The sequence below is a fragment of the Lolium perenne genome, chromosome 2 (genome assembly GCF_019359855.2).
Source record: "Lolium perenne isolate Kyuss_39 chromosome 2, Kyuss_2.0, whole genome shotgun sequence".
Lineage (NCBI taxonomy): Eukaryota > Viridiplantae > Streptophyta > Magnoliopsida > Poales > Poaceae > Lolium > Lolium perenne.
Window position 1 is genome coordinate 189,805,362 of NC_067245.2, and position 72,089 is coordinate 189,877,450.

A 72,089-nucleotide genomic window follows, 5' to 3' on the forward strand; every position below is an offset into this window, starting at 1 on the left:
GAATTCCATCTCCTTCACCAAGTTTCTTTTCTCTTCAGACATCGGAGCAACAATCGCATGCATCGCCTTCACACTGCACCTCGAATTGATTTGCTTGCACTTGGGTGATACAATCTTTATCTTGTTGTGCTTCCTCCTGGATGGTCCACTACCATCAACTGCTGGTCGTTTTTGTTCGTTGTTATCTGGGTCACAAGCATCATCGAAGTTGCCTCCCCCCGCCGTGTTGTCTGCCTGCTCACACTGCTGGTCGTTTTTGTCCATTAGTATCTATGTGTACAACAAAAGTATCCGACAATCTCCGCAATAACGACGCTTAACACATAGTAGCACCTCGGTTGCCAGTAACGTTTCCGGTACGAATGCCCCCGAATACTAGTTCGTTCGAATTGTGCATGCCCCGGATGCTTACCTTGCTATCAGAAATGTATCCTTGAACACTACCAAAACGATCCTATCCGACATCTATTCCTCGTGCACGTGGCATCATCCCGGGTCCGCCTATAGTAACCACTTTCGTCTATGCGTAACTTTGTGTGCAACAAAAAGTAACCGACCATCCCCGCTAGCACAACGTGATCCGACGCTATATAGTGACCCGGGGCATTCACTATCCTAGTCAAACGATATGTGCATGACACGGGTCGTTACATTGGTGTCAAATAAGGTATCCTCGAACATCTATATGGGCCGGATGCTTACCTTATCAGAAATGTATCCTTGAACACTGTCAAAACGATCCCACCGGGGTGCTATGGTTGCTTTCAAAAGAGATCCTACCCGAGGAACGTACATCGGGCCATGGTATCCTCGCACATTCGGAAATAAGATCCTACCCGAACCTATTCACCCGATATGTGCATGCCCCGGATGCTTACCTTGCTATAGGAAATGTATCCGTGAACACTATCAAAACGATCCTATCCGACGTTTATTCATCGTGCACGTGGCATCATCGCGGGTCGCCTATAGTAACCACTTCCGTCCGTTCGTAACTTTGTGTGCAACAAAAGTAACCGACCATCTCCGCTATAACAACATGTTCCGACGCTTGGCACATGATAGCACCTTGGTTACTAGTACCGTTTTCCGATACGAATGCACCCGGATGTCATCGTTGCTGTCAAGGTAGCCGCGCACACTCTAGAAGCAGTCCTACCCGAGATACTATCGTCCGCGTGGCGACATGGTATCCTCGGACATTATCAACACGATCCTATCCGATGTCTATTCCTTGTGCACGTGGCATCGTCACGGTCAACTATAGTAACCACTTCCCGCCCAATTCATATCTTTTGCGTGCAATGAAAGTAACCGACAATCTCTGCAACAACCACGTGGTCCGACGCTTGACACATAGTAGCATTTTCGGATGCTAATACCGTTTTCGATACTAATGCCCCCGGATGCCATCGTTGCCGTCGAAAGGTATCCTCGAGCGCTAACAAAACGATAGTATCCGGTGCACATAGTATCATCGCGGCACATGGTAACATATCGATAAGTATCCCCCCTCCCACCGGGGTGCTATGTTTGCTTTCAAAAAGAGATCCTACCCGAGGAACATACATCGGACTATGATATCCTCGCACATTCGGAAAAGAGATCCACCCCGAACCTATTCACCCGATATGTGCATGCCCCGGATCCTTACATTAATGTCAAAAAGGTATCCTCGAACATTATCAAAACGATCCTTGTTCGATGTCTGTTCCTCGTGCACGTGGCCACGTCGCGGGTAACCTATAGTAACCACTTTCGTCCATTAGTACCTATGTGTACAAGAAAAGTAACCGACAATCTCCGCAATAACGACGCTTAACACATAGTAGCACCTCGGTTGCTAGTAACGTTTTCGGTACGAATGCCCCCCGGATACTAGTTCGTTCGAATTGTGCATGCCCCGGATGCTTACCTTGCTATCAGAAATGTATCCTTGAACACTACCAAAATGATCCTATCCGACATCTATTCCTCGTGCACGTGGCATCATCCCGGGTCCGCCTATAGTAACCACTTCCGTCTATTCGTAACTTTGTGTGCAACACAAAAGTAACCGACCATCCCCGCTAGCACAACGTGGTCCGAAGCTATATAGTGACCCGGGGCATGCACATAGTAGCATTTTCGGTTGCTAATACCGTTTCCGATACTAATGCCCCCGGATGCCATCGTTGCCATCGAAAGGTATCCTCCAGCGCTAACAAAACGATAGTATCCGGTGCACATGGTATCGTCGTGGCACATGATAACATATCGATAAGTATCCCCCCCCCCCCACCGGGGTGCTATGGTTGCTTTCAAAAAGAGATCCTACCCGAGGAACACACATCGGACTATGGTATCCTCGCACATTCGGAAAAAAGATCCACCCCGAACCTATTCACCCGATACGTGCATGCCCCGGATCCGTACATTAATGTCAAAAAGGTATCCTCGAACATTATCAAAACGATCTTTGTCCGATGTCTGTTCCTCGTGCACGTGGCCACGTCGCGGGTACCCTATAGTAACCACTTTCGTCCATTAGTATCTATGTGTACAACAAAAGTATCCGACAATCTCCGCAATAACGACGCTTAACACATAGTAGCACCTCGGTTGCCAGTAACGTTTCCGGTACGAATGCCCCCGAATACTAGTTCGTTCGAATTGTGCATGCCCCGGATGCTTACCTTGCTATCAGAAATGTATCCTTGAACACTACCAAAACGATCCTATCCGACATCTATTCCTCGTGCACGTGGCATCATCCCGGGTCCGCCTATAGTAACCACTTCCGTCTATGCGTAACTTTGTGTGCAACAAAAAGTAACCGACCATCCCCGCTAGCACAACGTGATCCGACGCTATATAAGTACCCGGGGCATTCACTATCCTAGTCAAACGATATGTGCATGCCTCAGGTCGTTACATTGGTGTCAAATAAGGTATCCTCGAACATCTATATGGGCCGGATGCTTACCTTATCAGAAATGTATCCTTGAACACTGTCAAAACGATCCCACCGGGGTGCTATGGTTGCTTTCAAAAGAGATCCTACCCGAGGAACGTACATCGGGCCATGGTATCCTCGCACATTCGGAAATAAGATCCTACCCGAACCTATTCACCCGATATGTGCATGCCCCGGATGCTTACCTTGCTATAAGAAATGTATCCTTGAACACTATCAAAACGATCCTATCCGACGTTTATTCATCGTGCACGTGGCATCATCGCGGGTCGCCTATAGTAACCACTTCCGTCCGTTCGTAACTTTGTGTGCAACAAAAGTAACCGACCATCTCCGCTATAACAACGTGTTCCGACGCTTGGCACATGATAGCACCTTGGCTACTAGTACCGTTTTCCGATACGAATGCACCCGGATGTCATCGTTGCTGTCAAGGTAGCCGCGCACACTCTAGAAGCAGTCCTACCCGAGATACTATCGTTCGTGTGGCGACATGGTATCCTCGGACATTATCAACACGATCCTATCCGATGTCTATTCCTTGTGCACGTGGCATCGTCACTGTCAACTATAGTAACCACTTCCCGCCCAATTCATATCTTTTGCGTGCAATGAAAGTAACCGACAATCTCCGCAACAACCACGTGGTCCGACGCTTGACACATAGTAGCATTTTCGGATGCTAATACCGTTTTCGATACTAATGCCCCCGGATGCCATCGTTGCCGTCGAAAGGTATCCTCGAGCGCTAACAGAACGATAGTATCCGGTGCACATGGTATCGTCGCGGCACATGGTAACATATCGATAAGTACCCCCCCCCCCCCCCACCCCACCGGGGTGCTATGGTTGCTTTCAAAAATAAATCCTACCCGAGGAACATACATCGGACTATGATATCCTCGCACATTCGGAAAAGAGATCCACCCCGAACCTATTCACGCGATATGTGCATGCCCCGGATCCTTACATTAATGTCAAAAAGGTATCCTCAAACATTATCAAAACGATCCTTGTTCGATGTCTGTTCCTCGTGCACGTGGCCACGTCGCGGGTAACCTATAGTAACCACTTTCATCCATTAGTACCTATGTGTACAACAAAAGTAACCGACAATCTCCGCAATAACGACGCTTAACACATAGTAGCACCTCGGTTGCTAGTAACGTTTTCGGTACGAATGCCCCCCCCCCCCCCCCCCCGGATACTAGTTTGTTCGAATTGTGCATGCCCCGGATGCTTACCTTGCTATCAGAAATGTATCCTTGAACACTACCAAAATGATCCTATCCGACATCTATTCCTCGTGCACGTGGCATCATCCCGGGTCCGCCTATAGTAACCACTTCCGTCTATTCGTAACTTTGTGTGCAACACAAAAGTAACCGACCATCCCCGCTAGCACAACGTGATCCGACGCTATATAGTGACCCGGGGCATGCACATAGTAGCATTTTCGGTTGCTAATACCGTTTCCGATACTAATGCCCCCGGATGCCATCGTTGCCATCGAAAGGTATCCTCGAGCGCTAACAAAACGATAATATCCGGTGCACATGGTATCGTCGCGGCACATGATAACATATCGATAAGTATCCCCCCCCCCCCACCGGGGTGCTATGGTTGCTTTCAAAAAGAGATCCTACCCGAGGAACATACATCGGACTATGGTATCTTCGCACATTCGGAAAAAAGATCCACCCCGAACCTAGTCACCCGATACGTGCATGCCCCGGATCCTTACATTAATGTCAAAAAGGTATCCTCGAACATTATCAAAACGATCTTTGTCTGATGTCTGTTCCTCGTGCACGTGGCCACGTCGCGGGTACCCTATAGTAACCACTTTCGTCCATTAGTATCTATGTGTACAACAAAAGTATCCGACAATCTCCGCAATAACGACGCTTAACACATAGTAGCACCTCGGTTGCTAGTAACGTTTCCGGTACGAATGCCCCCGAATACTAGTTCGTTCGAATTGTGCATGCCCCGGATGCTTACCTTGCTATCAGAAATGTATCCTTGAACACTACCAAAACGATCCTATCCGACATCTATTCCTCGTGCACGTGGCATCATCCCGGGTCCGCCTATAGTAACCACTTCCGTCTATGCGTAACTTTGTGTGCAACAAAAAGTAACCGACCATCCCCGCTAGCACAACATGATCCGACGCTATATAGTGACCCGGGGCATTCACTATCCTAGTCAAACGATATGTGCATGCCTCGGGTCGTTACATTGGTGCCAAATAAGGTATCCTCGAACACTACCAAAACGATCCTATCCGGTGTGATATTCCTCGTGCACGTGGTATCGTTTTGGTCGTATATAGTGACCACTTCGTCCATTCGTATCTTTGCACGCAACAAAAGCAATATTTCTCGACACGCGAAAGTGGTCCACGCTCTGCACATAGTAACCCTCCGCAAAGAACACAAAAGTGACCCGACGTTTGACACATAATAACCTTTCGGTACGAATTCCCCCCCCCCCCCCCCCCCGAATGATATCGTTGCTATTAAGGTATCCCCGCGCACTCTGAAAGAGATCCTGCCCCGATATGTGCATGCCTCGGGATGCTTACTTTGCTTTAAGAAGGTATCCTTTCGATACCATGTGCTATTCCTCATGGACACGGTATCGTCGCTCGACGCATGGTAACCTTTCGATACGAGTGCCCCATGGGATACTATGGCTGCTTTAAAGATATCCTCGCATGCTTTTGAAGAGATCCTACCCCGATGTATATTCGTTGTGCATGTGGCGTCGTCGCAGGTCAACTATAGTAACCACTTCCAACCATTAGTATCTCCGCGTGCAACGAAAGTAACCGAACCATATCCACATTAACGACGTTGTTCAGAGCATGACACCTAGTAGCACTTCGGTTACTAGTACTGTTTCGATACGAATGCCACCCGGATGCCATCGTTCCTTTCAAGGTATCCTCGCACACTCTGAAAGTGATCCTACCCCGAGGTACTATAGTGGTCCGACGCTCGGCACATAGTAACCGTCCGTTCGTAACTTTGTGTGCAACAAAAGTAACCGACCATTTCCGCTATAACAACGTGTTCCGACGCTTGACACATGGTAGCACCTTGGTTACTAGTACCATCTCCGATACGAATGCACCCGGATGTCATCGTCGCTGTCAAGGTATCCGCGCACACTCTAAAAGCAGTCCTACCCGAGATACTATCGTCCGCGTGGCAGCATGGTATCCTCGGACATTATCAACACGATCCTATCCGATGTCTATTCCTCGTGTACGTGGCATCGTCACGGTCAACTATAGTAACCACTTCCCGCCCAATTCATATCTTTTGCATGCAATGAAAGTAACCGACAATCTCGGCAATAACCACGTGGTCCAACGCTTGACACATAGTAGCATCTCGGTTGCTAAATACCGTTTCCTATACTAATGCCCCCGGATGCCATCGTTGCCATCGAAAGGTATCCTCGAGCGCTAACAAAACGATAGTATCTGGTGCACATGGTATCGTCGCGGCACATGGTAACATATCGATAAGTATCCCCCCCCCCATCGGGGTGCTATGGTTGCTTTCAAAAGAGCTCCTACCCGAGCACCATACATCGGACTATGGTATCCTCGCACATTCGGTAAAGAGATCCTACCCGAACCTATTCACCCGATGTGTGCATGCCCCGGATCCTTACATTGATGTCAAAAACGGTATCCTCAAACATTATCAAAACGATCCTTGTCCGATTTATGTTCCTCATGCACGTGGCATCGTCGCGGGTAACCTATAGTAACCACTTTCGTCCATTAGTATCTATGAGTGCAACAAAAGTAACCGACAATCTCCGCAATAACGACACTTAACACGTAGTAGCACCTCGGTTGCTAGTACTGTTTCGACGGCCTGTTGAGAACATATTCGGGCCAGATTTTCGTCGCCGCGGACGGCCCGATCACTTCGCGCTCGTCCGTTGGAGCGGGGACCGTAATAGCTCATGTCGGATATGTGTATGCCAAAGATGATTACCTTGCTATCATACATGTATCCTTGAACACTATCAAAACGATCCTATCCGACATCTATTCCTCGTGCACGTGGCATCATCACGGGTCGTCTATAGTGACCACCTTCCGTCCGTTCGTATATTTGTGTGCAGCAAAAGTAACCGACCATCACCGCTATAACAACGTGTTCCGCCGCCTGACACATACCTCGGTTAATAGTACTGTTTCCTATACGAATGCCCCCGGATGTCATCGTTGCTGTCGACGTATCCGCGCACACTCTAGAAGCAATCCTACCCGAGATACTATCGCCCACGTGGCACCATGGTATCCTCGGACATTATCAAAACGAACCTATCCGATGTATATTCCTTGTGCACGGGGTGTTGGCGCAGGTCAACTATAGTAACCACTTCCATCCATTAGTACTCTCGCGCACTCTGAAAGAGATCCTGCCTCGATATGTGCATGCCTCGGGATGCTTACCTTGCTTTAAGAAGGTATCCTTTCGATACCATGTGCTATTCCTCATGGACACGGTATCGTCGCTCGACGCATGGTAACCTTTCGATACGAGTGCCCCATGGGATACTATGGCTGCTTTAAAGGTATCCTCGCACACTCTCGAAGAGATCCTACCCCGATGTATATTCGTTGTGCACGTGGCGTCGTCGCAGATCAACTATAGTAACCACTTCCAACCATTAGTATCTCCGCGTGCAACAAAAGTAACCGAACCATATCCACATTAACGACGTTGTGAATTGCTTGACACCTAGTAGCACTTCGGTTACTAGTATTGTTTCGACGGCCTGTTGAGAACATATTCGGGCCAGATTTTCGTCGCCGCGGACGGCCCGATCACTTCGCGCTCGTCCGTTGGAGCGGGGACCGTAATAGCTCGTGTCGGATATGTGTATGCGACAGATGATTACCTTGCTATCATACATGTATCCTTGAACACTATCAAAACGATCCTGTCCGACATCTATTCCTCGTGCACGTGGCTTCGTCACGGGTCGTCTATAGTAACCACCTTTCGTCCGTTCGTATCTTTGTGTGCAGCAAAAGTAACCGACCATCACCGCTATAACAACGTGTTCCGCCGCCTGACACATACCTCGGTTAATAGTACTGTTTCCGATACGAATGCCCTCGGATGTCATCGTTGCTGTCGAGGTAGCCGCGCACACTCTAGAAGCAATCCTACCCGAGATACTATCGCCCACGTGGCACCATTGTATCCTCGAACATTATCAAAACGATCCTATCCGATGTCTATTCCTCGTGCACCTGGCATCGTCGCGGGTCACCTATAGCAACCACTTTCGTCGATTCATAGATTTTTGCGTGCAATGAAAGTAACCCGCAATCTTCGCAACAACAACTTGGTCCGACCCTTGACACATAGTGTTACTTCGGTTACTAGTACCGTTTTCATTCCTAATGCACCCCGTGCACAAGGAATATACATCGGATAGGTTCGTTTTGATAATGTCCGAGATACTATCGCCCACGTGGCACCATGGTATCCTCGGACATTATCAAAACGAACCTATCCGATGTATATTCCTTGTGCACGGGGTGTTGTCGCAGGTCAGCTATAGTAACCACTTCCATCCATTAGTACTCTCGCGCACTCTGAAAGAGATCCTGCCCCGATATGTGCATGCCTCGGGATGCTTACCTTGCTTTAAGAAGGTATCCTTTCGATACCATGTGCTATTCCTCCGAGGAAACGTCCGCCAGACCCAGTGGATCTGTTGGAGCAGGGATCCGACGGCCTGTTGAAAACATATTCGGGCCAGATTTTCGTCGCCGCGGACGGCCCGATCACTTCGCGCTCGTCCGTTGGAGTGGGGACCGTAATAGCTCATGTCAGGCTCATGCATGCGACGACTATGGAACGCGTGGCATCGTAATTGATGTGTTGGCGGAGGTGAGCAGCGGTCGCTCGGCATGTGAGGTGTCGCCGTTAGTGCGGCGCAGGCTACCGAAGCGACGCAGTAGCGCAAGGCATGTCCGAGGAAACGTCCGCCAGACCCAGCGGATCTGTTGGAGCAGGGATCGGACGGCCTGTTGAGAACATATGCGGGCCAGATTTTCGTCGCCGCGGACGGCCCGATCACTTCGCGCTCGTCCGTTGGAGTGGGGACCGTAATAGCTCATGTCGGGCTCATGCCGGGCTGTCGCAAAGCAACCCAACGTAAAAGTTCGGCCCGGTCGACGCAATGTCCGTTTGCATCGCCCCGTTAGAGATGCCCTTATACCAAAAAAAAACATCTAGTGCTACCATTTTTTGGTTTTGTGAGCATTTACATCTCGGACATTTTTGTGTCAATTTAACACCGGAATTTATGATTGTTCTCCAGTTCACCGATGGTGCTGAATTTTTTATATTTGAATATGGCTATCCATGTGCTTATTACCAGCGAGACTTAAATTAGCTGGATCTTTTCACTCTGTTTTGATTTAGCTCGTAACATATTCATTTTCCATACTACAAAAAAAAGCATAATTAAAAAGACATGTTGCCACCCCGGTCTCTGTTCCAACAAAGTCTCACGCTAGTACACCACTGCGCTCGATTCGAAAGTTGCCCGTATACATCAGTGGACTGAGAATGGACACCATTATTTTAAAGAAGTACTGACCTAGCAAACAGTCGCCCGCAGCCTCACCCCTACTGACTGTCCTGCTCATTGGCTCGCCTCCAGACCAAATCCCACTGGAGCTCTCTTCCACCTCCACCTCCGCTGAAAATCACTTCCACAGCCACCGCCCAGGTCGAGCGCCACCGAGCTCCACCATGAATGAAGCAGGAGTCGACCGCATTTTCGGTGACCAGGACATCCTGGCCGAGATACTGGCCAGGCTCCCTTCGGCCCGGCAGGTTCTCCGGACCAAGGCTGCGGCAAGAAGTTCAAGTCGGCAGCGGAAGAAGGAAGCTTCGTCGCCCAGTACGTCGAGCACCATAAGCCGTCGATCATCTCCTTCCTGGTGCAGTTCCAGGGCGTCTTCGGACCGTCGTTCCAGCTGTACGACGCAGAGGCTGCACCGGCCGATGACACGGTTGTAGCTCTGCGGGCGCGCATCAACCAGGAGGCGCTGCAGGGTGACCGTGTCGTCGCCGCCCGGGGCGGCTTCGTGCTCAGAGCCAACAGGATCCACCCCGGCAACTACACTGTGAGCTGCCCCACCGACGTCCCCAGGCTGTACACCTTCGTCGCTACGCCGCTGCCGCCGGTACCGCGCCTCCCCGACCAGTACACCGACAACACCTATGGCCAGTTCGGCATTGTGCTGGAGGCAGGACCTCCTGGAGGTATGGCTCTCTTCAAACTGGACCTGGATCAAGATCGCGTAGTGGCGCGCACCTGCGAGGGAGTCAGCTTAGGTTCTCGTCAGTGTGTCCACGCACACGTGTCCATCTACTCCCATGATCACTGGAACAGATACTTCTCTGAGCCAATTAGGTCTAGGGGTAGAGTTCTTTTTCACAGGCACCCATCATGCATCCTGGCTCCCAACTCACTCTTCATGGTCTATGTTGTTGGCTCCATAATCAGATTCGACCTTACTGAGCACACCTTCCATGTCCTACAAATGCCTGCGCTGCTGAGTGCAGACCTGAGGTCAGACTACCAGTATACAGTTGGGGAGCACAGTGAGGGGGGGATCACTCTTGCTCACTTCATGCAGGGTCACCTCTACACCTGGGCACTTAAGCCTAATGCTGGAGCACTGAATTGGCACCTTGTCTCCGTGATAGATATTGTGCAGGCATTTATCATACAGTTTGGGGTGGGCTTCTGGGTTAACTTCCTCCCCGGGATGATCAGCAATGATCCAGAGATTGAGATTGAGTTCCATTCAGTTCAGCCAAGAGCTCTCTCGCTGGATGGATCCCTAGTTATGTTTGCAGTAGCATTCACCAATGGTCTGTTTGTGCTTGATTCTGCCACTAGGTCGATCACACCGCTGCCACAGATTGATCCCATTGCACCGGTCGGCCATGTCTACACCTTGACAGAGCCGTGGCCACCCAGGTTCGTTTGATGGCAAGTTCCATGCAGTGTCGCTGCGGGCACTGCTAATAGCATGACGAACTATGTGTCGTGCACTGTCCACCTACAAAAACACTATTAGCAAGGTGGTGTAATGCAGTGGATCAACAGCTGTTGGTTTTAAAAATGCATCATGACTTTGCCACGGCAGTGGGGTCAGTATGTAAACCATCACCTTTATGTTGTAACGGATATCTATATGTCAGACCTTGGTGTTGTAATATGTTTGAACTACTATTGTTGTAATATGTATGGATTATTGTTAAGTTATGGCAATTCGAACTTGGTTGTCTATCTCTGTTCGGCATGAGGATATCTGAATTTTGCCACCTATTTACTTTGCTTCCTACCATTTAAGTAATCACCTCCTGACATGTTATTCTGCCGTTTAAACCATTACACTTATATCTGAATACAGTCCGACGCCAACAATTTGTCTATTGCTAGGGTTCATGTGTGACAAACTTAGGTGTTGGTGTCACCTCATGTGTAGTGTTCAACTCAAATGATGCTACTGTAAGTATCATGATATGATGCTAACTAGTTCATGTGTGACAAAATTAGTTATCATATTGAATCAGTTGTCACTCAAATGATGCTACTGTAAGTATCCTGATATGATGCTAACTAGTTCATGTGTGACAAAATTAGTTATCATTGAATCAGTTGTCTCCATCTAGGGTCATGTGCAAACTTATCAGGTTGCAAAATTATCTGCATTTTGAATTCCTAGTATAAGACCACCAAATTTGAGTTGAACACTACACATGAGGTGACACCAACACCTTCTTAAGAGTAACAGGATAGGTGTTAGCCAAGACATAACTAATGAACATACCTGTCGAAGTAGTGTAGCAGAGCCCATCTATAATGAATCATATATTAGATTCTGAGCATGCTAAATACCCATGCGATGGCTAGTTCAGACTGTTTTCCCAACAAAACTGCACAGGGATCATGTGTAAGTAACCAGAAAAGGCATATCAGTAAAAAGGCGTATATAGTAAAGAATGATATAGTCTGCAACCTCTACCACAGGGACTGCATATGCCTCTTCTCACATCATCCAATTATCATGATAATTTTTGTAAGAATGCATGAGCTTGGGGAGCAGAACATCCACATCAAACATGTCAAATGGATTTTAACCAGCTTCCCCAAAAATACCTTGTCCTGCATATAGAGCTTCAGCAGCTTTGTCTGTATCGTGCGCCAATGTCCATATATTATATACATCGGAGATCATCTCTCTTGCTTCAGTTTCACCACATTCAAACCTATTTTCACACTGTCCCGACCAAAAAATGAGGTTGTCGATAGGGGCATCAAATCGAACTCTCAAATGGGACAGAAAGTGTTCGAATGATAGGTTGTAAAACAAATCAGAAAAAGAGGTCTGGCTGAGAATAAGCTATTGAAAACACAACTGGTTATCATCTTTTGGTTAAAACGATAGACCAGCTACGAGGTCTATCCCATCTAGGATGCTTATGTATCCTGGATATGATGCTACTGTAAGTATCCTGATTTGCACAGTGGAAATAACCAAAACATGAACTTTGGGATGGATGCACTCGTTTGTATAGATACCAGCCTGTGCCGGATATGACAACTTATATGCATTGTTCACATTTCACAAAAACAGCATAGTAAAAACTCCGATGCATGACATATGCATCCCAATTGCCTCGTATCAACAAAACAGCCCCCGAAACATGGTGTTCTACTGGATAAACTCCGGCTCTTAATCATGAATCCAGTTTGGCACCAAAAGGATCAGGGGGCAGATTTGCAAAGGAAGGACCATAACATTGGACTAGGATGAACCACGAGATGTGGGCCATGACTACATTTGGAAAACCTATCCCAAACCAAAAGAAAAAGGTGATGCTAGTAATTGGGGGTCAGGCAATTGTTCTTCTTGTGCCCAGCCAGACCGCAGTTCGAGCAATGGGCCTCTCTTCGTGGCTTCTTGTTCTGGTTGGAAGGGCAGCAATTCGCCCTATGAAACCTGCTACGGCATATGGTGCAGAATTTTGTTCTTGGCACACTGACCTTCTCGTATCCGGGCCTGTTTCTTGCAGATGTTGGTCGACCCATGTCTTTCCTTTTTGGAGGAGCAACGATGTCCGGACGGAGACTGCAGCTCTCGAAAATGACTGAAGGATTCACTCTCACAGCTGCTTGGACTCTCTCTTCTAGACCAAGGCCATCTTTTATCTTGCTTGTTTCAGACAAGATGGGGATGGCATCTAGAAAGTGAGACATTGCCACCTCGTATGACTCCGGATTGCTGTCAGCCATCTGAACAATTTCAATTGCAGTCCTGTATAGAGCCGAGTGCCGGAAACTAGTGGATTTCGTAGTAGCGCTATCCTTTTGATACAACATGAGATGCTCAGGCATGTCACAGTACGCGTCCCTGGTCCATCTCCTCATAATGTGACATTCTGGTATTTTTGTTACCCCTAGGTTTATCATGACCTGCAATGACAAAAGACATATACTGGTTAGTTAGATAAGCCACCTATCAGGACCAACATCGGGGTGCCGAACTTCCATATGGAATGCATTTTCAGTTCCCGGCTTTTAGAAAACTGCACATGATCAATTAGAGTAATAATTACCCGTAATGCATGACCACATAACATTCCCATGTGCTCATACATACTGCATTCGCATTTGAAATACTCTTTATCCGGAGAAGCTACCACCTCGTACTCTGTCCGAGACCATTCTTGTCTCCTTTCGGCGAAAATGTGTTTCACCATGAATCTGTGACCATCTATCACTTCTCGCACAATGTATGACCCCGACTGAAAAAGATGGCTCTGGAACAAGCCAAACATGTTTGGCGTTTATATCTTGCTCGCATGCACCTCAATGGGGACTCCGGAGTTGAGCACCAAACCTCCCTGGCATTGTATGTAAGGAAAAAAAAGAAACCACATGTCAGTCTAAATGGACTTCGAAACTGTACAAAACAGAAGCATCCTATTCAAGCATCTAACTACAGAAACACGTGGAGCGTGATTCAAAAAATGGTTAGGTTAAGACGGCTATTTACCAGCCGAGCCCGCATCTCCTGGTAATTCTCCTCCTGGTCCCTGTCAAATTGCATCTTCCCGTAGTGCCTCACGAACATATTAATGGAAGACCCCGGTGGGACGAACCCCTTCAGCATGTGGTTTGCGCTCTCAGATCGCTGGGTGCTTGTCATTCTGGCACAAAAAACTCCTGCAAAGTATGGCTTGGCCCACTTCTCTCTAACCTCATATATCTGAGTTAAGTAAGGGTGATCCTCAAGACCATACTTCTCAATGAGTTCCGACCATGCTTGTTCGAATTCCTCAACTGTTATCATGTATTCCAGGATCTTGTGGAACTCGTCCCGGAATCCAACGGCTTTGGAATAGAATGACCCCAAGTGTTCCTTCGCTTTGCGCAACACATGCCACTTGCACCATCTGTGTGTGGTGTCGGGGAGGACGGCATCAATCGCGATCTCCATCGCCCTGCATTGATCTGTGTTTCGGAGATGGAAAACTCAGGTGAGATGCCTGGCTACGTACGATATACCAATCTCAATGTACATAATTCAGTTCGGTTTCAGACACCAAAGAAAATGAGAATGTACATTTCAGCCCTATACCTGTCAGAATAGTGATGGGTGGTTTCCCGCCCATGAGAGAGACGAATTCCTTGAACACCCACTCAAATGTCTCCGTCTTCTCGTTGGTCAACAGAACACCGCCTAGGATTATACTCTGGAAGTGATTATTGACACCCACGAACAATCCAAAAGGCATGTCATACTGGTTTGTGCGGTATGTTGTGTCGAATGTTATAGCATCACCGAACATCTTGTACTGCATACGGCTCTTGCCGTTTGTCCACATGAGTGCTCTGATCCTCCCTTCAGAGTCTACCAAGCAGCTGTCTCAGAAGTTGGGGTCCTTCATCTTCATTTCTGACAGCACTTCATATGTTTTCCTGATGTCATCCTCCGAATGGTCCCTACTGATACTCGCACAGAGCGTCCTTAGTGAACGCTTGTTGAAAGGGATATTTTCCATTGATCCGAAGAAGCTGCCTATTACGCTGAAGGTCTTGGTCAGGCCGACGTTATTGTCCCTGAGGTTCCTAACAAGGTCCTTTGTGTGTGGGTCAATGAACCTATGCGAAGAAAATTGCATCTTTTGGCCGCTGTTCACTGCCAAACCATGATTATGATCCCTTCTGAACTCATGAATGTACCATCCATAGTCATCTGTTCGATGCAGACGAATCATAGCTCGGCAGCCGCAGCAAACAGATCGTGAGTTTAAGTGCCTAGGTTTTCCCTGTTCATGTTATAAAGGAAGATGTCGTCATTTAAAACGTGATCGTTGTCGCGAATCTGCATTTTCGTATCTAAAAAATTCTACTTGAGGGCATGACACGAGGGGTTTCTACTTACCTCACAGCCACATGTTATGTCCTGCCTGACTTTGCTCTTTGCAGGGTTAATTCTTGACGACCCGTACCTTATTCCAAAACCAATCTCCCATGAGTAAATGTTGTAAAAATCAAATGCTTCAGGCAGCGAATCAAACTCCATCCCTAACTCTGGTTCAATTATAACGTCCGAGTGCTTGTCCCTGCATCTCCTCATAGCTGTCTCTAGTGCACTCTTCCTCCCTGAACTCGCGGGCCTGGAATCGGGAATTTCTCCACGGCGGAACCTGTATACAAAATGAAAGAAGAATTAGGCCAGCAGCTGACAACTGATTAAGTAGTTAATGGGGAATGTATTTTGGGGGAAACAAAGCTGTCCTTCGGCTAACATACCATGCACATCCGTTGGCCATGCACATATATCTTATAATGAGTAAAGCATGTTCATATCACCTAATACCTACGGCCCTGGATTGTGGGGAACGAAAAATAGTCCAGTTTTGAATTTTGTATGCCACAACTAAAAAAATACAACAGCTCCACTCAGCAAAAAAGACAAAGCTACACTCTTGAACCGACAGCAGTAAAAAAAGTATCCCATTGAAACAACCATGATCCTTGGGTGTCACAACCAATCAGCGGCTGAATTAGCATACCACATAAAGGCAGTTAGCCGGCAAATCATTAGCATGGATTCTAAAACTTTTGAACATACAAAATAATAATATACAATAACAAGATCAACAAGACACAATCCCGAAACATAACAATGTGCAAAACTACTTTCGTAAAAAGATGTGCAGAAACTAAACTTTGATGTAGTCCTGAATTTATGTATCTGGTCACTTTAATTTCAGGAGGTTGTCTGTGGACATAAGAAAGTGTTACCTTAGAACTTGCAAGTCTGACTTTGGTTCTTCAAGAGTGTCTATTGTTCCAATAAGTTGTTTCCAAGCATTTTAGGTTTTGTCATGAATAAATTGACACCTAATTTATGGGTGAGTGCTGGTTATGTCATACTCCTGTTTACACCTTTGCCAGTACATGTATATAGCGCACATTTACGGAGCTGCACCCAGATATACACTACTGACATTTAGGTTCAGATTCCGCCCGGGATGAGATACAGTATCTATCTTCAGGTCCCGCTGGGAAGAGAAATTATAGCACCAATGGGCACAAAGTGGACAGAGCCGTATGCAGTAAAAACAGTTTGGAAACGCTATAACAACCATCAGGGGTTCGCGAAAAAGGATATAACAACCATGTAAAACACACAGTACTGCCAGGTAAGATAATCTAACAATACCATGTAAAACACACAGTACTGCCAGGGTATGTAGTATGTACACAGACTTATAATTCAGTATGCAGATGTGAAAGAATGGCACTTATCAACGATTTTCAATTCTCTGCCAAAACTGGAGTAGTTTCAGGTATTGAAATGAAACGAGCATCTGCATGGAATGAGCTTCTGCATGCTACTGTAACTTGATCGCACGAGATATAATAGGCTAAGTACACTCACATATTTATAAGTCTCTGTCCGGCACCAAAAAATATGAAACTTGTCAACGATTTTCAGTTATCTGCCCCAATGATGCGCGTGGTTGACGTATTGTCTTTTCGTTCGACACGCGTCCGTTGGGAACCCCAAGAGGAAGGTGTGATGCGCACAGCGGCAAGTTTCCCTCAGTAGAAACCAAGGTTTATCGAACCAGTAGGAGTCAAGAAGCACATTGAAGGTTGATGGCGGCGAGATGTAGTGCGGCGCAACACCAGGGATTCTGGCGCCAACGTGGAACCTGCACAACACAAACCAAGTACTTTGCCCCAACGAAACAGCGAGGTTGTCAATCTCACTGGCTTGCTGTAACAAAGGATTAGATGTATAGTGTGGATGATGATTGTTTGCAGAAAACAATAGAACGAGTATTGCAGTAGATTGTATTTCAGTATAGAGAATTGGACCGGGGTCCACAGTTCACTAGAGGTGTCTCTCCCATAAGATAAACAGCATGTTGGGTGAACAAATTACAGTTGGGCAATTGACAAATAAAGAGGGCATAACCATGCACATACATATTATGATGAGTATAGTGAGATTTAATTGGGCATTACGACAAAGTACATAGACCGCTATCCAGCATGCATCTATGCCTAAAAAGTCCACCTTCAGGTTATCATCCGAACCCCCTCCAGTATTAAGTTGCTAACAACAGACAATTGCATTAAGTATTGCGCGTAATGTAATCAGTAACTACATCCTCGAACATAGCACCAATGTTTTATCCCTAGTGGCAACAGCACATCCATAATCTTAGAGATTTCTGTCACTTCCCCAGATTCACGGAGACATGAACCCACTATCGAGCATAAATACTCCCTCTTGGAGTTAATAGCAAAAACTTGACCAGAGCCTCTACTAATAACGGAGAGCATGCAAGATCATAAACAACACATAGATATAAATTGATAATCAACATAACTGTTGATCGCCAAAACCCACCATCGGGCAGTGGCCTGTCAACACCGTAGAGCCGGGAAGAGCCTAGAGCTGCGGCTGGCTGAGACCCCTCCGAGCGACGGCCCGCAATGCTCTTCTGGTCACACGCGGCGATGCGAAGTGCAAGGGCGTGCCACCTGACCTATACCTGGTCAGGAAGGTGATGGGGATGCCTCGCTTAGTTCCTGCATGGCATACACGTAAACATTAAATACGAGCCTCGATCGGCTCTCAGGTTATCCTGTGAATCGGCTCAAAAGAGCCGATCCACCCATGATCCGTGCGGGGTGCACGAATACTTGGTGATCCTGCTTGATCAAGATATAGCTAATGAGATCTACGACGATTTAGGGTTTTCACCGCATAATCGGATCATCCTACTCCAGGTTGGGCCTCGCGGCCACGCACGGTGCTCATAAGCCGATCCTAAACAAGGCCAAAGAACCAACAATGATGTTGATCCGCGGAACATCCTGTTTAGGACTTGCGAACGCCACCCTACGTGCCACTGGATCCTCCCCCCCTTTGTAAGGCCTAACTATTGCAGATATTAAACTAATCCTTGCATAACAAGGAGCAATCGTAACGGATCAGATCTACTAGACGATGAACAAGCAGGGTGCCGCCCCCACATCTGAGATAGACGTGAGGACGGCTAGACATGCAAGGGTTGCACTACGTAAGCATGTTTATACGAAGAACAATGCTAACCCTAACACATCTATGATAACTACGTAGCCCGCCATCAAAGACGCTTCAGTACGGGCAACGCATGAACAACGTGGAGCTTGTGCTGCCTAGATCGCAAGATGCGATCTAGGCAGCATGTCGCTTACCTGATTGAAACCCTCGAGACGAAGGAGTTGGCGATGCGCCGAGATTGGTTTGTTTTTGGGGTGAACGTTGTGTTGTTTATTCCATAAACCCTAGATACATATTTATAGTCCAGCGGACTTTCTAATTCGGACGTGCACCTAACCGTGCACGAGTAAAACTCTAACTTTTAACCTAAAGATACGATCTACTATATTACAGATACAATGGGCAATTCAGCCCAACTTCGTGTATAAGGCCAATTCTTGTTTTTCCTTCCATGTATATCTTCAATTCTTCCTCAATCGTGGCCCACCTCTGACTCGGTCAAATTCTGGTGATAACACATGCCCCCCTGGTTTTGGAATTGGTAATTCCAAAATCACTCTGTTTTTCCTTCGTCGGGTCATGTCGTGGCAGAACCGTCGCAGTATCCTCCATCATGATGTCCTGCCTTCTCAACTTCTCCGCGTGATCTGGCAGTTTTTTTTTTTTTCTAGGCACCACTTCCTCGGAAACTGCTGTGGCATTGAATTTCCACTATCTCCCCTTTTATTTAACCGCCATGAACAGTTCTCCTCTGTATCTCCTCCGCATTAGCACTCCAAAAAGCCCTCCTGCCACCATGTCTTCTTCCTCCTCTGCTCCATCGGACCCTTCCAGCCAGTCCTCCACATCCCGTGAGCCGACGCCGGAGTACAACCCGGCAGAGGTCCACGCGGCGAACATCCGCCGCGCCATTGCGGCCGGGGAAGAGTCAGACCACGACTTTTCCATCTGGTCCGAGGACGACCAGTCCTCGACGGACGGGGAGAGCGACCTCCGCTACCTCGCCGTTGGGGAAACGGAGGAGGAGAGCGACGACGACAACTTCTCCTGCGACTTCACCTCTTCCGATGAGGTGGAGGAGGAAGAGGAGGAAGAGGAGGAGGAGGATGACGACGAGAGCTCCTCCGACGAGCCGCCGGCCAAGCGGTTCTGCCCTTGGCCGGGCAATCTTAGCGACTTCGACAGCGACGAGGACGACGCTGACGAAGAAGATGAAGACAACGAGGGCCCGGTCGGCGGCCATTGGAGCGACGACGAGCCCGCCGGGAGCAGCGCCGACAGTGGCGACGATGGCGACGACGAGGGCAGTGATGGCCCGTAGATAGGACCTCTAGAATAGGGCCAGTAGTAGTAGATGGGGCAATGTATCCCCTAGTACTTCCTTTTGAGAGCAACCAGCTCTTTATGTAAGAAATCTATCAATGAAGAACTTTCCCCAATTTGATCTTGCCGATTCCTTTTGAGTTTAATTTAGCCGATTCCTTCTTCTACTGACCTTGCCGATTCGTCCCCTTTGCCAATGCGTAATGAGCCGATAGCACCGCATCGGTTCTTTGAAATTCACTCTTCCCTTCTTTAACTGATGATTTTCTAAATTTGGTGGAAAATACAGGATCTTCAGGGGAAACCTTTGAACTTTTCCAACCAAACCCAACAATCCTTTGCAGTCCTCGTTATTGTGAAGAAGGTTGCAATGAAGGAGCAGCCGATGGTATCCCCATCGGCTCTTTAGACAGAGTAAAACAGAGCATCCACCAGGCCTGTTGCCCCCCGAGCCTCACTCGGGACTGCTGCCCCCCGAGCCTTATTCGAGGCGAGAATGTCAGAGAGAATGCGCCAAAGCCGATCCTCTTTCTTCCTCAGACAGCCGATAATCTTCCGTTTCAGCTGAACTAGCCCTAGAGACTGGAAATCCTTGACAAAAAAGGTTCAGAAACCCGGATCGGCTCGAAGCAGCTGAAGATATTTCCATCATTTCTATTCCCTCGAAGCAACAGAAGGCACCACCGCCGGCCTAGATTTGGTGGAGACTCGATAATCATCACATAATTCCACTAGAGTCGATGGCTGCGCATCGGCTGTTACCCAATTCTAAAGTCGATGCCCTTGCATCGGCTGTAAAAAGTTTTTTACTGGCCGATTTTTCTCCTATCAGCCCCCAGTACTTCATTGCACACATGTACCCCTGCATCTGTACCCATGTTTAGGTGCCCCCCGAGCCGAATCTGTTAAAGAATGGCAGATATCGGCTCTGTAATTCGCACGTCGGCTCCTGATAGGGTCGAGGGTGATCACAAGCAGAACATGTGGTTAGGATAATTTTGGCCGATTGCTGGGATCGGCCTCCATAATGATTGGAGCGCTCGATCGAAGGTTCTCAGAATGTCCCTTCATAGACCTCTGGGGCCGATCACAAGGATCAGCCTCGCCAAGTTGCACGTCGCTTTGCTTCGACTACATGGTCAGGCCAGTGGATAAAACCAGCTTAACCCTTCCCTTTGTCACATCGATACGCTCGCAATCGTCCAAGTTGATGCCTGAGAGGGGTTCTTGGCCTGCTGCTTCCCATGCGTTCATGCCAGCCGTTGAAACTTCGGCTGAGTCGTCAGCTTGGACGACCTCTACCTCATCTCCATCCCACTGTATTATGCATTGGTGCATCGTGGAGGGGATACAGCAGTTGGCGTGGATCCAATCTCTTCCCAGCAGCACAGCATAACTGCTTGTGCTATCAACGATGAAGAACGTTGTAGGGATAGTTTTCCTCCCTACGGTCAGATCCACGTTCAGAACTCCTTGTGCCTCAGACGCTTGGCCGTTGAAATCACTCAATGTTACGTTGGTCTTGATTAGATCCGAGCTAGAGCGTCCTAGCCGACGTAGCATAGAGTACGGCATGATGTTAACTGCCGCTCCGGTGTCCACCAGCATCTTGTTTACAGGCCTCCCATCGATATATCCTCGCAAATATAGGGCCTTCAGATGCCTGTAGCTCTTATCTCGTGGCTTCTCAAAGATAACCGGCCGTGGGCCGCAGTCAAGTTGTGCCACGGATGTCTCATCTAACCCTGGAGCACTGAACTCTGAAGGGAGGATGAACACCATGTTTGTGCCAGCCGATGATTCATCATCGGCTCTCCTTTGCTTGGGACGCCACTCCATTTTCCGTGGACGACCCTCTTCATCCAGGGCTCGCTGAACTTTCGCAGCCAGATCAGGCCGTGCCTTCCTTAGCGTATGTAGGTATAACCTTTCGGCTTCCTCCAGGCTGCGCAACCGCTGAACCCTGCGTTTTTGTGAACGGCTGAGTCCGTCAGGGCACCACCTTGGACGGTGGTACCTGTCTTCTTCTTCTTCTAGTCCTTCGTCTTCGGAATCCTCAAGATCTGCCCAACGAAGTGACTCAGCACGTTTGCTTGGTGGTGGGAGAGGCCCCAAGCGTTCAAACACAGACACGTTGGATGCCTCCTTCTTCTTCTTGTTGCATTCTGGGCAATTGCCGATGGTGGGCAATCGGCTCATTCCTGAATCCCAGCAGTGTCTGAAGAAAGGGCAGTCCCAGTGTCTGGCGTTGTCATCTTGCTCCCTTGGCCTGTCCGTGGCACAGCGCTCGTGCTCCCCCTCATCGCGATCCTGCCGACGATGTCTTCTGGCTTCTCTAGCCAGACGATCTCCTTCATCATTATAGTTGGACCGTCGGCGTTGGTCATACTGACTCACATATTTGTTGAGGAGGTGATCAGAGAGAGGTCTTTGATATCTTATGTTCTTGACTTCTCCCTCTGTGACGTAGCGCTTGCCATCATGATGGAGCCGATCGCGTGGAGTGGCTTCCTCTGTATCCTTGCTATGAGAGCAGCTGCCCTCATCTCCATCTTTGCCAGAGTGGTTCCCAGTTCCTACCATGTTGATGCTGAACGTGGGACCTTGCTGGCCACCTTCGGGGTAGATGACTTCTACCATGTTAACGGCGGGGAAGGGCTGGATGTCTACCTTCATGGCATACTGGCTGAAAATTAAGCGCCCCTTCTCTATCGCCGCTTGGATGTGCTGACGCCACACCCTGCAGTCGTTGGTGGCATGGGAAAGCGAGTTGTGGAACTTGCAGTATGGCTTTCCGTTTAGCTCTTGTGCCGTAGGGAACTTGAGACCTTCAGGAATCGTCAACTGTTTCTCCTTGAGCAGGAGGTCGAAGATTTGTTCAGTCTTGGTCACGTCAAAATCAAATCCCCTGGGCGGCCCTGGTGGCTTTACCCATTTGCAGGACACGGGGGTTCCTCCCCGAGTCCACTCAGCCACTGCTACTTCTTGGTCTCCCGCAGGCGCTTCAACCTCCTCCGTATCGACCATGACTACTGCACGCTTGAACTTGTCTTGGTACAGGTCTGGGTGGCGCTGTTCATATGCTGATAGTTTCTGAACCATGTGCGCCAGCGAGGGATAATCTGCTTGGGAGGCCATGTCCTTGAGCTGTGTTGCAAGGCCAGCTACTGCCAATTCGACTGCTTCTTTTTCAGTTATACGAACCGAATAACATCGGTTCCTAAGATTCCTGAAGCGCTGGATGTACTCTGTCACCGTTTCTCCGCGCTTCTGACGTAGTTGGGCTAGATCGGCAATGCTAGACTCGGAAGCTTCTGAATGATATTGCATATGGAACTGTTCTTCCAATTGCTTCCAAGACTGGATGGAGTTTGCTGGCAAAGAGGTGTACCATCCAAAAGCCGATCCTGTGAGGGACTGTGAAAAGAGCCTCACACGTAGCTAATCCGACACTGAAGCCGGTCCTAGTTGCGCCAAATATCGGCCGATGTGCTCGATGGAGCTAGAGCCATCTGATCCACTGAATTTGGAGAAGTCAGGGAGCCGATATTTAGGTGGCAGCGGGATCATCTCGTACTCGTCGGGGTACGGCTTGGAATAGCCGATTGCCCTCCTTTTCGGCATAATGCCGAACTGGTCTCTCAGTATGGTACTGATTCTGATCCGCCGTGCCGGCTGCAGTAGATGCACTCTGAAGATTCGCCGGGGTGGCGTACTTAGCCAGCCATGTTTGCTTTTCCAGCTCTGAGCCAACTGCAGGAGCTGGGCTCTGGAGTTTCGTCGGGGTGGCATACTTAGTTAGCCACGTCTGCTTCTCAAGCTCTGTTGCTGACGTTCCTCCTGTCTGCGCCGGAGTCCCTGATGTTGTGGCCTGGTTTGAGAGTGCCCAGTTGCCACAATCTGGCACATACGTGCACGAGTATCCTTGAGGGATCTCCTTAGGCGCCTCCGTCAAGAACTGGTAGTCGCTAGGATCGCCACCAATCTTGTAGACGACGAATGCCGGTGTAGCCGGCACTTCAGGTGGTGCTGCCAACGCATATGGCAGCGGTGGACGGGACTGGAGTGGCAACTCTCCTTGGTGCGTCCCGAGAGCTGGTCCTGACGGCGAGTACCGGTGGCTCATGATCTCCTGGATCACGCGCAGAGCGAGACGCTCCAACACATTGACCAAGTTTTCAGAGTGGCGGTGTAGCGAGTGAGCCACCAAGTAGTTGATCTCCTGCCGTAGGGCCATGGTGCGTTCCTCCGACGGGGCGGAGAGATCTACCCCATCGAGTGCACCTTGTGGTGAGAATCCCTTCCATCTGATGCCATGGGTACGGGTTCTCTGAAAAGAGCCGATGAGGTCGGCTTCGAGGGTGGCCTTGATCTCGTCATGTTTCTTCTTGAGCTCAACAGGCAGCTCCTCGTAGGTGACTGGCGTGCCGTCCGTCGCCATCTCAGATGTAGATGGCGATGTGGTTGATGTAGACGATCGTCCCACCGGGCGTGCCAGAATGTGTTGATCGCCAAAACCCACCGTCGGGCAGTGGCCTGTCAACACCGTAGAGCCGGGAAGAGCCTAGAGCTGCGGCTGGCTGAGACCCCTCCGAGCGACGGCCCGCAATGCTCTTCTGGTCACACGCGGCGATGCGAAGTGCAAGGGCGTGCCACCTGACCTATACCTGGTCAGGAAGGTGATGGGGATGCCTCGCTTAGTTCCTGCATGGCATACACGTAAACATTAAATACGAGCCTCGATCGGCTCTCAGGTTATCCTGTGAATCGGCTCAAAAGAGCCGATCCACCCATGATCCGTGCGGGGTGCACGAATACTTGGTGATCCTGCTTGATCAAGATATAGCTAATGAGATCTACGACGATTTAGGGTTTTCACCGCATAATCGGATCATCCTACTCCAGGTTGGGCCTCGCGGCCACGCACGGTGCTCATAAGCCGATCCTAAACAAGGCCAAAGAACCAACAATGATGTTGATCCGCGGAACATCCTGTTTAGGACTTGCGAACGCCACCCTACGTGCCACTGGATCCTCCCCCCCTTTGTAAGGCCTAACTATTGCAGATATTAAACTAATCCTTGCATAACAAGGAGCAATCGTAACGGATCAGATCTACTAGACGATGAACAAGCAGGGTGCCGCCCCCACATCTGAGATAGACGTGAGGACGGCTAGACATGCAAGGGTTGCACTACGTAAGCATGTTTATACGAAGAACAATGCTAACCCTAACACATCTATGATAACTACGTTGCCCGCCATCAAAGACGCTTCAGTACGGGCAACGCATGAACAACGTGGAGCTTGTGCTGCCTAGATCGCAAGATGCGATCTAGGCAGCATGTCGCTTACCTGATTGAAACCCTCGAGACGAAGGAGTTGGCGATGCGCCGAGATTGGTTTGTTTTTGGGGTGAACGTTGTGTTGTTTATTCCATAAACCCTAGATACATATTTATAGTCCAGCGGACTTTCTAATTCGGACGTGCACCTAACCGTGCACGAGTAAAACTCTAACTTTTAACCTAAAGATACGATCTACTATATTACAGATACAATGGGCAATTCAGCCCAACTTCGTGTATAAGGCCAATTCTTGTTTTTCCTTCCATGTATATCTTCAATTCTTCCTCAATCGTGGCCCACCTCTGACTCGGTCAAATTCTGGTGATAACAATAACATAGTATTCTCTATTCATCGGATCCCAACAAACACAACATATAGCATTACAGATAGATGATCTTGATCATGTTCGGCAGCTCACAAGATCTGACAATTAAGCACAATGAGGAGAAGACAACCATCTAGCTACTGCTATGGACCCATAGTCCAGGGGTAGACTACTCACACATCACTCCGGAGGCGACCATGGCGGCGTAGAGTCCTCCGGGAGATGATTCCCCTCTCCGGCAGGGTGCCGGAGGCGATCTCCTGAATCCCCCGAGATGGGATTAGCGGCGGCGGCGTCTCTGGAAGGTTTTCCGTATCGTGGCTCTCGGAACTGGGGGTTTCGCGACGAAGGCTATTTGTAGGCGGAAGGGTAGGTCAGGGGGCGTCGCGAGGGGCCCAGGAGACAGGTCGGCGCGGACAAGGGTGGGGCCGCGCCGCCTGCCCTCCTGGCCACCTCGTGGCCCCACTTCGTTGACTCTTCGGTCTTCTGGAAGCTTCGTGGCAAAATAGGACCCTGGGCGTTGATTTCGTCCAATTCCGAGAATATTTCCTTACTAGGATTTCTGAAACCAAAAACAGCAGAAAACAGCAACTGGCACTTCGGCATCTTGTTAATACGTTAGTTCTAGAAAATGCACGAATATGACATAAAGTGTGCATAAAACATGTAGATATCATCAATAATGTGGCATGGAACATAAGAAATTATCGATACGTCGGAGACGTATCAGCATCCCTGCTTAGTTTCGCTCGTCCCGAGCAGGTAAACGATAAACAAAGATAATTTCTGGAGTGACATGCCATCATAACCTTGATCATACTATTGTAAAGCATATGAGCTGAGATCAAATCATTCAAAGCAAGTATCTATATTGATATAAGAGATGATAATGCAAGAGTTAGACAAGCTAGAAGTTTTCATGAACTATTGCTTTAAAGACATGCAACCGTACAAAGTTCATTAAAGATGTATTAAGTATTCAACATAGAATTTCTATCCTTCATTCCAAGCATCAAGTAAATTTTCACAACATAAGAAGGATTCAGTCAAGTAAACATAAACATGAACGTCATGAATCAACTGTTTCGAAGTCTACTCAACCGGTGAGCGCAAGCATTTGGTATTAGCACCAGGATGTTATGGCATAAAGAACGTTAATGGGGGTTTGGAAGGCCAAATGGAAGAAAGGCTTGCAAAGGTGTAAATGACCATTAGACAAGAGGAAGCCTTATGATCGAAGCTATGCAAGGAGTAGTGATTGCCATGCAACGGATGCACATAGAGCTATATGTGTATGAAAGCTCTCCAATGGAACTAGTGGGGGTGCATCCAACTTGGTTGCTCACGAAGACCTAGAGCACTTTTGAGGAGGCTCATCATTGGAATATACAACCCAAGTTCTATAGTGTAAATTCCCCACATAGTTATACTAATAAAACATGAAAACTCTCTCATATGAATGTAGGTGCTAAACATGAGCACAAATGATGACTATGAATAATGCGGGTGCTAAAACATGAGCACAAGTGTGGATTAAAGATAGTAATGCTGCCCCCTTTTTCTTTATTCTCTTTTTTTTTCTTTTTTTTTTCTTTTTCTTCTCTCCTTTTTTTCTTTCTTTTCATTTTTTTTTCTTTCTTCTTCTTTTTTTTTCTTTTTGATGGCCTCCACGGCTCTTTTCATTTTTAGGGGCAACATCCTAATATGACAACACACTTTTTGGTACAAATAACTCATAATGAATGAATCATGATGTATGAAACTGTATGCCTCTGCCGGTAGCAGATGTGCAATGATCTAGCGTAACATGGGTAAACCACACATCAGCTGTATATGATCATGCAAAGCAATATATAAATAATAAATGACAACATGGCATGTAATGTAAAAATGGATGTTGCATGGCAATATATCTCGGAACAGCTATGGAAATGCTGTGGTAGGTAGGTATGGTGGCTGTTTTGAGGAGATGTATGGGCTTATGTGTAGGAGAACAAGAGAAAGTTCTCCCACGGGTTTGGATGTACCGGCGAAGTATGCACAATTCTCAATGTGAGCAAAAGGCAATGCACAGTACCGAAGAGGCTAGCAAATTTGGATGGTGGAAGTGCCAAAAACTGTAGCACAACATTAGTCAAAAAGAACTCACAAGCTTATTGCAAACAACTAGCAGGTTCATCATTAAGAGCATGAATAAAATTTACTCCAAGGAGGGCCGTTCACGGTGGCACAAGTACCCTGCTAGCTCCCTCGACCTTCAGCACAACTTAGTTATTACGATGAACTCTCAGACATAGAAAGCTATCAAGTCCAACTACGCCTTCAACTATTTAAATAGAGTTTGTAGTACGGCACAAGCTTAAAGACAACAATCCACTACTAATTTTAACTTATTTATCCAGCAAGCCTTACCATCTAAATATCTCAAAACATTTTCAAAGAATCAAGTTATCAAAGCTCAATGTTCTACAAGTATTTTATTTATACACTACCACATGCAACATTTCCCGTTTCCAACCATACAACAATTTAACGAAGAAGAAACTTTGCCATGAATATTATGAGTAGAGCCTAAGGACATATTTGTCCATATGCTACAGCGGAGCGTGTCTCTCTCCCACACAAAGAATGCTAGGATCCATTTTATTCAAACAAAACAAAAACAAAAACAAACCGACGCTCCAAGCAAAGCACATAAGATGTGGTGGAATAAAAATATAGTTTCAGGGGAGGAACCTGATAATGTTGTCGATGAAGAAGGGGATGCCTTGGGCATCCCCAAGCTTAGACGCTTGAGTCTTCTTGATATATGCAGGGGTAAACCACCGGGGCATCCCCAAGCTTAGAGCTTTCACTCTCCTTGATCATGTTGTATCATCTCCCTCTCTTGATCCTTGAAAACTTCCTCCACACCAAACTCAAAACAACTCATTAGAGGGTTAGTGCACAATCAAAATATACATGTTCAGAGGTTACATAATCATTCTTAACACTTCTGGACATTGCACAAAGCTACTGAAAGTCAATGGAATCGAAATATCCATCGAACATAACAAAACAGGCAATGCGAAATAAAAGGCAGAATCTGTCAAAAACAGAACAGTTCGTAATGACGAATTTTATTGAGGCACCAGACTTGCTCAAATGAAAATGCTAAAATTGAATGAAAGTTGCGTACATATCTGAGGATCACTCACCTAAATTGGCATAATTTTCTGAGTTACCTACAGAGAATTTTGCCCAGATTCGTGACAGCAAAGAAATCTGTTTCTGCGCAGTAATCCAAATCTAGTATGAACCTTGCTATCAACGACTTTACTTGGCACAACAAAACACTAAACTAAGATAAGGAGAGGTTGCTACAGTAGTAAACAACTTCCAAGACAAAAAATAAACACAAAGTACTGTAGTAAAAACATGGGTTATCTCCCATAAGCGCTTTTCTTTAACGCCTTTCAGCTAGGCGCAGAAAGTGTGTATCAAGTATTGTCAAGAGACGAAGTGTCAACATCATAATTTGTTCTAATAATAGAATCAAAAGGTAACTTCATTCTCTTTCTAGGGAAGTGTTCCATACCTTTCTTGAGAGGAAATTGATATTTAATATTACCTTCCTTCATATCAATGATAGCACCAACAGTTCGAAGAAAAGGTCTTCCCAATATGATGGGACAAGATGCATTGCATTCAATATCCAAGACAACAAAATCAACGGGGACAAGGTTATTGTTAACGGTAATGCGAACATTATCAACTTTCCCCAAAGGTTTCTTTGTAGAATGATCAGCAAGATTAACATCCAAATAACAATTTTTCAGCGGTGGCAAGTCAAGCATATTATAAATTTTCTTAGGCATAACAGAAATACTTGCACCAAGATCACATAAAGCATTACAATCAAAGTCATTGACCTTCATCTTAATGATGGGATCCCAACCATCCTCTAGCTTCCTAGGAATAGAAGCTTCGCGTTCTAGTTTCTCTTCTCTAGCTTTTATGAGAGCATTTGTAATATGTTTCGTGAAAGCCAAATTTATAGAACTAGCATTAGGACTCTTAGCAAGTTTTTGTAAGAACTTTATAACTTTAGAGATGTGGCAATCATCAAAATTTAAACCATTATAATCTAAAGCAATTGGATCATCATCCCCAATGTTGGAAAAAATTTCAGCAGTTTTATCACAGGCGATTTGACAGCTTTTAGCAGTTTCGGGCAGTTTTTCGCGCTTTGCATTAGAAGTGGAAACATTGCTAACACCAATTCTTTTATTATTAATAGTAGGAGGTGCAGCAACTTGTGTAGCATTAGCATTACTAGTGGTGGTTATAGTCCAAACTTTAGCTATATTATCTTCTTTTTCATTTTCTTCTCTTTCCCACCTAGCACGCAATTCGGCCATCAATCTTATATTCTCATTAATTATAACTTGGATGGCATTTGCTGTAGTAGTAATTTTATTATGATGATTTTCATTAGGCATAACTTTCGATTTCAAAAGATCAACATCAGCAGCAAGACTATCGACTTTAGAAGCAAGTATATCAATTTTCCCAAGCTTTTCTTCAACAGATTTGTTAAAAGCAGTTTGTGTACTAATAAATTCTTTAAGCATGGCTTCAAGTCCAGGGGGTGTGTTCCTATTATTGTTGTAAGAATTCCCATAAGAATTACCATAGCCGTTGCCATTATTATAAGGATATGGCCTATAATTGTTACTAGAATTGTTCCGGTAAGCATTGTTGTTGAAATTATTATTTTTAATGAAGTTGACATCAACATGTTCTTCTTGAGCAACCAATGAAGCTAACGGAACATTATTAGGATCAATATTAGTCCTATCATTCACAAGCATAGACATAATAGCATCAATCTTATCACTCAAGGAAGAGGTTTCTTCGACAGAATTTACCTTCTTACCTTGTGGAGCTCTTTCCGTGTGCCATTCAGAGTAATTGATCATCATATTATAAAGAAGCTTTGTTGCTTCACCAAGAGTGATGGACATAAAGGTACCTCCAGCAGCTGAATCCAATAGGTTCCGCGAAGAAAAATTCAGTCCTGCATAAAAGGTTTGGATGATCATCCAAGTGTTGGAGATATGCCCAAGAGGCAATAATAAAATGGTTATTATAATATCTTTGAGTTTATGATAATGTTTACATACCATGCTATAATTGTATTAACCGAAACATTGATACATGTGTGTTATGTGAACAACAAGGAGTCCCTAGTAAGCCTCTTGTATAACTAGCTTGTTGATTAATAGATGATCATCGTTTCATGATCATGAACATTGGATGTTATTAATAACAAGGTTGTATCATTATGTGAATGATATAATGGACACACCCAATTAAGCGTAGCATAAGATCTCGTCATTAAGTTATTTGCTATATGCTTTCGATACATAGTTACCTAGTCCTTATGACCATGAGATCATGTAAATCACTTATACCGGAAAGGTACTTTGATTACACCAAACGCCACTGCGTAAATGGGTGGTTATAAAGGTGGGATTAAGTATCCGGAAAGTATGAGTTGAGGCATATGGATCAACAGTGGGATTTGTCCATCCCGGTGACGGATAGATATACTCTGGGCCCTCTCGGTGGATTGTCGTCTAATGTCTTGCAAGCATATGAATAAGTTCATAAGAGACCACATACCACGGTACGAGTAAAGAGTACTTGTCAGGAGACGAGGTTGAACAAGGTATAGAGTGATACCGAAGATCAAACCTCGGACAAGTAAAATATCGCGTGACAAAGGGAATTGGTATCGTATGTGAATGGTTCATTCGATCACTAAAGTCATCTTTGAATATGTGGGAGCCATTATGGATCTCCAGATCCCGCTATTGGTTATTGGTCGGAGTGAGTACTCAACCATGTCCGCATAGTTCACGAACCGTAGGGTGACACACTTAAAGTTGGATGTTGAAATGGTAGAACTTGAATATGGAATGGAGTTCGAATATTTGTTCGGAGTCCCGGATGAGATCCCGGACATCACGAGGAGTCCCGGAATGGTCCGGAGAATAAGACTCATATATAGGAAGTCATTTTATAAGATTTAAAATGATGCGGAAGGTTCTATGGAAGGTTCTAGAAGGTTCTAGAAAAGTCCGGAAGAAACCACTAAGGAAGGCGGAGTCCCGGTGGGACTCCACCTCCCATGGCCGGCCAACCCTAAGGGGGAGGAGTCCCAAGTGGACTCCCCAAGGGGGGCCGGCCACCCCCTCCCAAGGAAGGTGGGATTCCCACCTCTAGTGGGAGTCCTAGCTTGGGTAGGTTTCATGTGTTATGGAAGGTTTTGGTTTGGGGTCTTATTCGAAGACTTGTAGACCAACTCTTGGGTGTTCCACCTATATAATGAGGGCCAAGGGGAGGGGGCCGGCCACCCCAACAACACCAAGGTGGCCGCACCACCTAGATGGCCGGCGCCCCCCTCTCCCAAACCCTAGCGGCCTCTCTCCTCCACCACATCCCGCACGCTTAGCGAAGCACCGCCGGATTTCTCCACCACCACCGACACCACGCCGTCGTGCTGTCGGATTCAAGAGGAGCTACTACTTCTGCTGCCCACTGGAACGGGAGGTGGACGTCGTCTTCATCAACAACCGAACGTGTGACCGAGTACGGAGGTGCTGCCCGTTCGTGGCGCCGGAAGCGATCGTGATCAAGATCTTCTACGCGCTTTTGCAAGCGGCAAGTGAACGTCTACCGCAGCAACAAGAGCCTCATCTTGTAGGCTTTGGAATCTCTTCAAGGGTGAGACTCGATACCCCCTCGTTGCTACCGTCTTCTAGATTGCATCTTGGCTTGGATTGCGTGTTCGCGGTAGGAAATTTTTTGTTTTCTATGCAACGTAATCCCTACAGTGGTATCAGAGCCGTGTCTATGCATAGATGGTTGCACGAGTAGAACACAATGGTTTTGTGGGCGTTGATGCTCTTGTTGTCTTTAGTTTGAGTACTTTGCATCTTTGTGGCATAGTGGGATGAAGCGGCTCGGACTAACTTTACATGACCGCGTTCATGAGACTTGTTCCTCGTTCGACATGCAACTTGTATTGCATAAGAGGCTTTGCGGGTGTCTGTCTCTCCTACTATAGTGAAGATTCAATTTACTCTTCTATTGATAACATTAGTATCACCATTGTGGTTCATGTTCGTAGGTAGATTAGATCTCTCCCGAAAACCCTAAACCACGTAAAATATGCAAACCAAATTAGAGACGTCTAACTTGTTTTTGCAGGGTTTGGTGATGTGATATGGCCATAATGTGATGATGAATATGTATGAGATGATCATTATTGTATTGTGGCAACCGGCAGGAGCCTTATGGTTGTCTTTAAATTTCATGTTGAGTAGTATTTCAAAGTAGTTGTAATAGTTGCTACATGAGGTGAACAACCATGAAAGACGGCGCCATGAACCTTGACGCTACGCCGACGATGATGGAGATCATGCCCATTGATGATGGAGATCATGTCCGTGCTTTGGAGATGAAGATCAAAGGCGCAAAGACAAAAGGGCCATATCATATCACATATGAACTGCATGTGATATTAATCCTTTATGCATCTTATTTTGCTTAGATTGCGACGGTAGCATTATAAGATGATCCCTCACGTTAATATCAAGATAATAAAGTGTTCTCCCCTCGTATGCACCGTTGCATTGTTCGTCGTTTTGAAGCATCTCGTGATGATCGGGTGTGATAAACTCAACATACAACGGGTGTAAGCCATGTTGCACACGCGGAATACTTGGGTTTGCTTGACGAGCCTAGCATGTACAGACATGGCCTCGGGACAACGGAAACCGAAAGGTTGAACACGAGTCATATGGATGATATGATCAACATGTTGATGTTCACCATTGAAGCTACATCATCTCACGTGATGATCGGTTTTGGTGTAGTGGATTTGGATCGTGTACCACTTAACAACTATGAGGGATGTTGTATTATGTGGGAGTTCATTAGTAATTAGATTAAAACATGAACTAATTATCATAAACTTAGTCTGAGTAGTATTTTGAATTAATTTTGTAGTATTGGCATCCGTTTTCTACCATGCGCTAGTCTTGTAATTGAGATAGAAATACTGTTAAAATCTGACAAGAAACTTTACGGAATGGTACCGTATTGTTAAAGAATCAAGAATTGATTAAGTCCTATTGCAAACTTTTAGTAAACCTCACATTGTTGATTCAAAGAGCTATGTTTTCAATTAGTACCTAAAGTTATCTTGTCTCCGTTCAAATCTGTTTGAAAAGTAAGGAGCTGAAAAATTAGTTTTCAGAAATAATCAAGGTATGAGATATATGTGATATCTAAGACCTTATTACAAGATGATAGAATATAATTTGGTGAGACTACATAAACTCATAAGTTTTATGGGAATGTACGAAGGTTGAAGACGCAAGGCGTCCCAATCCTCCAACTATTGGGGCACTAACGATATTCGCATATCCATGAAGTGATTGTCCTTAGTATGCACCGTTGCTATGACTCGTCGTTTCGAAGCATCACGTGATGATCGGATGTTATAGATTCTACGTGTGCATACAACGGGTGCAAGCCAGATTTGCATATGCGAATACTAAGGTTAAAACTTTACGAGCCTAACATGTACAGACATGGTCTCGGAAAGTCATCATGATATAATGGATAAAATTATGAGTGAAATTGTTCATCATATTACAAAGTTACTAATAGTGAAATCTGGAACACTTGTCATATGATGATCAACTTCAAAGTAAGAACCTCAAGGTTATTGGTATTTGACCAACAAACCGAGAAGTTATTGAAGTTGATGTGTTTTTCTAAATAATGAGGAAAGCTAAAAGAGAAACTACAAAAGATTATTGGCAGAAAGAAAGAAAAGACTAGAATGTCTAGCTCAGGTGTATATAAATGATATACATGTTATGGTTATATTCCTAGTTAGGTCACACTATGAAATTCTTGGGTATTAGTACTATATTGGTTGGTATGAAGTGTCATACAAAACAACGCAATACAAGAATACAATGGCCTAAGTGACTGACAAGGAATATGATAGGAATACACGTCTGGAACAAAATAAAGTGTTATTATGTTCGTCGTTGGCATTCTATCTAGCCCTTAGAATTTATAATAAAGAACTTAATAATTGTTATTTTGCTCTGGTCAAATGAAAACAATGAGTTGTTCAAATTATGACATTACTCCATGTACGATGGATAAGTTATTATAAATCTTAATGGTGAAACACACATACATAACACTGACGCCAAAATGCCATAAGGCAAATGATTTGAATTCCACGTATTTGTGGAACCGCCATTTAGGTCATGTTAGAAAGGAACGCATGAAGGAAGTCCATGCAAATGGATTTTGGAGTCATTTGATTTTTGAATCATTTGGCGCTTGCAAATCTTTTCTAAAAGAGAATGATTAAAATACCGTTCATAGGCCAAGAGTTGAACGGGAAACTAACTTAGTGAAAAATACACGATGATGTATGTGGTTCACTGGGCATAGTTGTGTGCGGGAGATTCTTCTACTTCATGAAAACTTTCAACAATGAATTGAGTATAGATATGTGGATATATTCAATAAGGAAGAAGTTTGAAACATTTGAATGGATTCAAATAAATTTCAGCATTATGTGGAAATCATCGTAATAGAAAAGTCAAATATCTATGATTGGATCATGGTGAAAATATTTGAATTACGAGTTTTAGCGAACATCTAAGAGAGTCATGAAATTGTTCTACAACTCACATTTCTTGGAGCATCATAATGATGATATAGTATCCGAGAGATGTATCCAAGCCTTGTTGGATTAATGATGAGATAAAATATCATGACGCCATTATATTTTTGTGGATTATGCTTTAGTGACTACCGCTTTTACACTGAATAGAGCATCATCATGATCCGTAGAAATGACACCATACGAGTTATGGCATGGGTATAAACCCTAATAGTCCTTTCTTTAAATTTTGGTCTAAAAGTTAACAACCAAAATCGGATGAATGTCTTTGTTGGTTATCCCAAAGAATTGATTGGGAATTCTTTCCACTATGAAGTAAACGACAAAAGTGTTTGTTAATGTTACTTGCTTATTTCCAAGAAATTGTTTTCTAGCGAAGTATTTGAGTGGGAGGACAATAGAACTTGATAAGGTTTATGAACCTGAGCATAATGATCAGAGTAGCGCAGCATCGGAAATTGGTTCCGGAAGCGACCATGACGAACATGGCTCACATGACTACAAAGTGTTTTAGCCATGGAGATCGAAGTACATATTGAACCTTGTAGGTATGGTTTACATTGTGATCAAATAAATGATTTGTGAACAAAGGATTGATTTTGAACAATGATAAACCAACTACAAACAAAGAAGTTATGATGGGCCCTGACTCCGTTAAAATGGCTATATGCCATGAAATCCAAGATAGATAAATACTTTTTGAAAGTAAATGGATCTATAAAATTGATGGACTTGGATGGAATATCCTTAAAGAAGCTCGACTTGTCGAGAAATTGTTTACGACAAAGTTCAAAGAGTTGACTACGATAAGATTAGATCTTCCGTAGCAATGCTTATAGTCTATGTGGATTATTCTAGTAATCACTACATATTTCTTTTATGAGATATGCTAGTAGGATGGCAAAATACATTACTTATCAGAAGTATGTATTAAAAGGTGTATACAAGATACAACCAAGAGTTTTGCTGGTCCGTGGAATACTAGATAGGTATACAAACTTCAATTTGATGAAGTAAGTATAGCGGAGTTTGAATCTTCACTGGATGAAATAGTCAAATAGTTTTTGATTTCATCAGAGACGATGAAGAGGCTTGCATTTGCAAGAAATTAAGTGGGAGCGCTGAGACATATTTATAATACTTTATGTAGATGACATATAGTTGGTTATAAATAATGTAATTATATACTTGATTAAAAAGGTTTCATTGAGAAATTAACTTCAATGAAAGGATATGGACTGAAACATATCTAGTGTCAAAATCTATGAAGATAGATTGAAACACAAAATATGTTTAAGTCAAAGTACATAGAATGGATATTGAAATAGTTCAATATAGAAATATTAAGAAAATATTCTTGTCATGTGAAGTTTTAACAAGACTTGAGTGTATCTGACACTCAATGAGTAAAAACACATGAGTGATTATAGATCACGGATAATATGTACACAATCAGATGTCCTGTGCTCTAAAAAGTGTTATGAGCATGTACCAAAATGATTCATGTGATGATCATTGAAAAACAGTAAGAATATTCTTGAGTACTTAAGAAGAACCAAGGATATATATATAGTTTTGTATGGAGAAATGACAAACAAATTGCTGTAAAATGTTGCACCGATATTTGTTTTGTCACATATGAAAATAAAATTTCAAATCTCAAATTAGACTAAGTGTTGTTTGAAAGGTAGCACAATGAGCTAGAAGTTGTCTATGCTAGATTTAGAAGAGTTCTAAAATATTGTGACGGATTCTACAAAAGAAGGCAGAGTATGTCATCGTTTTGACAATAGCAAAGGATGTTAAGTCAAGAGGTTCTTTGAGAGCTTGGTGTAGTTCCGACAGAGTCAGAACTTTGAAGCTATATTGTGTGTGACAATATTAGTGACATATTTCAGACCGCGGAATTAAGGTTCCACCAGAAGACCAAACATATTTAATGCTGACTCATTTGGAAATGAGTGATGCGTTGAGACGCAAATGAATTACAAAATACATACGGTTCTGAGCATGTCAGATCCGTTGACTAAAACCTCTCCCGTGAGCAAAACATGATAAAGCACCGGAAGGCCAAGGTGTTATATCTTTACAAATGTAAACTAGATTATTGACTCTAGTGCAAGTGGGAGACTGTTGGAGATATGCCCAAGAGGCAATAATAAAATGGTTATTATAATATCTTTGAGTTTATGATAATGTTTACATACCATGCTATAATTATATTAACCGAAACATTGATACATGTGTGTTATGTGAACAACAAGGAGTCCCTAGTAAGCCTCTTGTATAACTAGCTTGTTGATTAATAGATGATCATCGTTTCATGATCATGAACATTGGATGTTATTAATAACAAGGTTGTATCATTATGTGAATGATATAATGGACACACCCAATTAAGCGTAGCATAAGATCTCGTCATTAAGTTATTTGCTATATGCTTTCGATACATAGTTACCTAGTCCTTATGACCATGAGATCATGTAAATCACTTATACCGGAAAGGTACTTTGATTACACCAAACGCCACTGCGTAAATGGGTGGTTATAAAGGTGGGATTAAGTATCCGGAAAGTATGAGTTGAGGCATATGGATCAACAGTGGGATTTGTCCATCCCAATGATGGATAGATATACTCTGGGCCCTCTCGGTGGAATGTCGTCTAATGTCTTGCAAGCATATGAATAAGTTCATAAGAGACCACATACCACGGTACGAGTAAAGAGTACTTGTCAGGAGACGAGGTTGAACAAGGTATAGAGTGATACCGAAGATCAAACCTCGGACAAGTAAAATATCGCGTGACAAAGGGAATTGGTATCGTATGTGAATGGTTCATTCGATCACTAAAGTCATCGTTGAATATGTGGGAGCCATTATGGATCTCCAGATCCCGCTATTGGTTATTGGTCGGAGTGAGTACTCAACCATGTCCGCATAGTTCACGAACCGTAGGGTGACACACTTAAAGTTGGATGTTGAAATGGTAGAACTTGAATATGGAATGGAGTTCGAATATTTGTTCGGAGTCCCGGATGAGATCCCGGACATCACGAGGAGTCCCGGAATGGTCTGGAGAATAAGATTCATATATATGAAGTCATTTTATAAGATTTAAAATGATGCGGAAGGTTCTATGGAAGGTTCTAGAAGGTTCTAGAAAAGTCCGGAAGAAACCACTAAGGAAGGCGGAGTCCCGGTTGGACTCCACCTCCCATGGCCGGCCAACCCTAAGGGGGAGGAGTCCCAAGTGGACTCCCCAAGGGGGGCCGGCCACCCCCTCCCAAGGAAGGTGGGATTCCCACCTCTAGTGGGAGTCCTAGCTTGGGTAGGTTTCATGTGTTATGGAAGGTTTTGGTTTGGGGTCTTATTCGAAGACTTGTAGACCAACTCTTGGGTGTTCCACCTATATAATGAGGGCCAAGGGGAGGGGGCCGGCCACCCCAACAACACCAAGGTGGCCGCACCACCTAGATGGCCGGCGCCCCCCTCTCCCAAACCCTAGCGGCCTCTCTCCTCCACCACATCCCGCACGCTTAGCGAAGCTCCGCCGGATTTCTCCACCACCACCGACACCACGCCGTCGTGCTGTCGGATTCAAGAGGAGCTACTACTTCCGCTGCCCGCTGGAACGGGAGGTGGACGTCGTCTTCATCAACAACCGAACGTGTGACCGAGTAAGGAGGTGCTGCCCGTTCGTGGCGCCGGAAGCGATCGTGATCAAGATCTTCTACGCGCTTTTGCAAGCGGCAAGTGAACGTCTACCGCAGCAACAAGAGCCTCATCTTGTAGGCTTTGGAATCTCTTCAAGGGTGAGACTCGATACCCCCTCGTTGCTACCGTCTTCTAGATTGCATCTTGGCTTGGATTGCGTGTTCGCGGTAGGAAATTTTTTGTTTTCTATGCAACGTAATCCCTACACCAAGTAGTCAGTCCATGGGTTGGGCAATTTTTAACCAAAGATTTCATTCTTTCCCATGCTTGTGCAACATGCTCAGTATCCAATTGTTTAAAATTCATTATGCTACTCCTCAAAGATATAATTTTAGCAGGGGGGTAATATCTACCAATAAAAGCATCCTTGCATTTAGTCCATGAATCAATACTATTCTTAGGCAGAGATAGCAACCAATCTTTAGCACTTCCTCTTAATGAGAAAGGGAACAATTTTAATTTTATAATGTCACCATCTACATCTTTATACTTTTGCATTTCACATAGTTCAACAAAATTATTGAGATGGGCAAGAAAGATCATCGTAACTAACACCAGAAAATTGCTCTCGCATAACAAGATTCAGTAAAGCAGGTTTAATTTCAAAGAATTCTGTTGTAGTAGCAGGTGGAGCAATAGGTGTGCATAAGAAATCATTATTATTTGTGGTTGTGAAATCACACAACTTAGTATTTTCAGGAGTACCCATTTTAGCAATAGTAAATAAAGCAAACTAGATAAAGTAAATGCAAGTAACTAATTTTTTTGTGTTTTTGATATAGCGAACAAGATAGCAAATAAAGTAAATCTAGCAACTAATTTTTTTGTATTTTGATTTAGTGCAGCAAACAAAGTAGTAAATAAAACTAAGCAAGACAAAAACAAAGTAAAGAGATTGAGATGTAGAGACTCCCCTTGCAGCGTGTCTTGATCTCCCCGGCAACGGCGCCAGAAATTTGCTTGATGCGCGTGGTTGACGTATTGTCTTTTCGTTTGACACGCGTCCGTTGGGAACCCCAAGAGGAAGGTGTGATGCGCACAGCGGCAAGTTTACCTCAGTAGAAACCAAGGTTTATCGAACCAGTAGGAGTCAAGAAGCACGTTGAAGGTTGATGGCGGCAAGATGTAGTGCGGCGCAACACCAGGGATTCCGGCGCCAACGTGGAACCTGCACAACACAAACCAAGTACTTTGCCCCAACGAAACAAATGAGGTTGTCAATCTCACCGGCTTGTCAGTAACAAAGGATTAGATGTATAGTGTGGATGATGATTGTTTGCAGAAACAAGAGAACGAGTATTGCAGTAGATTGTATTTCAGTATAGAGAATTAGACCGGGGTCCACAGTTCACTAGAGGTGTCTCTCCCATAAGATAAACAACATGTTGGGTGAACAAATTACAGTTGGGCAATTGACAAATAAAGAGGGCATGACCATGCACATACATATTATGATGAGTATAGTGAGATTTAATTGGGCATTACGACAAAGTACATAGACCGCTATCCAGCATGCATCTATGCCTAAAAAGTCCACCTTCAAAGTTATCATCCGAACCCCTCCGGTATTAAGTTGCTAACAACAAACAATTGCATTAAGTATTGCGCGTAATGTAATCAGTAACTACATCCTCGAACATAGCACCAATGTTTTATCCCTAGTGGCAACAGCACATCCATAATCTTAGAGATTTCTGTCACTTCCCCAGATTCACGGAGACATGAACCCACTATCGAGCATAAATACTCCCTCTTGGAGTTAACAGCAAAAACTTGGCCAGAGCCTCTACTAATAACGGAGAGCATGCAAGATCATAAACAACACATATATATAAATTGATAATCAACATAACATAGTATTATCTATTCATCGGATCCCAACAAACACAACATATAACATTACAGATAGATGATCTTGATCATGTTCGGCAGCTCACAAGATCCGACAATTAAGCACAATGAGGAGAAGACAACCATCTAGCTACTGCTATGGACCCATAGTCCAGGGGTAGACTACTCACACATCACTCCGGAGGTGACCATGGCGGCGTAGAGTCCTCCGGGAGATGATTCCCCTCTCCGGCAGGGTGCCGGAGGCGATCTCCTGAATCCCCCGAGATGGGATTGGCGGCGGTGGCGTCTCTGGAAGGTTTTCCGTATCGTGGCTCTCGGTACTGGGGGTTTCGCGATGAAGGCTATTTGTAGGCGGAAGGGTAGGTCAGGGGGCGTCGCGAGGGGCCTAGGAGACAGGTCGGCGCGGCCAAGGGTGGGGCCGCGCCGCCTGCCCTCCTGGCCACCTCGTGGCCCCACTTCGTTGACTCTTCGGTCTTCTGGAAGCTTCGTGGCAAAATAGGACCCTGGGCGTTGATTTCGTCCAATTCCGAGAATATTTCCTTACTAGGATTTCTGAAACCAAAAACAGCAGAAAACCGCAACTGGCACTTCGGCATCTTGTTAATAGGTTAGTTCCAGAAAATACACGAATATGACATAAAATGTGCATAAAACATGTAGATATCATCAATAATGTGGCATGGAACATAAGAAATTATCGATACGTCGGAGACGTATCACCCAACTTGTCAACGATTCAACTCAGCCTTTCCGATAACTCCATGATAAATTATACAGCTCCAAGAAGTAAACAAGTTCTTTGGAAAATGTAGCATAGTAACCAACGGTATATGTATTAAGTTCTGCCTGATGTGGTGCAGAACAGGCTATTCTGAAAGTGTCACTGTTTTTTGCTGTCGAAACTGCAACTCAAATGTCTAAACTCCGTTCCCATGATTCTTTGGTTGCATCTCGCCATAGTTATATGAAAAAAACTCATATTCGATCTGAACTGTTTATATATTACAGGTGTTACCTCTCACTTTGGTTGCATCTCGCTCTGGTTTGAATCTCACTTTAGTTATATGAAAATCTCAGATTCTGAAAGTGTTTATATATTACATGTGTTAAATTTCAGTTGTAAACACATTCAGGACATATGTTTGCATACTGCTGTTTTGCGTCCATTTTTTATTAACCACTAGTGTCTTTGTTGGCTAAATTCGTAAATGATATGCGATGATAAGATCGTATCATATCATGTAGATCATATCAATTTAGACATCTAGAATCAAATGAACGATGAAGCACGATCAAGAATCGCCTTGCTAAGGAAGCCCTGTAGTTGATCAGTAAAGAGACCCATACACCCAGACCCATACACTAGGGATTTCTCACTGTCTGCAAAAACCATCACCCAGAAATCTATATCTCACCAAGTCGGCTCAAACAAGTTCTGCATACTACTGTAAGATAGATACTGAAACTTGTTCGCACGAGATATAATAGGCTAAGTACACTCACGTATTTATAAGTTTCTGTCATGTGCTAAAAAAATATGAAACTTGTCAACGATTTCCAGTGCCCACCGTTGTCAACGATTCAACTAAGCCTTTCCGATAACTCCATGATAAATTATACAGCTACAAGAAGTAAACATGTCTCGTTTCTGGCATTCATAATGAAGCAAGAATTTCGGGCGACTGACCTCTGCTTCCAGGTGCGCTCTGATGGAGGGGACTCGGTTGAGGTCGGCATATGAGAATCAGCCGGCAACGGTGATTCATTATGCAACTCTGGCGATGACCCCAACCATTCTTCCGAGGGGGGCGGGGGGGGGACTCGGGGGGGGACTCGACGGCATCGGGGATTGGCTCGTTGCTGCAGACTCCGTCCTCCCCGAATCCGGCGTGCTCTGGAACAGAGGATCGCTCGCTCAGGTCAGAACCCAAGCTGGACGGAGAGGTTCGGGCGCTTGTCTCGGAAGAATGGATCGGAAAGCTCGGAAACCAATCAGGCGTAAACTCGATCCCTGGCCCAGACAATCTGGTACAAATGTGGAAAAAATCAAATCGGAGGGATGCGCGCAAAATCAAATCAAATCGTCCAGGGGCGGGATTTGATGGACTAACCTTATGAGCAGCTCGGTGAACCCCTCCGGTTGTCCGTCAATCATCATGAATTAGCGTCCCTGGACGGCTTGAATCTTCCAGATGCGGCGAGGGGCGAGGTCAGCCGGCCGGCGGAGGATAGATGTCACACCTGACGGTGTACCGTAGCTGGACCGTGTACCGTGGTGGACTAGAGTTTCAGGATTGTAAGCGTTGTGTGCGTGAGTGTGTCCCAGGCTGTCTGGCTCGGTGGGCATATATGCCACGGGTTGTATCTGAGACAAACAACTCTGAAGAAATAGAACAGAGTTCACAACTCTTTTGCTCTCCTTCTCGTTTCTCTCTTTCTTCTTCCTCACGAAAGAGGAGAATCGTAGCACCTCATGCCGGCGATCACTGCCGGCAAAGGGGATCACTACACTTGGTATCAGATTTGGGCGAATTCCTGGCTGCTCTCGCTGTGATTCGTGGGGTGTTTCACTCTTGATCTGAGTTGTCATTCCAGGGTCGGGTAGCGCGATTGGGGATCTCGATCTCGATCGAGTTCGTCAAGCGTGCAGTAAATCCTCGCGCTGGTTGCTCGATTTAGCAGTTGTTCACCACGGCTCCAGCGAAGCCCTCACCACAGACCCAGTTCGTCTTGGTCGCGATGGGCGAGGCGGCGGAGGAGACGCGTACGACGCTCGACCGCCTCCAATCCAGTCTAGATCTCTTGCACGGCGTGGTGGCAGGGATCGACACCACCCAAAAACAGATGCGCGTCCAGCAAGAGCATCAGGCAGCGGCGATTGATGCGAGCGCCGCCAAGCATGACGACACCGCGCGCATCCTTCAGTCGCTGCTCATCAAGCTGAATCTCCTCGACAAGGGTGAGACGACGAGGCCACCGTCGGACAACCACAACCCCGACTCAAGCATCCTCATCAACGCGGGTCACTCCATCACCCAGCCTACGTCTCCGCACTGGGTGGGGGACACGGCGGGCGCCACGTCGAGCGGTGCCCCAAAAGGGAAGGCGGTGGGTACAGGCCCTGAATTTGACCCTGGTGGCGCTGGATTTCTGGGAGGTGGAGCCATGGGAGGCGCTGGTGGTGGTGGATTCGGAGGCGCTGGCGGCGGTGGATTCGGAGGCGCTGGTGGCGGTGGTTCTGGAGGCGTGGGCGGTGGTAGATCAAGTTCTGCTCAGGGAGATCAGGGAGGGCGAAATCACATGCCGAAGATGTCGTTTCCTCGCTTCGATGGAGAGCACCCGCGCATCTGGAGAGATAAGTGCTATGACTATTTCCGTGCATTCAACATTAGTGCAGCTCTGTGGTTAACAACAGCAACGCTGCATATGGAGGGGAACGCTGCAATTTGGTTGCAATCTTACAAGAAGCGCCATGAGTTGGGGAACTGGCCGCAGTTCATCGCAGCGGTGGAAGCTGAATTCGGTGCAGATGACAAGCGTCGCAGCATCAAAGCATTGCTAGCGCTGAAGCACAGCACAAGGAAGAGTACCAGAAGGAGTTCCAATCTCTAGTGTACCAAGTCTCCATGTACAATCCTCATTATGATGAACAATTTTTCATCTCACAGTTCATTAAGGGACTCAAATCAGAACTGCGCGGTGGCGTGGAATCTCAAGTGCCTGAAACTTTGGAGAGAGTATTTTTGCTTGCACGTGTTCAGCAAGAGGTCTTGGAGGAGACCAGGAAGAAGGGTTACAGGGCAGTACCGCATGCTCGAGGAGAAACAGTGACAAATCGAGCTGAGGTTCCGAAGTGTGCATTGAAATTTGCTACCGGTGATCTGTGGAAGGACAGACAGCTGAGGGATTACCGTCGCGCAAATAACTTGTGCTTCAAGTGCGGCGACAAGTACGATCCCACGCATCAATGTGGTGTCAAGCCAGCAGCAGCAGTTACAGTACATGCTATGGAGCAACAGGAGTGTCCCATCCTGTTATCTGAAGAAGTGCTCAACATTATGGAGATGCACGATATCGCAACAGCACAGCAGCTCAGTTTATCTCTCAATGCCATGGCAGGTTCGGAAGGATCAAATTGCCTACGACTGCGTGCTCTCGTGGACAATCAGGTTTTGCTGATTTTGGTAGACTCGGGGAGCAGCACCAGTTTTCTGAATTCAAATATGCTGTCCCGAATCAACTGTGAAACAGTAGAGGCACATCCAGTTGCTGTCAAGGTAGCCAATGGGCAGTTTATGTATGCAACAAAAATGGTGCCTGCCTTGTCCTGGTGGTCACACGGTGAGACTTTCCACACACCGATGAGGGTGCTGGATTTGGGAGGATATGATGCAATCCTAGGTATGGACTGGCTTGAGTCCCACAGTCCAATGACTACAGACTGGGACAAGAAGTTTATTTCCTTCCAGTACAATGGCAAACAAGTCACACTTCATGGCGTTCCTAAAGCCAAAACTGAAACTGTCCACGAAATGTCAGTGGAACAACTCGCCAAGTGGACTAAGGGCAACGATGTTTGGGCCATGGCCGTGGTGCACCAAGACAAGATCACAACGCTGGATGGTGACATGGACATCTGCTCGCCAGAAATTACTGCTTTGCTGACGGAGTTCGACCAGGTGTTCGCTGAACCCAAAGAGCTGCCTCCACCACGTCAGTATGATCATGCGATCACCCTCAAACCTGACGCAGCTCCTTTCAACGCGCGTCCCTACCGCTACTCACCTGCTCACAAAGACGAGATAGAGAAGCAGGTGGCGGCCATGCTCGCAGCGGGCATCATTGTGCCGAGCATGTCGCCGTTTGCATCTCCGGTGCTCTTAGTGCAGAAAAAGGACGGCTCCTGGAGATTCTGTGTTGATTACCGCCGACTCAATGAACTCACAATCAAAAACATGTTTCCCATGCCCGTCATTGATGAGTTGCTCGATGAGCTCGCTGGAGCCAAAGTGTTTTCCAAATTGGACTTACGAGCAGGCTACCATCAAATCCGTGTGTTGCCAGCCGATGAGCCCAAAACGGCCTTCAAGACACATCAGGGACATTACCAGTTCCGCGTCATGCCGTTTGGGTTGTGCAACGCGCCGGCGACGTTCCAGTGCGTCATGAATTCGGTTCTACGCCCGTGCCTGCGCCGCTCAGTGCTCGTCTTCATGGATGACATCTTGGTGTATAGCTCGTCCATAGAGCAACATCTGGAGCATCTCCGGGAAGTCTTGGCCCTGCTCCGCGATGAGAAGCTGTTTGTCAAGCGCTCCAAATGCTCATTCGCCTGTCAATCACTGGAATACCTGGGACACATCGTGTCAGCGGATGGCGTCTCTACTGATCCTCGGAAGACGCAAGCGATGCAGGACTGGCCACAACCCACAAATGTTACTGAGTTGCGTGGATTTTTGGGGTTGACCGGGTATTACCGTAAATTCGTCAAGAATTATGGGATAATTGCTCGCCCCCTGACGAATTTGCTGAAGAAGAAAGGGTTCATCTGGTCTGATCAAGCAACTGAAGCTTTTCTAGCGCTGAAAGCGGCTATGACCTCCACGCCGGTATTGCAGTTGCCTGATTTCAATAAGCAGTTCGTGGTTGAGACCGATGCATGTGACCTAGGGATTGGTGCGGTTCTCATGCAAGAACAACATCCACTGGCGTTTCTCAGTAAACCACTCAGTACGGCGCATCAGCAGCTATCAATCTACGAGAAGGAGTTTCTCGCGCTTTTGATGGCAGTTGAAAAATGGCGACCTTATTTGCAGCGAGGCGAATTTGTGATCAGGTCAGATCACCATAGTCTCAGCTACCTAGATGAGCAGCACTTGCAGACACCGTTACAGCGCAAAGCTATGGCACGCTTGATGGGTCTTCAGTTCAAAATAGTGTACAGACAGGGTGCTCAAAATCATGCAGCTGATGCTCTGTCACGTATTGGCCATCTCATGACTATCCAAGGGTGCTCTGAAGTGAGGCCAGTCTGGATGCAAGAGGTACTTAATTCCTATGCAACTGATCCTGATGCCCAACAACGACTGGTTCAGTTAGCTTTAGCTAGTCCAGATGAACACGGATATGAGCTGTCGCAGGGATTAATCAGATTTAAGGGGCGCATTTGGTTGGGGGCTAACTCAGCACTGCATACCAAGCTCATCTCTGCACTTCATTCAAGTGCCGTCGGAGGACATTCTGGGACTCAGGCCACATACCAGCGCATGAAACGCCTTTTCGCGTGGCATGGCATGAAGGCAGCTGTTGAAGACTTTGTGAAACAATGCAGCGTGTGCCAACATGCAAAACACACCAACACACACCCGGCTGGTCTGCTTCAGCCTTTGCCAATTCCAACTGGCGCCTGGCGTGATATAACAATGGATTTTGTTATGGGGTTGCCCAAGTCTGAAGGTTTTGAGGTTATCCTTGTTGTCGTCGACCGCTTCACAAAATATGCGCATTTCATGCCAATGCGTCATCCTTTCTCTGCTCCAGGGGTGGCCCGAGTCTTCGTCGACAACATTGTCAAGCTACATGGTATGCCGCACTCCATTACCTCTGATCGGGACTGCATCTTTACAAGTAACTTTTGGAAAACACTGTTCGCCACTTTGGGTACGAAGTTGCAGTTTACCACAGCCTATCATCCACAGACCGACGGACAAAGTGAGCGGGTAAACCAGTGTGTCGAAATGTTCCTCCGGTGCATGGTGCAAGAAAATCCAAAAGAATGGAAGAGTTGGTTGCCATTGGCAGAATTTTGGTACAACTCGACTTTTCATACATCACTTGGCTGCTCCCCCTTCAAGGCGCTGTATGGTCATGACCCAAACCTGGGTGCCTTACCAGCAGTGGATGATCAGTCATCAGTAGCTGGCATGATCACAGATAGGGCAGCTCAAGTTGAGGCACTCAAACAACACCTGGAAGCTGCACAGAACCGCATGAAGATGTATGCTGATAGTAAGCGCACCGAGAGACAGTTTCAGGTGGGAGACAAGGTGCTTCTGAAACTACAACCGTATGCTCAATCAACGGTCGTCAATCGCAAGTACCCGAAGCTGGCTTACAAATATTTTGGGCCATACAAGGTTTTGGAGAAAATTGGACAAGTCGCTTATAAACTAGAGCTACCTCCTACGAGTCAGATCCATGATGTGTTCCATGTTTCACAGCTCAAGGAATTTCGGGATGATTACTCGCCGGTCTTTGCAGATCTCCCTAGACCTCCAGCCCTGGATGTCATTGATACAGTGCCGGAGATGATCCTTGATAGGCGCCTGGTAAAGAAGGGAAATGCTGCTGTTCCTCAGGTTTTGATCAAATGGACAAATGTGCCGAAGGATTCTGCTACCTGGGAAGATTGGGATACTCTGAAGACGAAGTTTCCGCTTGTACTGACTTGGGGCCAAGTCAGTTCTTCAGGGGGAGGACCTGTCACACCTGACAGTGTACCGTAGCTGGACCGTGTACCGTGGTGGACTAGAGTTTCAGGATTGTAAGCGTTGTGTGCGTGAGTGTGTCCCAGGCTGTCTGGCTCGGTGGGCATATATGCCACGGGTTGTATCTGAGACAAACAACTCTGAAGAAATAGAACAGAGTTCACAACTCTTTTGCTCTCCTTCTCGTTTCTCTCTTTCTTCTTCCTCACGAAAGAGGAGAATCGTAGCACCTCACGCCGGCGATCACTGCCGGCAAAGGGGATCACTACAATAGAGGAAGAGGATGGAATCGGTGGAGATTCAAATCTGAATTGGTATGGTGGGGGCAGCGGATGGGGGGTCCGGGCAGGTCAATCCCGTCGCCGTACGTGCTGGAGAGAGGAAGGACGGCGAGGACGAGCCGGACGCCATGTATCCGCCGACGACTGTCCTTCGGCGCCGTGCGTATCGCTACCTCGCCTAGGCGTATCCGCCCGGTGGTAGGGGTCAAACGGCTGTCCGTGTGGGCCCGGTTGCGTGAATCTCCAGCAAACGGGTCGGTCTGGATTAGGTGCGGGCGCCATAAGGTCCTCACGATTGATTTACCGAGCACAAGGCCGTGTTGAAGTTCCTCCGCTGCGTGCCGAAGCGGTTCAAGCAGATCGCCCACTCACCGAAGAGCAATGGATGGAGCGCATGAAACCATGGCGCTCAAGAAGAAGAAGAAGAAGGGCAAAAACCATGGCGAAGAAGAGAAGGCGGAAGAAGAAGAAGAAGAAGAAGAAGAAGAAGAAGGCGGAAGAAGAAGAAGAAGAAGAAGAAGAAGAAGAAGAAGAAGAAGAAGAAGAAGAAGAAGAAGAAGAAGAAGAAGTGCCAGGAACTCGGCCACTTTGCTTGGGAGTGCCCGGAGAAGAAGAAGGGCAAAAACCATGGCGAAGAAGAGAAGGCGTTGCTCGGCCAGTACGTTGACGACGAGCCGGCTCTTCTCTGAAACTCCATGAAGAATTAGGAATCAAGATTAGGGGGTGATTGTTAGCTCTTAATCTTGATTGTATCTTCTTAATCTTGACTATCTGCATTAGTTACTTGTTTATGCATGTAGTTTTAGCTAGCTAGGGGGTTGCTGGCCATGAAGCTTCAGTAGATGCGGAGCGGAAAGTCGCGTGATGGCCTGCATGCTCGAGTAAAGCCGGGTGATCTGGTAGTCTACTAGGATAGTCGTTGTGCATAGTCAAGTTGTTAGCTAGATGTCAGTACACGTTAGCCAGGTCAAGTTAGTGTCCGGTATGGCCTGGGTGTTAGTGCTGCATGGAGTTAGTGGGTGTGTTAGTGGCCATGCGAGGTGTGCCTGTGACTACTTAAAGCCATGTAGATTATCATATTTGTTTCAGAGATTAAGAAGAGAAAAGGTGAGGGCTGTGTGATTCAGCCAAAGCCAAAGATATACTTGTCTCTGTGTATTTCTCGTAAGAGCTACGTGAGGTAGGAGAGAGAGGCCAAGGAGCTGACCGATCAGCTCCTACACCTGGCAGTATGGGAGATGGTTTGTCAGCCTAGGAAGAATGGAGGTCTAGCAATACCGAATCTAAAAAATCAAAATGAGGTGCTGCCACTGGTGGAAGAAAGGGCTTTGGTCGCGGTTGGCAACTGCCATTAGTCGCGGTGGCGCAACCGCGACCAAAGCAGCGCGACTAAAGGCCCCCCCCTTTAGTCGCGGTTCCTTACGAACCGCGACTAAAGGCCCGTCCACGTGGGCCGCAGGCGAGCGCCAGGGCGGAGGACCTTTAGTCGCGGTTCTTCTGGCCAACCGCGACTAAAGGCCTCCGCAGGGTTTAGGGTTTTAGCCCCCCTCCCCCTAAATCTGGTTTCTTTTTAATTTGTATTGTTTTATTTTTTTTGGGTTTTAATTTTGAAGGAGTTTCACATATTCTACGGTACTGTATACATACATGCATATGAATGTACAATTTCAAACAAATTTGAAATTAGAACCAAAAAGAATTCAAGAGGAATATACAATATATATTCAATATCGGATGACCATATACAATATATATTCAATATCGGATGACCATATACAATTTTGAACAAGTTAGTTACAAATTCTGGTGCATATAAAGTTCTACGTCATCGTAATAGTGTTCTCCTCTAGGATCGATGACTTCCCTCGCCAACCATCCAGCTAGTTCCTCTTGAAGTGGTCGGAAGCGAGCTTCTGGACTAAGCGTCTTCCGGAGGTTATTCCTCGGGATGTTGTTCTCACACGTCTGGTCCCGCTCATTGCAGTATCTCCGGATCCTCTCACAAACATAGTATCCACATAGATTGGTCCCCGGTGGCTGAATATCCCCACTCCTCCGCACTGCCATTTTAAAATGTAGCTCTTTTTGAATTCACCGACCTTGGTATCTACGAACCGTCTCCAAACCCTACGAGGCAAAGAAAATTAAATAAACAAGAGAGTTATTAATTAGTTACTTGATATTAGGAAATGATGAACGAAATAGGCCGATCGATATAGAGCGCAAATGAATGAAAATAATTACTTTTGCATCATTTTTCTCATGTCGCCCCAAAGCGCCGGATCCATATTCAGAGAGTCGTGGACGAGAACTGAGGAGGTCTGAACTTGAATTACCATAAGAATCCAGTGGAACCTGCGGACACGATACATGCACAGTCATGCATAACTCATCGATTAGCCACATACCATAAACAAAAGAGAATGTGCTCAAGACAGAAACACTCACCCAAAATGGTAAGGAAATAGAATATCACTTTTCTGTTGCTGTTTTCTAATAAACCGCCACAGGTCATCCTCCACGTCGGCGGGGTGGTGTTCTAACACATATGAATTAACGATGTGTGGGTCAATGAACCCAACATCATGGATGTTCCTTATTCGCATTTCCCGCTTCTTCATTCTGCATAATATATAGCGTACACAACAAGATAGTTAGGACAATATATATATATATATATAGTGCAGGCCGGCAATGAACGAGATGGGGTAGAAATTAATAAATCACTTACGTAACGTAGCAACCGATGATAGATTTGTCGTGGTCGCGCAGATTGAACAGCTGGAACAATTCACTCGTAGGAATTTGTACCCGTAATGTTTGAAGTGATGCTCATATCTAACTTCCGCATAGATATACTCTTTGGCGTTTTTATGTTTTATGTAACCCTTGTACCAATTTAGCAGACCTAGCATTTGTCGAGGTAGATCCTCTTCTGCGCAGCTCGACGAGAGGGCCATTCTTCACATATGTAAATACTACGTCCTTCATTGGCGCCTCATCAAGGCCTAGCAAAGTGCACGAAGAGTGATACCTAACTCGGCCGCTTGTTCTCTCGGCACTCGTTACGGTCAATCCATGTCTTGCCGCAGCTGCTATGATATCGGGGGCATCCGGATCGGCGGCTTGCACTATGAGCGGGGCGATCGATTGTTTACTTTGTTCCCCGAGCTGGGCAACTTCTTTCCCCCTTTCTAATTTTGACTCGGCCTCGTCCTTCAAGGTTTTCTTCTCCGCCAACTCTTTCCTGTTCTTGAACGCGAGTGCTTGCCTACGAAGTTCACGTAAATAGTCGTCAGGCAGATTCTTCGCGGCTTGGGACGGTGTGTTCAAAAATGACTTAGCCCATCGCTTTTGCTTGTCGTAATATACCGGCTTGGGCTCGCCCTCTCTTTTCTTCTTGCACTCCTCCTTCCATTTCTCATGCTGAGCAGCCACGGCCGCTGCATTTTCCTCGACACTAAGTTCCCAAGGCCTCGGGATGAGAGGCTTCAGTGATGGCTCTGGTATCTTTGTTTTCTTAGGTACATAAGGGTCCGGGTTAATAACCCAGGACTGCTTCTGCTTCTTCGCCGGAGGTGGATTGGGGGCCGGTGTCCGCCGATCACCCGCCGGACGAGGACTAGGGGCGGCGTCGCTACCCGCCGGACGAGGACTGGGGGGCGGCGTCGGCTGACGTGAAGGAGGTGTATTAGGTGAAGCACCACCACCACCGCCGCCACCGCCACCGTCACCGCCACCGCCACCGCCACCACCACCACCGTAGGGGGGTGGACTTGTTGGCGCCTCGCCCTGAAACTTGATAAACTTCTTCTCGCCATAGAATGAACTCGGCGCTTGACATCTCCAAGTCTTTTCACCCCTTCGGGTGTAGCAATGTCAATGTCCAGGTCCTCAAACCCTTGGACTATCTCCTCCACCGTCACACGAGCATAGCCATCTTGAATGGGGTTGTTGTGGTGGAGTGCTCCAGTGGCAAAGCACCGCCGATGGCTACCTTCATGGACATGTTCCCGATAGGATAATACAGATGACATGCTTTCATCTCCTTTATATCGTCCACGGGGTAGCGAGGAGGCTCCGGTGCAGTAATTTCGACCACCGCAGGCTCCGGTGCAGTAATTTCTATCGTCGGTGCACCAGCCGGTGAGGCCTCCGTGGAAGCCACGCTGCTTCTTCTCCGCTGCTGGCTTCCGAGATCCATTGGATGATCTTCAGCATGCCGGCGCCCGAGCTGCATCTCTTTCGGCGACTAGTACACTCACGGTTTTCTTCATCACATCCATTTCCGTTACCAACTTCGCCACAACATCTGCATCCCGATCCATCTTTCTCTTACGGCTTCTCAGAACCGTACGGGTCATCGTTCTGGGAACCCTATTTTCCACGGAATGGGCCCCATGCCTCGTATACGTCCTCCGTGTTCAGGATTCCCGAGGGCTTTTGTCGTGGCGTCGTTCTCTCTGTTGAACCTGATCCTCCCTCTTGAGCCTCCCTCATTGCCTCAATAAGCTTTTGGGTGGGTGTAATTATTTTGCCCCGATAAACACACTCCCCTGTCTCCGGGTTCAGCGATCCCCCATGCCCGTACCACCAGCTTTTGGCCCTTGGGTCCCATCCCTCCGTACCTGGACGGATTCCTCGCGCCCTCAGCTCGTTCTCCATCTTCTCCCACTTAGGCTTCCAAAAGCGATACCCTCCTGGCCCCATTTTATGATTGTACTCCTTCTTGGCCGCATTTTCCTTATTTTTTTTCGATAGTTCAAGGAACTGCTCCGATTTCTTTTGCTTCACAAATTCTGGCCAATCATGTTGCAGTTTCTCATATTGTCCTTTGAAATCCGGAGTCTTGCCCTGGTTGACAAAGTCATGGGCTAGATTTTGCTTGTATTTCCGGAATGCGTTGGCCATCCTAGAAAGAGCGAACTGTTTGACTAGCTTGCGCCTCTTCTTGTTTTCCGCAATCTTGTTACCCTCCTCATCGTATTTGCGGTATTCCGGAGGTAGAACGAAATGTTCCATAAGCTTGTTGAAGCAATCTTTTTTTTCTCTCTTATCGACAAAAGTGAAACCAACACGTGCCTTCTTTGGCTCATTCCACTCCTGGCGGGTGATCGAGACGTTGTCTCTAACAACGGCTCCGCATTGGCTGACAAACTTGGTGGCGTTCTTGCTGGGCTCCAGCGGCCTGCCGGTTTCTTCGTCGACAACATCGATGGTGCATGTTTCTCCTGCTTTCATCGTCTTGGTTGCGCCTCGCTTTGACGACGTACTCGATTTTTTCGACGATCCGGCCGAGGGCTAAAATAAGAAAGAGAGTCGCGCGCGTTAGTACACACACATTTATTCAAATCAGTTAGTTGTATCACCAGACGCTCAATATGTATATATATATACCTCGGCGCCGGAGGTGGTTGCTACTTCCAATTGAAGATCGTCGTTTATCGACGTTTCTTCGGCATCATCTGCTTGCTGACGGCGCCCTTCATCTTCACACTCAAGGTTCAGATAAGAAGAGATATCATCTTCTTCTTCTCCGGTCGGCACATATGGAATATCGCCTTTTATGATGCCGAACATATGGTCTTCAGCGTCCGGATCATAGTTGTCCGTAATCGGGTCAGCTCTATCGTCCGCCATATGTCGATCCCGAAACATGTAGTAAAAACAAATTAATTAAGTGAAGAAGGGGGGCGGTGGCGGTGGCGAAAGGGCGGTGCCAAAAGGAGGGGGCCGGCGAGCTAGAAGGGGTGGGAGAGGGTGTCGCAGAAGAGCGTGTGTGTGCGCCGGGAGAGATTGGAGGGGCCGGGGGTGCGCCGGCGGGCGCCGCCCTAGCTATTGCATGTGTGCGTGTGTGGCGCGCGCCCCCGGCCGGCCGCCGGCCTCCCTCTCCCCCTGTCTGTGTGTGGCGTGCGCGAGGCGGCGCCGGCGCCGGTGGGGAAGGACGACGGCGCGCGCGTTAGTTTTTTTAAGTCAAATTTTAGTTCTTTTTTTACACAATTTTTTTAAGTAAATTGTAGTTCTTTTTGACACAAAATTTTAAGTCTCAATTATTTGTTTTTTAAGTCAAATTGTAGTTATTCTTTTAGTTTTTTTAAGTCTCAATTTAGTTAATTTTAAGTCTCAAATTTTAAGTCTCAAATTTTACGTCTCAAATTTTTAAGTCTCAAATTTTAAGTCTCAAATGTTACGTCTCAATTTTGAGTCATTGTCAGTCTCACTTTAGGTAATTTGAAGTCTCAAATTTTAAGTCTCAAATTTTAAGTCTCAAATTTTTAAGTCTCAAATTTTAAGTCTCAAATTTTAAGTCTTCTTTTAGTTTTTTAAGTCTCAATTTTTAGTTTTTTTTAAGTCAAATTTTAGTTAATTTTAATTTCGAAATTAACAAGAACTAAAACTAAAAAAAAAAAGAAAAAAAAATTGGCCGGGGTGCGCGCGCGGCGCTCAGATCGGCCGGCGCGCGCCTCTCTCGATCGGCGGCGCGCCGGACCATTTCTCGCGGCGCCGCCCCTTCCTCTCGTGCGGCGCCGCCTTCCTTCCGTGCGGCGCCGCCCTTCCTCTCGCTGGCGCGGCGCGGCGACACGGCGCGGCACACGGGCGGCGGCGGTACGCTTTGGATTGGATCTTGGATCCTTACGGCGTGGCGAGAAGAGAAGATGGAGGAGCCGGCGATGGCGGCGACGGCGCGGAGACGATGACGCCGGCGACGGCGTGGAGACGACGAGGGCGGCGCGGAGACGAGACGACGGCGACAGCAGTTCGGGCGGAGGAAGAAGAAACCGTGGCGCGGAGCCCGCGCTGCGGGAATATATAGGGACCCCCTTTAGTCGCGGTTGGGGTCGCCAACCGCGACTAAAGGGGTATTTAGTCGCGGTTGGGGACCCCAACCGCGACTAAAGGTATTTTCGCCCTGTTTTTATTTTCCACAAGAAGGACCTTTAGTCGCGGTTGGCCAGGCCAACCGCGACTAAAGCTCTTTTTTGAAAATACTTTTCTTTTTTGAAAATCATATAATACATATAATATATCAAAAAAATCAGAAAAATAAAACTAATTCAATTCAAAATTTTAAAAATACAAATAATATATCAAAAAAATCAGAAAAAAAAACTAATGCAATTCAAAATCTTAAAAATACAAATAATATATCAAAAAATTTCAGAAAAATAAAACTAATTCAAATAAAACTAATTCATTTCAATATGTTAAAAATACAAATAATATATCAAAAAACTAAGAAAAATAAAACTAATTCAATTCAAAATGTTTAAAATACATATAATATATCAAAAAATTCATAAAAATAAAACTAATTCAATTCAAAATCTTAAAAATACAAATAATATATCAAAAAATTCATAAAAATAAAACTAATTCAATTCAAAATCTTAAAAATACAAATAATATATCAAAAAATTCAGAAAAATAAAACTAATTCAATTCAAAATTTTAAAAATACAAATTATCAAAAATTCATAAAAATAAAACTAATTCAATTCAAAAGTTCGTTGGCCCCCTCTTCCCGCCTCTTTCCGCCGACCCCCTCTTCCCTCCTCGTCTTCCCGCCATTTCTTCCATGTCTTCCCGCCTCTTTCTTCCCGCCAATTGTTTCCCGCCAATTTCTTCCGGCCTCTTTCTTCCCGCCAATTTTTTCCCGCCAATTTCTTCCCGCCACTTTCTCCCCGCCTCTTTCTTCCCGCCTCCTGTCTTCCCGCTCCCATTTTTCCCGCCATTTGTCACTACATATAGGTAGCCCGCCTTGGCCAGCATCACATCTCTACAATCTCTCATCACTCTCTCATGGCTTCCACCGCACCCACTCTAACCTACCACAGGTGGAGGAGCTTTGCGCCTCGAACTACCCTTGCCCTCCGGGCTACCGCGTCCCCGCCGGCCGGAGCCTCCGCGCCGGCCGCGCGCCGGTCCCTCCCGTCCCTCGTGTACCGCGCGCCGGCGGCCATCACGAACCACTACTACCTCGACCTCACGCCGGAGCAGCGGATGAATCCCCGTTGGCATCCCGATAACCAGCATACTTGGGACGCCTTCTTCATCAATCGGCGTGAGAGGGCGCTCGCTGTGTATGAGGAGGACGGTCCGCCTCCCGGAAACTTCCACGAGGCCGGCCGTCGGCTATGGTGGTACGGCCGGACTCGCAGAGCGTCATGGACTACATCACGGCCGGCGATATCCCCGCCCGCGCTACCCTCGCTCGAGCCACGAGCGCCGCCCGACGACAGCCGACGACAAGAGCGACGACGACGCCGGCAACTTAGAAGGCGACGACTACCGGTACAACGGCGGCGGCTATGAAGACTACGAGTATGCATATTATACGCCTAGGCAGGAGTATGACTAAATCACTCCAACTTTCATGTATGCAGGAGTATGACTTAGTCACTCCAAATTTCCTGTATGAAGGAGTATGACTTAGTCACTCCAAATTTCATGTATGCATGTAGGAGTATGACTTAGTCACTCCAAATTTCATGTATCATCAGTGCTATCTCGAGTCAATTGAATCATTCGAAATGGACACCAAACACATCACGGGTAATATAATTCACATGATTCATTCAACAAAGTTTGGTACAATAAATTATTACACATCATTTCTTCCCTTGTGTCCCTGCTTGCTTACGATTGTGCCGTATCCATGGAGCATCCTCATCATTTAACTTAATGCTTGGGTCGGTGTTCACTTTGAAGGGCGGAATTTCAGCAAACATATTATAATCTTCTCGACATGTCCTGTCTTGTCCTCCACTCCCACGATGTTTCTTTTCCCTGAAAGAACAATGTGGCGCTTTGGATCATCGCATGATGTACTGATCGTTTTCTTATCTTTCCGTTTCCTCGGTTTGCTACTCATGTCCTTCACATAGAAAACCTGAGCGACATCTTTCGCTAGGACGAATGGTTCGTCAAGATAACCAAGATTGTTGAAATCCACCATTGTCATTCCGTATTGCTGGTCCACCTTTACCCCACCTCCCGTTAGCTTGAACCATTTGCACCGGAACAAAGGGACCCTAAAGGAGGGTCCATAGTCAAGTTCCCATATCTCCTCTATGTAACCATAATATGTGACCTTTTGCCCATTCTCGGTTGCTGCATCAAAGCGGACACCACTGTTTTGGTTGGTGCTCTTTTTATCTTGGGCGATCGTGTAAAATGTATTCCCATTTATCTCGTACCCTTGGAAAGTCGTTATAGTCGAAGATGGTGTCTTGGCCAACATGTACAGCTGATCTACAACCTTATTGTCACTCATTAAATGTTTTCTCAACCAACTCCGAAAGTCTCCATGTGGGCCTTCCTAATCCAGGATTCAGCTTCCCAGGGTTGTCCGAGCGTAAAATATTCTTGTGTTTCTCAAAGTACGGAGCCACCAAGCTGGAATTGGTCGAACCGTGTGGTGTGCTTCGGTCGAGAATGGTCGTCCATACATATCATTGATTTCCTTCCGATCGTGCCTTATCCACTTCGACTCCCCTCGTGCCGCGTTTGAGGAAGACCAATCGGCTTAAGGTATTGAAAAAAGTCAACACAAATCTCAATTACCTCCTCATTACAATAGCCCTTGGCGATGCTTCCTTCGGCCTAGCACGGTTACGAACATATTTCTTTAATACTCCCATGAACCTCTCGAAGGGGAACATATTGTGTAGAAATACAGACCGAGAATGGAAATCTCATCAACTAGGTGAACCAGGAGGTGCGTCATAATATTGAAGAAGGATGGCGGGAACACCAACTCGAAATCGACAAGACATTGGATCACATCGTTCAGAACCGTGGTAGAACTTCGGATTGATTACCTTCTCGAGAGATTGCATTGAGGAATGCACATAGCTTCACAATGGCTACTCGAACATTTTCCGGCAGGAGCCCCCTCAAAGCAATCGGAAGCAATTGCGTCATAATCACGTGGCGCTCGTGAGACTTCAGGTTTTGGAACTTTTTCTCCGCCATGTTGATTATTCCCTTTATATTGGACGAGAATCCCGACGGGACCTTCATACTCCTCGTGCATTCAAAAAGATGACCTTCTCTTCTTTGGTCGTAGCGTAGCCGGCACGACCTTGAAACCGTTCCGATGCCGGTCATCGTGGTCTTTCAAACTTTGCTGGTCCTGCCGTGCTTCCTTTGTATCATTTGACTTCCCATACACGCCCAAGAAGCTTAGGATGTTCACGCAAATATTCTTCGTAACGTGCATCACGTCGATTGCAGAGCGGACTTCTAGGACTTCCCAATATTCTAGCTCCCGTAATATAGATTTCTTCTTCCACATGGCTACGTGCCCGTCAGCTCCCTTCGGAACTGATTGTCCGCCAGACCCTTTCCAAAGATGACTCTCAAATCCTTGACCATATCAAATACCTCAAGACCAGTGTGTTCCGCAGGCTTCGGTCGGTGATCTGCCTTGCCGTTGTAATGCTTGCCTTTCTTTCTTACTGGATGACCTTTCGGAAGAAATCGACGATGCCCAAGGTACACGTTCTTCTTACAATTTGGCAAATGTACACTTTCAGTCTCATGTAAGCAAGTGCGTGCATGCATTGTATCCCTTATTTGACAGTCCCGAAATGTTACTAAGAGCAGGCCAATCGTTGATGGTTACGAAAAGCAACGCCGTAGGTCAAATTCCTCTTCTTTGTGCTCATCCCACACACGGACACCAGGTCTGCCCCACAGCTGTAAAAGTTCATCAACTAATGGCCTTAGGTACACATCGATGTCGTTGCCGGGTTGCTTCGGACCTTGGATGAGCACCGGCATCATAATGAACTTCCGCTTCATGCACAACCAAGGAGGAAGGTTGTAGATGCATAGAGTCACGGGCCAGGTGCTATGGCTGGAGCTCGCTCGCCAAAAGGATTCATGCCATCCGTACTTAGACCAAATCTTATGTTCCTTGCGTCGCCTGCAAAATCTTTGAACTCTCGTCGATCTTTCTCCATTGCGTTCCATCTGCGGGGTGTCTCAACTCCCCGTCCGACTTACGGTCCTCTTTGTGCCATCGCAACAACTTGGCATGCTCTTTGTTCCCGAACAGACGTTTCAACCGTGGTATTATAGGAGCATACCACATCACCTTGGCGGGAACCCTCTTCCCGGGTTTCTCGGCCCTCAACATCGTCACCAGGGTCATCGCCTCTGATCTTATAACGCAATGCAAGGTTGCATACCGGGCATTCATTCAAATTCTCGTATTCACCGCGGTAGAGGATGCAGTCGTTGATGCATGCATGTATCTTCAGAACCTCTAAACCTAGAGGGCAGACAACCTTCTTTGCTTCGTACGTAGTGGCGGGCAACTCGTTATTCTTTGGAAACATATTCTTCAACATTTTCAGCAAGTTTTCAAATGCCGAGTCAGCTACACCTGCCTGTGCCTTCCATTTCAGCAAATCCAGTGTGCAGCCTAGCTTTTTCAGACCATCATCGCATCCGGGGTACAGCGCCTTCCTGTGATCCTCTCACATGCGAACCAAATTCTCCCTCTCTTTTCAGTTTCGCAGCCGTCTCCGTGCATCAGCAATGGTCCGACCAAGATCATCAACGGGATCATCACGTGCCTCTTCTTCACCTTCCCCTTCACCTTCAGCATCCTCCATGAAAGTATCACCGAAATGAGCAAGATAGCTTTCATCGATGAAATCATCCCCTTCTTCATCTTCTTCCATTATAACCCCTCTTTCTCCATGCTTGGTCCAACAATTATAGCTTGGCATGAAACCGTGCCGAAGCAGGTGCATGTGAACATCTCTTGAGGAAGAGTAACCCTTCTGATTCTTACATTTAACACATGGACAGATAACAAAACCCCCCTGCTTGTTCGCATTAGCCACTACGAGGAAATCTTTCAAACCCGCACTGAACTCGCCGGAGAGTCGGTTACCGTACATCCATTGTCGATTCATCTGCATTATTATAATATAAAATATATAATTAACCATCATGCATTTGTTAAACTAACTAGCTACAAACAATATAAATTAAACAATGAACTACACACACATGCACATTTTATCAACGACACATCAAAGGTTCAAGTTGCTAACCGCGATCGAGGAGGAAAAAATAAATGAGAAAGCTCAAGTGTGGCTCCAACACTTCATATCATGTTTGTTTCATGCTCTTGGGGCATTTCATCAAACACCTTATGTGCATAAGAGGAACCAAAAGCAAACCTAACACCCACTTGTGAAGCTTGTGAAGAGAATGGCACCAAATGGCTAAGTGTTGGCTGCTGGATGGGTATATATAGGGGAGGGGCTTTAGTCCCGGTTGGCCTGGCCAACCGCGACTAAAGGCCTTCGGGCACCTTTAGTCGCGGTTGGCCTGGCCAACCGCGACTAAAGACCCCCCACGTGCACCGGCTGGCCACCGAGCGCCCTGGGCCCGGGCCTTTGGTCGCGGTTCTCCTCCCGAACCGCGACTAAAGGTACCATTAGTCGCGGTTCCTGCAGCATCGCGACTTATGGGGCTCACCCGAAGCCTGTTTTTCCACCAGTGTGCTTCTTAAATATCTTCACAAGTTCTTCAGTAAAACTCACACTTCTTGGATTCGGCGTGTATGGAATGCTTAGTTGATAAAGTTCCTCGTGCCATGGACTTATGCGAACCTTTCTGGTGAAGAGATGTTTCCAAGCTCTTTCCAATTTTCACAGGTATTGCAAAGAGCTGTATTGGAGATGGTTCATCCACTATCTTCTGGAAAGATCTCTGGCTAGATGACATTGCTGTGAAAAATTTCCAAGATCATTCTCATATGTATTTAGTGAGTATATCTCCATTCAGGAATTTCTAGGGTCTGATAACCTTGCAGCCATCTTTCATTTACTTATTTCCCCTGAAGCCATGAATGATCTATGAGAGCTACGGAGAGTTAGTGCCGATATATCAACTTTTCTAAGTCTAATGATACTTGGACATCTTCCCGGGAGCATCGATACACTTCTAATCGATACTACAGATTTTGTACAGGAACTTGGATCCCCATGTTCCTTTCTCATGGCTATGAAAATCTAAATGCACTTCAAAATTGAAGTTCTTTTTCTGGCTTGTCTTATCGGACAGATTGAATACCGGGAAGATTATTAAGAGGAGACACTACACAATCAATTCTGGATATAATTACTTAATGTTCGACATCCACCTGGCGAAACTGTTGAGCATATTCTCTTTCAATTCCTCTTTAGCTCTGATTGTTGGTTGAAGCTTAACATTTCCTGACATGACTGTGGCGATAGATTGAATATTATTCAACAAGGAAAGATTCAGTGGCATCAACACGTATTTATGAAAGTTTTTTATGAGTGGGGCTTGATATTCGATGGGATCACCCCTGATGTAGGCACCTGGAAAGCTAGATTTAAATCTGATTTCATAGTTCTAGTCCATAGAGCTAGAGATGGTTTGCATCAGATGTTGGACTTAACCTTGTTGTATAGGCTTAGTGTCATGTTTATTTCAGTTTGCTTTGAGTCATACATGCACATCCTATATAACTAAGAAGTTCATCCCCACTAGCCTATTTCTCTAAACATGCAGCTATGCCACATCAGCGGTCCCACCAAATTAGCAATCTACTGTTGACATCATATCTCATGCAACCTCATTTATCTCTAATCCAAAGATAGCCGGTGGGAGAAGAGCCAGTTTACAATAACTCTTAAGCAGTATGATCAATTAGTATATCAGTGCGTATTATTAATTCCATTACCATGTGTCTTCTACTCTTCTTATTCTACGAGCGCATCATTAATTTTCCCGTGCCCTTGGAGACGCCTCCTTTCATCTCCTAGGCCATCATGTCTATATTAATCGAGTCGTCCAGGCTGACTCCTTGAGTCCTTGTAGATGGAAAACTGTCAATGCAATGGGGTTGTTCTTTATTCTTTCAATGTTACTGCCGCTCCTCCATCCGATCAGCTATCTCAACCGGATTTCTCGGATGTCACCGCAGTACAGCGCATTAGACACATCCTCCCAGCGCAAACCTAGATGAGTTTATGGTCGCGCCAGAATAGCGGGGTTGCAACTTTACCAGCCCACGTGACCCTGGAATTCCAATTACATTGGGAAGTTTGCTTCAAAATCGCCATCCCTTGCCAGCAGCCCAGCAGTACTATCGCATGGAACCGCGGAAATCAAGACTATCTGGTACAACATCTAACGTTATTGGGACTTTCTCAATTCCTTTTGAATTTTGCTCAACCTACAGGTTATACGATATAAGTCATCTTTGTGGAGCATCTTCCCATGGGACATGGTAGATTTATCCCGTTCTGATTCCTTTGGTGCTACTCAATGCATCTTTCAAGTCCATGGGGGCCTCTTTCGTTTGTGATTGATTGCTGCCGGTTCTTTTGCTACACTAGAAGATTTGTTACAGCTTTTCACCAATGTTTGATTTTTAACAATTACCTGAAAAATTCTTGCAGGATCAAAGAAAGATTTTTCTCTACGACTGATGGGTTCAGATGGAAAAATCTCAGACTTAACAGAAACTGCATCAGAAATGTACCTTCCATGATGACCAATTAGTTGTTTCGACTTATGTATCGTTTTAAAGTACATGGACAGTTTTGCTCTAGGTACTTATCTATATTTACGTTCCTACTCTTTTCATCCTAGCGCACTTAGAAAAATGAATTGGTACTCATTTGAAATTGGAGCTCCAACATTCACGGTCAAGGATTGATAGGCTGCTACAATGGCCATATTCGTCTTGGGTTGGCAATCTTTGTTGTTAATGCAGATATGACTCTTATATTCATCAAGAGTGCGTTGGCAAACTAAGTCTCCGAAATAATAATACTATGTGCGTAGCCTTTAACTTTTCTTTCAAGCAAGAGGTTAAATCCCGGCTTCTACGAAGTCGAGTGATATACATAACTTTCAATATTGTCTCGGTTTCTGATTTTCCATTGTCACTGTGTTTATATACTTCAATTATGTAAGTGGTCTCAGATTACTTATATTAACAATTATATTTAGCAATAAACTTATTCGCAGAATTTGCGCTATCTTTATAATTGCACTAATATACACATATCACTTCTTTGTCTTTTGTTTGTATATATATATATATTGTAAATAAATATTTAATTTAATTATAAACTTTTATGTGTTTAAGATTAAAATTTCCGCAGCAACGCGCGGGGGCATCATCTAGTTAGACTAGAGTGTGAGTGCACGGCAGGTTGAGCCATGCCAAGTTGTGTGTGTCACATGGCACCGTGCATAGGTTTGTAGTGGCACTAATATGTGTATGTGCCATTGCATTAGTGATAATCTGCTGTGTGCATGGATAGATGAAAGACATGAAGCAGCAGCTGCGTAGAGTCCAAGCGGCCAAGTCTTACGGGAGGAAGAAGCGGGCATATTCAGTTGCGGCATGCGAGCTGATCTCCAAAAACTTGGGAGTGACTCAAGCTGTGCGTGCTAGTGCGAGTAGTGGAGATATTAGTGGATCGGTTAGTTAGTTAGTGGCTTGTCGCATGCAAAGTGCGGGCGTGCATGTGCTGCTACGTTGTGTTGGTCTGGCTATTTAAGCCTTGTAATCAGGCTGTTTCAGTTAAGAGAACAAAGGAGAAAAGGCACAAGTTGTGCGGTGCCAAGAGCTCTGTGTGTTACTCTGTGTCTGTGTCTGTCTCCATGGACTTCAAGAGAGAAATAAGAGATAACAAGATTAGGAAGGTGATTGTTAGAACTAATTTTGTTATTGGTGTTAAGTGTTGTCGTCGTGGTGAACAGATAGATGCCATGGGATGGCTTATCTTGGGACCGAATGGACGCTAGAGAATTCGGGGGAGGGTTTGTGTTATGGATGGAGAGGTTTCCGGATGGATTCCTCAAGAACTTGGCCTTGGCCGAAGGAAGAAGATGATGAACACAAGAACAAGAACAGCACTAGATCTCTCTATTTCTTCATCACTAGTGCTTACAAGTTTCTGTGTACAAGCTTCGTAACCTAGAGTCACCGTGCCCGCGAAGGGATGTGCCCCCTCTCTTTATATAGGGGAGAGGGTGGCTTACAAGGGAAGGAACCCCAGAAACCCCAATGGGATCTTTGACTAGACAAACTACTTTACAAAGCTACTTTGGCTACCGGTGATGCCGGTTTGCCTTTAATCAGAAGCCGTGACATCCTCCGGTACCTTTTACGTCATCCTCTGCCTTTGGCGTCATGGCTTCGATTAAAGCTGAAGTGCTTCGCTCATCTTTGTCTTCTAGCTCTGGAGAGCATCTTTGACTGGTCTTTGCCGACGTGCTACAGTGTAGCCTGTTCCGGTTACTCCGGTACGCTCTTAGCAAGTTCCGGTATCCCCTTCTTGGGATACCAGTATGATTCCCTGAATCAACCTTCGCTATCCGGATCAACCTTTAAACCGGTACTTTGATGGCCTAAACCATCCGGTTTGCCATGCCTTTGGCATACCGGGGGTCATCCCCCCCAACATTAGTCCCCGAAGCTGGTATAGTCCGGTGGATCCTATCCAACGGACCATGCCAGGTTTTCCTTTCTCAAGGTACCGGTTTAACCCTTCGGGAATCCGGATCAAACTCTTTGGCGTCCTTGCCGAACTTATGCATCTATACCGGTTTTCTCCGGCATCTCTTGTCATTAAATCCTCTCCTCTACGAAGTCGAGAATATCTCGAGTACCGTGCCTATCAGTGACATGCGCACTGTGCCTGGCGCGCGACAGTGTCAGTGGTCACTTCGGTTCGTCTTCTGTGCCAGCATTTATGGCATCGCACCGGATCCGCGCGGCCGTTCCGGATCCGTGTGGCCCTCCCTGTGTTTTCCATTTTCCGCGCGTGTATCCGCGCGCCACGTGGCGGCCCACGAACTGAACCGCCGCGGCCCAACGGTTATCGGCCCACTACCTGCTCTCCCTATTTAAGGGGGGAGCGGTTCCTCCTTCTTCCTCTTCTCGCATTTGCCCCCTTTCTCCTTGCGCTTTGAGCTTCTTGCCCCCTGCGCTTCCGCCGTCGCCGTTCTCCGCCGAAGTACTACTCCGACGAAGTCCAGCCGCTCCTCGCGCTGCACAGGGGACTCTCCGCCGCAGTGAGGATCCTCGAAGTTCCTCGTCTGCCGCAGCATCGGGTTCCCGCAAGCTCCCTCTGCTCGCCTACGCCGCCGATCTTCTCCGTTGACCGCAAGCCCGTCGCACCTCCGGCGACCTTCTCCGTCAGCGTCTCCACCGCCTCTGGTTAGTCTCAAAGTCCCAATCTCTTCTTATTTGTCTCTGCATTTCAGTTCTTGGGGCGCTAGGATATTTATCTCCGCTTTTTCTTGCTTTTTCCCCTTTTCGTAGATCTTCGTACGAGGCTAGGACTTGGGAAAGTTGTTTGTGAGTAGCATCCGGCATCTTTAATCAGATGTCAACCGATCTCTATCTTACCGTGTCTACCGGCAGCAGCCGCCACGATCAGTCCTCCAGTTGCATTGAAGCTGAGCCAGACCGGATGGGAGCTTCCTCATCCGTTACGGATTCTAGCTCCAAGCAAGGCCAAGAAGCCAGCAGCTCCCGCCAAGATCCCGGCGTGGACCTGACCAACATCACTCGGGGAGCTTGGAAAGGCTCCGACGTGACCCAGAAAGACATCGACTGGCTATACCGCTCCCGGAGGATACCGGCACAGGTATCTTGCCGGATTCCACGTGATGAGGTGGAACCCGAGCCCAAACCCGGAGAGTTCGTTGTTTTCGTTTCTCATTTTGAGCGCGGCTTCGGCCTTCCTGCCTCCGACTTTTTTCATCAGTTCCTTGACTTCTATAAACTTCGACCCCACCATCTTCCTGGCAACGCCATTTTCTACCTCTCTTGCTTCGTTTCTTTTATGGAGGCCTACGTTGGCCTCCTTCCCACCAAAGAAGCTTTCGCTCGCTTCTTCTGCCTTCGGATCAATTCGGTCCAAGGCAAAAACATCCCCAAGCCCAAACCTGTGGTGCGGTGCGGGTCCTGCATCGTGGGTTCCCGCCAAGGGAGCCCCTTTTTCAAGTTCTCCGGCCTTGATTCTTGCCGGGCCTGGCAGGAGACCTTCTTCTACGTGAGGAACAAAGGTTCCTCAGATTTCATTAACTTGCCGGCTTTCAACCCGGCGACGCCCACAAAGACTAACTGGGGCTACCATCCGGGGACCAACCATATCGAGACTAACCGGATAGTCCGGTTCCTGGAGAGCCTCAAGAAGGACACGAGGATCTGCTCCGACGATATCATCCGTGCGTTTATCTCACGCCGGGTGCTTCCTCTCCAGCGCCGAGCTCATAAGATGAGCCAGATGTGCGGCCCCCGTGATCCTACGAAAATCACCGGCTTGGCCTTGAGCACAGAAGATGTAGCGCTCAAGGTTAGGCAAATTTGTAATACGGACATGCCCTTGGACTGGAAATGGGGCCTCCTTCCTCTTAGCGCCATGAACCCTCCAACAGCTGAAGTAAGAACTCGAGTAATCCGGGTTGTTTTACGGTAACTTTCCACCACTTAATTAACCGATTCTCCTCTTTTTCAGGCCTGCGAGCGCTTCCCTCGCATCGCTGAGGAAGTGCGTGCTCCCTTCCGGAGGCGCGATCTGGACAAGGTTGATCCGGATCCTTTCATGATCTGGACCAAGAGCAAGATGAGCAGCTCCCAGGCTCCGCGTCCCGGTAACTTTTCTGGCCAGGGCTCCGGTTCTGACGATGAGGTTACTATACTGGAGGTATCTTCCCTTTTCCGTTTTCTCATGTATCACATCTTTCTGTAGCCGCTCCTTTAGCCAACGCCAACCCACAGGTTGTGGAGCGCGCCACCCCGCTTCAGGCCGAGTGCGGGGCCGAGTTTATGGAGAAGCTCGCCTCCGAGAGCCGCAAGAAGAAGGCGCCCACGCCTGAGGCCGGCTCCAGCGAGATCCCTCCGGCCAAGCGCTCCCGGATTGAGATTGCTAGGAAGACGGTGACCGCCAAGCGCTACCGGAAATGGGAGATGCCGGTGGCTACCGGGTGAGTTTCTGCTTTTACTTCTTTTGACTCTGGAGTCTTTTTGCTTCCAGATTTTCTTTGGTTTTCGGATTCTTCTTTTCCGGTTGCCTTTCTGAACTTTTTTCCTTTCATCTTTCCAGGCCTCCCTTGAAGATCTCCAAGAGCGGCTCTGGCATGAAGCCGGAGACCTCAAGGGACGCCGCCAAGGGCTCCCCTCCTCCTCAGCAAAGTCCGGTACCATCTGGTGCCGGCAATCCTTCTGCCTCCCCAAAACCTTCTGATCACCGCGCGGAGGGGGACTTTGTCTCCCCTCCAGAAGCCCAAGACACCAGCGCCAGCAACACCGGCGCCGACACCGAAGAAGCCGGGCAGGCGGAACCTCTGGTTCCTCCCACCCCGAAGCAGAAGAAGGACTCTTCCTCCCCCTCCAAGGCCGTGCCGGAGTCTTCCGGGACAGCCGACTCCTCTCCAGCGAAGGATGCTCCGGAAGCTCCTGAGCCTGCCAAGTCTACGCCAACTCCTCCTCCGGCAATCTCCATCGGGAAGCCGGCTTCTGCCAAGCCTACGCCGCCAGAGACTGCGGCCGCGGATCCGTCTCCCGGTTCGCGGACGATGGTTCTGCATACCGGGCGTGCTGCCGTGGTGGCCTCCGAGGCGGCCTCCGCCCAGCTTGGACGGATTACGGAGTTCCAACGCCAAGGAACCGAGCTGGGCCATCTGCTCGATTACGCTGAGAAGTGGAATCGGGCGGATTTGACGCCGGCGACGCGGGGCCTTGGCAAGGACAAGCTCCCGATGGTCGACCCTTCTGGCCCCCGCAGCACCGTCCAACACTTTAGCCGGCTGCGCCACGCGGCCAAGGAGTTTGACAACGCCTGGCACGATGCCAGCAGCAACGTGACGGTAAGCCACACAACCTCAACTTTCTTACATTTTTGCCGAAATCTTTTCTTTCCAAAATTTTGAAGATTATGTATATCCTCCCAGTCCCCGAGTTTCGGGTTGAGAACGTAGTTCTTAGCGCGAAACTTTGTTAGAAAAGCAAAAAACCGGCATATCCAGTCCCCGAGTTTCGAGTTGAGAGCGCAACACTTAGCGCGAAACTCTGTTAAAAACACCCAAAAAACCTGTATAGCCCGTCCCCGAGTTTCGGGTTGAGAGCGCAGCTATTAGCGCGAAACTTTTCTTCTTGCCGGCATCTTTCTTACCGAAAACCTTTTCAACTTGAACAGAGCACGACGGATGCCCGGAAGTAGCTCTTTGAGGAGCTTCTGTGGGAGCACCGGGAGCTGTCCGAAGCGCACAGCAAGTGCCAAGGTTAGTCCTTGCTCATCCGGCTTCTTTTTACCGGTTGCTTTTTCTTTTTAGCATTTGCTAACTTTTTGCATTCCAGCGCTTCCGGAAGTCTCCCTCGAGGCTCTCTCTGTCGAGCTTGCCGCGCTCAAGGGTACCGTTTCTTGCTTTTACTTCCTTTGCATGTTTCATCCTACCGGATTCCTCTTTGTTAATAAAATTCTTCCGGATTTCAGCCGAAAAGGAGCAGCTTACCACCTCGCATCGCGAGATGAAGGAGCATGCCATGGATGCTGAGCTGCGGCACGCGCGCGAGCTCCAGAAGGCCAAAGCTACAGAAGAAGCCAAATTGGATGAAACTCTTAAGGAGTATACAGACTCCACTGCTGGGCTGCGGAAGGAGCTGGAGGAGGAGGCTGCCGCGCGGAAGGCGGCGCAGGACAAGATCGCCCAGCTCACCGCTGATCAAGCCGACTATGATAAGATGGTGATGCAGATTGATGCCCTTGCCTGCAGTAAGTGATATCTTCCTTTTTTCTCTTGCTTAGAACTGTTAGTTCATACCGGTATGTTCTTACACCGGTTGCTTTTCCTTCTCTTTGCAGAGATCTTCTCGGACTCCCAGAAGCACGCGATTGCCAAGGTCACAGAGCACAGGGCCAAGCAAACTTTGCCAAGCCCGGATGCGCCCTGGGACGGCTACGACTATATGGTCGCGCTCTCCGCTCGGATCCGGCATATGCGCTCCGTCGACCGGCACATGAAGGACCTCCCGGATGCTGCGCTCCAAATCTTCAAGGTGATGTCGCCTGGGGAGCCAGTGCCTGACAACGTCACGCTGGTTGCTGAGCGCCTGAAGGACGCAGGCCGGAGGATCCGCGAGTGGAAGTGCTCAGCTGCTCGTGCCGGAGCGGATGCAGCGCTGCGCATCGTATGCTCCTGGTATGATGACCTAGACCTGGATGCCTTCCACGCCCTCCGTGGCGACTCTCCTGCTGATAAGGATCCGGTTCGCGTCGCCAAGCGCCAGGACCGCGCCTACCACATTGCTGAGTTCGCTCACGTGCGCACCTTCATCCCTCCTCCTCCCGACGTCAAGGATGCGATCTCCGATGACGAAGGAACCGTCGAGGGTGAGGAGGATGAGGACGCCGAAGAGGACGCGGCGAATCCGGAAGAAGGTGATGCTCCTCCGGAAGCTCCTGCGGCTGGCGAGCAGCCTCCCATTGCCTGATCCTATTATCTTGCGTTCCTTGCCTGTTGCCTCAAAACTCTTAAGCTTGTTAAATTCTACCCCGGTATGCCGGGGTTTATGATGTAAGATAAAACTCAGCATTTCTTTGCTTGTGCTACAACAATTATGCTTATGCCGGTATCTTTTTACCGGTAACTACTTAAGTTAAGTTTTATGTGCTAACTTAGCATTTTGCATATCGTTTGCTTTGATCTTGCACTGTGAAGATTCCAGAATTGTTTCGGCATCCAATCCGATGCACACTTGGTTCTTTTACTTTGTCTCTGCCTACCTCTCTGGGTTTTTTGGCGTATGAGTCACAAAGTTCTTTTGCCAAGCAAGCACTTTCTTGAACTTAGAAAAATTTCGAGATTTTTCACAAAAAACCGGTATAACCGGGGTTAGTTAAACTTTTCCGAATTGTTTGTTCCCATTCATCCCCTTCGTGTTTCACGTGCTTATTTCCTACCGGTTTATCTTGCTTGCCATGAAGCCGGTCTGCGGACAACAGCATAGTCGAAGACTCCGGTAAGTTTAGCACGTTACTAAACCGGAAACAAAAAAAATGTTCATCAAGCAACCGGTAAACTGAAAAAATAAACACATTGCATGCAATTTTCGGTAGAGGTAGTCCCCGAGATTCATTCGAGGTGCCGGTATCTTTATTCATTGTACTTAAGGTACAAAAAGGAACTTCTTACAACATAACTTCAGGAATAGAAAGGACGCAGTAGTGCTATGTTCCATGGGCGCTTGGTTTCTTCTCCAGACATGTCCGCCTTGCCTTTCTTCGATTCCTGTGCGTCGAATAAGTAGTAGGCATCATTGTGCAGAGCCTTGCTCACAATGAAAGGTCCTTCCCATGGGGGTGAGAGCTTGTGGCGTCCCTCAGTGCGCTGCACTAGGCGTAACACCAGATCTCCTTCCCGGAAAACTCTCGGGTTAACCTTCCGGCTATGATAGCGTCTGAGGTTCTGCTGGTATATGGCTGTTCTTGCCAAAGCCAGCTCTCTTGCTTCTTCTAGCAAGTCCACATCATTTTATCGGGCCTCTTTTACCTCTTCTTCGGTATAGAGTTGAACCCTTGGTGAATCATGAATGATATCGGTTGGGATTACAGCTTCTGCCCCATAAACCATGAAAAACGGAGTGTATCCGGTAGACCGATTCGGGGTCGTCCGGATGCTCCACAACACGGATGGTAGCTCATCTAGCCAACATCCTGGTGACTTTTCAAGCAGTTCAATTAGCCTTGGCTTGATACCGGAAAGCACCAGAGCATTGGTCCTTCCAACTTGGCCATTGCCCTGCGGGTGTGCGACGGAGCACAAGTCCAACCGGATATTGTTATCCTCACAAAACCTTTTGAACTCACCTTGAGCAAAGTTTGTGCCATTGTTAGTGATGATTGATAGGGCAAAGGTGGCTGATCTTTCGATGAGACGTGGATAGATCGATTTGTTGGTGGAGTTCGTGCTTGACGATCCGACTACACGTGCAAAGCTCGTGCGCCAATGCAATCGCTAGGACAATCTCCGGGAGTTACTGATCTTGCGGATGCACGATCAGCCTGACCAGCGAGGGTCTTAATTCCTACCTGAAATCGAGAACAAGTAAGAACTAATGATGCAATCAGAATATTGCGGATGAAAGATGAAAGCTTTATTGAAAAAGGTGGGATTCCGAATAGTCGGTCTTGTTCTGGGCGTTGGCCTCAAAAGAAGTACACGAGAGTTGCAGCGATGGCTAACTTTTAATCTAATCAAAATCCCCTAAAATACCTAATCCGAAAATACATGGGCCTGGCCCATTAAATAAGGTGACGCAACACCATAAATAACTCTTTGGACAAATTTTATGATGGAGT

General features: G+C 46.8%; 1 pseudogene; it reads right to left on the minus strand.

The window, feature by feature from the left end:
- Positions 1-12,848: 12,848 nt before the first annotated feature.
- LOC127306840 (protein FAR1-RELATED SEQUENCE 5-like) lies at positions 12,849-42,837 on the minus strand (annotated as a pseudogene).
- Between the last annotated feature and the right edge of the window lie 29,252 nt (positions 42,838-72,089).